General features: G+C 48.5%; 2 protein-coding genes and 2 pseudogenes across 3 annotated transcripts; 1 reads left to right on the plus strand and 3 right to left on the minus strand.

The window, feature by feature from the left end:
- Positions 1-12,464: 12,464 nt before the first annotated feature.
- On the minus strand, positions 12,465-13,830 carry LOC123075350 (probable BOI-related E3 ubiquitin-protein ligase 3). The gene is made up of 2 exons (XM_044497980.1): positions 13,252-13,830; positions 12,465-13,163 (listed from the first exon to the last, which is right to left on the minus strand). The coding sequence occupies exons 1-2, from the start codon at positions 13,591-13,593 to the stop codon at positions 12,633-12,635; spliced, it is 873 nt and encodes a 290-aa protein (XP_044353915.1). The 5' UTR covers positions 13,594-13,830; the 3' UTR covers positions 12,465-12,632.
- Positions 13,831-38,353: 24,523 nt separating this feature from the next.
- Positions 38,354-53,637, plus strand: LOC123080429 (chitinase CLP-like; annotated as a pseudogene).
- Positions 53,638-58,304: 4,667 nt separating this feature from the next.
- On the minus strand, positions 58,305-61,565 carry LOC123080430 (probable cinnamyl alcohol dehydrogenase 1). 2 transcript variants are annotated; one of them, XM_044503355.1, is made up of 7 exons: positions 61,310-61,565; positions 60,795-60,907; positions 60,329-60,442; positions 59,964-60,191; positions 59,506-59,791; positions 59,023-59,173; positions 58,305-58,784 (listed from the first exon to the last, which is right to left on the minus strand). In XM_044503355.1, the coding sequence occupies exons 2-7, from the start codon at positions 60,887-60,889 to the stop codon at positions 58,588-58,590; spliced, it is 1,071 nt and encodes a 356-aa protein (XP_044359290.1). In that variant the 5' UTR covers positions 60,890-60,907; positions 61,310-61,565; the 3' UTR covers positions 58,305-58,587. The 2 variants fall into 2 exon arrangements, with proteins under 2 accessions (XP_044359290.1, XP_044359291.1); XM_044503356.1 differs by having other exon boundaries at positions 61,319-61,552.
- A 4,680-nt stretch (positions 61,566-66,245) lies between these two features.
- LOC123075351 (chitinase CLP-like) lies at positions 66,246-70,116 on the minus strand (annotated as a pseudogene).
- Between the last annotated feature and the right edge of the window lie 1,973 nt (positions 70,117-72,089).

A 72,089-nucleotide genomic window follows, 5' to 3' on the forward strand; every position in this document is an offset into this window, starting at 1 on the left:
TTCCGGTTTGGTTTCTCAACCACCGTTTGGACGAGATCACAAACTTCGGCCATTAGAAGACCTGGACGTTTGTCTTCCTGCTTCGCCAAATTTTCCTTGATCTCCCGCTTGTTAGGCTCCACGAGATCACAAACTTTGGCCATCAGAAGACCTGGACATTCGTCTTCCTGTTTCGCCAAATTTGCCTTGATCTCCCGCTTGTCAGGCTCCGGACAATCCTTAGCAAAGTGACCCATCTCATTGCAGTTATGGCACTTGATCTCGAACATATCCATGTTCCTTGGCTTCCGCTCTTTAGATCGGTCCGCCTTACCACGACCTTGTGGCTTGCCTTTTCCTTTGCCTTCTTTGGTTTGTCCGCCGCGCTTCGCGTTGCTTGAGCCTTTGCGGTATGCCTTGGTGCCAGAACTCCTCTCGTATCCGATGAACACCATCTTGGTGCTGCGATCGACAAGCTTTGAGAGATGCGGCTCCACCGTCTTCACATGTGCCACGCACCCAAACGTCCGTAGATGAGACACATTCGGCTTCCGTCCGTAAATTGCTTCATACGGAGTCTTGCCGATCACCGCCTTCGTTGGAGCCCGGTTGAGAAGATAGACCGCCGTCGAGACAGCTTCTCCCCAAAAAGTTCCTGGCAAGTTCTTGCTCTTGAGTAAACTCCTTGCCATGTCAACGACGGTTCGATTGCACCTTTCAACAACCCCGTTTTGCTGCGGCGTATAAGGTGCCGTGAGGAACCTCTTTACGCCGATCTTCTCGTAGTAGTCGTTGAACTCGTTTGACGTAAACTCTCTGCCGCGATCTGTCCGTAGAGCACGAACCTTCAGCTTGTGTTCCATCTCCGTTTTAGCCTTCAGCTTCTTAAACTCTTCAAATGCCTCATCTTTAGATCGTAGGAGAACGACCCACATATATCTCGAGTAGTCATCTACCACTAGGAAGAAATACTTCTTTCCTCCGTGAGTTGCTGGGGTGATAGGGCCACATAGATCACCATGGAGCAGCTCGAGAGCATCACTTGCACGATAGGTAGACTGAGCAGGGAACGGCCTGCGGTGCTGTTTTCCAAACAAGCACCCATCACATACTCAATCAACATCGTCGATAAATGGCATCCCAGATACCATCTCCATCTTCGACATCTTCTTCAAGGCGTAGAAGTTGACGTGTCCAAATCGAGCATGCCATAACCACGAATCATCATCACTCTTGGCGAGCCAACACTCCCGTTGAGATTGATCAAGGTTGAGGATATAGAGCCTGTTCCGCGTGCGATTCACACGCGCTAGCACGTTTCGGAGGTTGTCGAAGACACTACAGGAATCAGCTACTTTGCCGTCTGCCACGGCAGACGGCAAAGGCAAGGATGGCGGACGGCCAAGGCCTTTGCCGTCTGCCGCGGACAGCAAAAGGCTCCGGCAAAGTAGGCTACGGTAAAGAGCTTCTTTGTCGTCTGCTTTCTGAAGCGTACGGCAAAGGGGCCTTTGCCATAAGCGGCGGACGGCAAAGAAAGCCGATGGCAATAAATTCGCTGTTAGTCCATTAGGCGTCTAACGGCAGCCTTTGCCGTCCGCCGCTGACGCCAAGGATTGCAGGCTCTTTGCCATCTGCTGGCAGATGGCAAAGAGACCAAATAGGCATTAATTCTGTTTCTTCTTATATCCATTCATTTTCACAGAAAATCAAACACACAGACACACAGATATATATATATATATATATATGACCAATATAGGATATCCAACACATGTTACCAATAGTAGCAAGTTTCATCCATACATATACATAGTTTCATCAATATTACACAGTTTCATCCATAGGTAGCAAGTTTCACAAAGTAAAAACAAAAACTAAAGACAAGCACTCCATATCTGAAATTACAAGAAATGACCTAAAACTAAATATCTATTTTCCTAGGCAGCACACACTTGACCACCATAGCAGCTTGCTGGACCGTTGTATCTGTGGAGCACAAAACAGCAGTCAGCCTGATTAGAAATGTTAAGGAGAGCAGTGCTAGTTTAAGAGTTATGAACAAATAGAAATGGTGCATAAATTCCTATTATTCAACAAACATAAGTTATTTCCAAGTGAAACACGGGGCAATGTTATCCACTTCAAAACAGAACAGAACACACAGGTACACACATCGTCAAGTTTTTTCCACAAATGAGTTACTGATTGAGTTCAAGAAATGACCAAGGGCCTAATTGGTTCACAGGACCTAAAAACTCATAAATAGGAAAATCACTGGGTTGCAATGTCATGCCCTCTCTTGATACAATATGATCGACAGGATGTTTGAGTGCATCATAGAAAACCATAGGAGTTTTTCAAGGCCGCATATTACAATCATATGGAATAATTTGAAGCAGAGAGGCCCCAAAAGGGGAAATCATGTTGTGTGGGAAAAGAGAATACCATTCACCGCAATGAAAAATATAGCATGCCAGAATCACTATGAGCACAATCAAATTGAGTTATCTAAGGAATTTGACAATCAAATGGAGTTAACACGGCCCAGCGTTAGGGATTTAGTGACGGCAGCAGTCTGCCAGCCGGCTTCCTCAATAGAAGGGACAAACCCAGTGCTAGAAGCAGAACAAGAACGTTGATACACAAGATAAGCACAAGCCCTTGAGAGCAGTCTGCTTGGCAGAACAATTAATTAACCTCTAGAAGCAGAAGAAGCACATTGATAGACAAGTTATTATGAAGAACCAACCTTGAGAGCGGTCTGCTTGCGCAAGATATCATTGGACTTGTGGACAAGAAAACAGTATAATCCTAGGCTGTGTCAGGTAACAACAATGGGGAGCAAGGTATCATGGTCATAAACAGCTAGGCTGACATGGTTATGAACAACTAGACTAGAACAGTAAGAGGGCAGTGAGGATTGACGAATCATCATCATTAAATAAAGAAGAAGAAAAAGAACATCCTTGGTTGCAGGTGGTAATAAAAGAGCTAGACTGGAGCAGGACAGCGGTGTGTGACAAGTTAGAGAAGAAAACAGCATAATCTTGGGCTAAAAGGCAACAATTTAGACATCTAGGGCAAGGCAGCAGGGTTTCGCCAGAGGAAGTTGGCACATTTCCTGCATCCGGTCAGTCCACTCTGAAGCCCCGAAGGGGCCAAGAACAGGAGCGATAACTAGTGCTTGCTGTGATGCGAGTTGACCGTGAATCTAGACTAGAAGAGCAGAGCAGAACGGCGATGGAAACAAGGAAACAGAGATGGGGGTGAACAGAGAAGGGGACCTTTTGTGGCACGTCGTCGTGGTCGGGGTGGACGACGCCGTCGTGGTCGAGCTCGAGGTCGGACTCGACGATGTCCTCGTCGAGCTCGTCGGGCTCGGGGGTGGGGTCGCGCATGTCCTGGTCGTCCTCCCCCTCCTCCTCGTCCTCATCATCGTCGTCATCGATGTCGTCCATGGACCTCGCCTGCGCTTCCAAATCCAACATAAAAAAGGAGATCAGACAAGAAAAGAAAAGAAACAGAGGGTCGGGGCTGGGGAAGGAAGGGGAAGGGACGCGGAAGATCGGACCTTGGGGTCGGCGGGCTTGGCGGAGGAGGCGGCGGCGGCGGATCTGAGCGAAGGAGACAAGGGTGAGGGGAAATGGTGAGGTGGCAGCGCGCACCGGCGGACGGAGGCGAGGTGGCGCAGCGGCGCGTGGTCGGGAGGCTCTCGGCTGTGGGGCGGGCGTCGTCGAATCCCGCCGGAGCTCGCCGGAATCGGCCGGCGTAGCTTCTCGCGGGAGGGAGAGGGAGAGACGAGCGGGAGAGAGAGGGGTGGGGCGGAGAGAGAGGGGATAGGGATAGAGGAGGTGGGGCAACGGCGGGGTGGGGCTCGGCCGTTAGTTAGGTCACATCTTTGCCGTCCGCCCACCCTTTGCCGTCCGCTTTGTTTCCTCTTTGCCGTCTGCTAGCAGACGGCAAAGAGGGGGGCCGTTAAGTTTTTTCCAATTAGCTCGTTTAGTGGGGCCAGCTCTCTCTTTGCCGTCAGCCAGCGGACGGCAAAGAACAGGCTGATGGCAAAGACCTTCTTTGCCATCAGCCAGTTCTTTGCCGTCCGTTTTCCTGAAGCGGACGGCAAAGACCTTCTTTGCCGTCAGCCAGCAGACGGCAAAGAACTGGCAGACGGCAAATAAGCTAATTCCAGTAGTGAGATCGTCATCACTCCGTTCTCAATATCCACCTTGCATCCATTCTCGTCAAGTTTCCTGACAGAGATGATGTTGTTGTGAAGCCTTGGGATGTAGTATACTCCAGTGAGCATGTGATGTTCTCCTGCGAGACCCTCGAAGAGGACAGAACCTTGCCCACAAATCTCCACATATGAACCAGCACCGAACTTGATCGAGCCTTGAACATCATATTCTAGCTCGAGGAACTTCTCCTTGCACCCCGTCATGTGGTTACTGGCACCCGTGTCTAGATACCATGACTGTTGGGGAACGTAGTAATTTCAAAAAAATTCCTATGCACACACAGGATCATGGTGATGCATAGCAACGAGAGGGGAGAGTGTTGTCCACGTATCCTCGTAGACCGAAAGCGGAAGCGTTAGCACAACGCGGTTGATGTAGTCGTACGTCTTCACGATCCGACCGATCAAGTACCGAACGCACGGCACCTCCGAGTTCAGCACACGTTCAGCTCGATGACGTCCCTCGAACTCCGATCCAGCCGAGCTTTGAGGGAGGATTCTGTCAGCACGACGGCGTGGTGACGATGATGTTGTTCTACCGACGCAGGGCTTCGCCTAAGCCCCGCTACGATATTATCGAGGTGGATTATGGTGGAGGGGGTACCGCACACGGCTAAGAGATCAAGAGATCAATTGTTGTGTCTATGGGGTGCCCCCTGCCCCCGTATATAAAGGAGCAAGGGAGGGAGAGGCGGCCGGCCAGAAGGAGGCGCGCCAGGAGGAGTCCTACTCCCACCGGGAGTAGTACTCCCTCCTTTCCTAGTTGGAGTAGGAGAAGGGGGAAGGAGGAGGGAGAGAGGAAGGAAAGGGGGGCGCCGCCCACCCCCTCCTTGTCCAATTCGGACTAGAGGGGGAGGGGGAGCGCGGCCTGCCCTGGACGCCCCTCCTCTTCTCCACTAAGGCCCGTGTAGGCCCATTAAACCCCCGGGGGGGTTCCGGTAACCCCCGGTACTCCGGTAAAATCCCGATTTCACCCGGAACACTTCCGATATCCAAATATAGGCTTCCAATATATCAATCTTTATGTCTCGACCATTTCGAGACTTGTCGTCATGTCCGTGATCACATCCGGGACTCCGAACTATCTTCGGTACATCAAAACACATAAACTCGTAATATAACCGTCATCAAACTTTAAGCGTGCGGACCCTACGGGTTCGAGAACTATGTAGACATGACTGAGACACGTCTCCGGTCAATAACCAATAGCGGAACCTAGATGCTCATATTGGCTCCCACATATTCTATGAAGATCTTTATCGGTCAGACCGCATAACAACATACGTTGTTCCCTTTGTCATCGGTATGTTACTTGCCCGAGATTCGATCGTCGGTATCTCAATACCTAGTTCAATCTCGTTACCGGCAAGTCTCTTTACTCGTTCTGTAATACATCATCCCGCAACTAACTCATTAGTTGCAATGCTTGCAAGGCTTATAGTGATGTGCATTACCGAGTGGGCCTAGAGATACCTCTCCGACAATCGGAGTGACAAATCCTAATCTCGAAATACGCCAACCCAACAAGTACCTTCGGAGACACCTGTAGAGCACCTTTATAATCACCCAGTTACGTTGTGACGTTTGGTAGCACACAAAGTGTTCCTCTGGTAAACGGGAGTTGCATAATCTCATAGTCATAGGAACATGTATAAGTCATGAAGAAAGCAATAGCAACATACTAAACGATCAAGTGCTAAGCTAACGGAATGGGCCAAGTCAATCACATCATTCTCCTAATGATGTGATCCCGTTAATCAAATGACAATTCATGTCTATGGCTAGGAAACATAACCATCTTTGATCAACGAGCTAGTCAAGTAGAGGCATACTAGTGACACTCTGTTTGTCTATGTATTCACACAAGTATTATGTTTCCGGTTAATACAATTCTAGCATGAATAATAAACATTTATCATGATATAAGGAAATAAATAATAACTTTATTATTGCCTCTAGGGCATATTTCCTTCATTCTCCCACTTGCACTAGAGTCAATAATCTAGTTCACATCACCATGTGATTTAACAACAATAGTTCACATCACCATGTGATTAATACCCACAGTTCACATCATCATGTGACCAACACCCAAAGGGTTTACTAGAGTCAATAATCTAGTTCTCATCTCTATGTGATTAACACCCAAAGAGTACTAAGGTGTGATCATGTTTTGCTTGTGAGAGAAGTTTACTCAACGGGTCTGCCACATTCAGATCCGTATGTATTTTGCAAATTTCTATGTCAACAATGCTCTACACGGAGCTACTCTAGCTAATTGCTCCCACTTTCAATATGTATCCAGATTGAGACTTAGAGTCATCTGGATCAGTGTCAAAACTTGCATCGACGTAACCCTTTACGACAAACCTTTTTGTCACCTCCATAATCGAGAAACATATCCTTATTCCACTAAGGATAATTTTGACCGCTGTCCAGTGATCTACTCCTACATCACTATTGTACTCCCTTGCCAAAATCAGTGTAGGGTATACAATAGATCTGGTACACAGCATGGCATACTTTATAGAACCTATGACTGAGGTATAGGGAATGACTTTCATTCTCTTTCTATCTTCTGCCGTGGTCGGGCTTTGAGTCTTACTCAATTTCACACCTTGTAACACAGGCAAGAACTCTTTCTTTGACTGTTCCATTTTGAACTACTTCAAAATCTTGTCAAGGTATGTACTCATTGAAAAAAACTTATCAAGCGTCTTGATCTATCTCTATAGATCTTGATGCTCAATATGTAAGCAGCTTCACCGAGGTCTTTCTTTGAAAAACTCCTTTCAAACACTCCTTTATGCTTTGCAGAATAATTCTACATTACTTCCGATCAACAATATGTCATTCACATATACTTATCAGAAATGCTGTAGTGCTCCCACTCACTTTCTTGTAAATATAGGCTTCACCGCAAGTCTGTATAAAACTATATGCTTTGATCAACTTATCAAAGCGTATATTCCAACTCCGAGATGCATGCACCAGTCCATAGATGGATCGCTGGAGCTAGCATATTTTGTTAGCACCTTTAGGATTGACAAAACCTTCTGGTTGCATCATATACAACTCTTCTTTAACAAATCCATTAAGGAATGCAATTTTGTTTATCCATTTGCCAGGTTTCATAAAATGCGGCAATTGCTAACATGATTCGGATAGACTTAAGCATAGATACGAGTGAGAAACTCTCATCGTAGTCAAAACCTTGAACTTGTCGAAAACCTTTTGCGACAATCCTAGCTTTGTAGATAGTAACACTACTATCAGCGTCCGTCTTCCTCTTGAAGATCCATTTAATCTCAATGGCTCGCCGATCATTGGGCAAGTCAATCAAAGTCCATACTTTGTTCTCATACATGGATCCCATCTCAGATTTCATGGCCTCAAGCCATTTTGCGGAATCTGGGCTCATCATCGCTTCCTCGTAGTTCGTAGGTTCGTCATGGTCAAGTAACATGACCTCCAGAACAGGATTACCATACCACTCTGGTGTGGATCTTACTCTGGTTGACCTACAAGGTTCGGTAGTAACTTGATCTGAAGTTTCATGATCATCATCATTAGCTTCCTTACTAATTGGTGTAGGTGTCACAGGAACAGATTTCTGTGATGAACTACTTTCCAATAAGGGAGCAGGTACAGTTACCTCATCAAGTTCTACTTTCCTCCAACTCACTTCTTTCGAGAGAAACTCCTTCTCTAGAAAGGATCCATTCTTAGCAACGAATGTCTTGCCTTTGGATCTGTGATAGAAGGTGTACCGAACTGCCTCCTTTAGGTATCCTATGAAGATACATTTCTCCGATTTGGGATTGAGCTTATCAGGATGAAACTTTTTCACATATGCATCGCAACCCCAAACTTTAAGAAACGACAACTTTGGTTTCTTGCCAAACCACAGTTCATACGGTGTCGTCTCAACAGATTTAGATGGTGCCCTTTTTAACGTGAATGCAGCTGTCTCTAATGCATAATCCCAAAACGATAGTGGTAAATCGGTAAGAAACATCATAGATTGCACTATATCCAATAAAGTACGGTTATGACGTTCGGACACACCATTATGCTATGGCGTTCCAGGTGGCATGAGTTTGTGAAACTATTCCACATTGTTTTAATTGAAGGCCAAACTCGTAACTCAAATATTTGTCTCTACGATGAGATCGTAGAAACTTTATTTTCTTATTACGATGATTCTCTACTTTACTCTGAAATTCTTTGAACTTTTTAAATGTTTCAGACTTATGTTTCATCAAGTAGATCTACCCATATCTGCTCAAATCATCTGTGAAGGTCAGAAAACAATGATACCCGCCGTGAGCCTCAACACTCATTGGACCGCTTACATCGGTATGTATTATTTCCAACAAGTCAGTGGATCGCTCCATTGTTCCGGAGAACGGAGTCTTAGTCATCTTGCCCATGAGGCATGGTTCGCAAGCATCAAGTGATTCATAATCAAGTGATTCCAAAAGCCCATCAGCATGGAATTCTTCATGCGCTTTACACCAATATGACCTAAACGACAGTGCCACAAATAAGTTGCACTATCATTATTAACTTTGCGTCTTTTGACTTCAATATTATGAATATGTGTATCACTACAATCGAGATCCAACAAACCATTTTCATTGGGTGTATGACCATAGAAGGTTTTATTCATGTAAACAGAACAACAATTATTCTCTAATTTAAATGAATAACTGTATTGCAATAAACATGATCAAATCATATTCATGCTCAATGCAAACACCAAATAATATTTATTTAGGTTCAACACTAATCCCGAAAGTATAGGGAGTGTGCGATGATGATCATATCAATCTTGGAACTGCTTCCAACACACATCGTCACTTCACCCTTTACTAGTTTCTGTTCATTCTGCAACTCCCGTTTCGAGTTACTACTCTTAGCAACTGAACTAGTATCAAATACCGCGGGGTTGCTATAAACACTAGTAAAGTACACATCAATAACATGTATATCAAATATACCTTTGTTCACTTTGCCATCCTTCTTATCCACCAAATACTTGGGGCAGTTCTGCTTCCAGTGACTAGTCCCTTTGAAGTAGAAGCACTTAGTCTCAGGCTTAGGTCCAGACTTGGGCTTCTTCACTTGAGCAGCAACTTGCTTGCCGTTCTTCTTGAAGTTCCCCATCTTCCCTTTGCCTTTTTCATGAAACTAGTGGTCTTGTTAACCATCAACACTTGATGCTTTTCTTGATTTCTACCTTCGTCGATTTCAGCATCACGGAGAGCTTGGGAATTGTTTCCGTTATCCCTTGCATATTATAGTTCATCACGAAGTTTTACTAACTTGGTGATGGTGACCAGAGAATTCTGTCAATCACTATTTTATCTGGAAGATTAACTCCCATTTGATTCAAGCGATTGTAGTACCCAGACAATCTGAGCACATGCTCACTGCTTGAGCTATTCTCCTCCATCTTTTAGCTATAGAACTTGTTGGAGATTTCATATCTCTCAACTCGGGTATTTGCTTGAAATATTAACTTCAACTCCTGGAACATCTCATATGGTCCATGACGTTCAAAACGTCTTTGAAGTCCCGATTCTAAGCCGTTAAGCATGGTGCACTAAACTATCAAGAAGTCATCATATCGAGCTTGCCAAACGTTCATAACGTCTGCATTTGCTCCTGCAATCAGTCTGTCACCTAGTGGTGCATCAAGGACATTATTCTTCTGTGCAGCAATGAGGATAATCCTCAAATCACGGATCCAATCCGCATCATTGCTACTAACATATTTCAACTTATTTTTCTCTAGGAACATATCAAAAATAAAACAAGGGAGCTAAACGCGAGCTATTGATCTACCACATAGATATGCTAATACTACCAGGACTAAGTTCATGATAAATTAAAGTTCAATTAATCATATTACTTAAGAACTCCCACTTAGATAGACATCCCTCTAATCATCTAAGTGATCACGTGATCCAAATCAACTAAACCATGTCCGATCATCACGTGAGATGGAGTAGTTTTCAATGGTGAACATCACTATGTTGATCATATCTACTATATGATTCACGCTCGACCTTTCGGTCTCAGTGTTCCGAGGCCATATCTGCATATGCTAGGCTCGTCAAGTTTAACCTGAGTATTCCGCGTGTGCAACTGTTTTGCACCCGTTGTATTTGAACGTAGAGCTTATCACACCCGATCATCACGTGGTGTCTCAGCACGAAGAACTTTCGCAACGGTGCATACTCAGGGAGAACACTTTTATCTTGAAATTTTAGTAAGGGATCATCTTATAAAGCTACCGCCGAACTAAGCAAAATAAGATGTATAAAAGATAAACATCACATGCAATCAAAATATGTGACATGATATGGCCATCATCATCTTGTGCCTTTGATCTCCATCTCCAAAGAATCGTCATGATCTCCATCGTCACCGGCATGACACCATGATCTTCATCATCTTGATCTATATCAATGTGTCGTCACATGGTCGTCTCGCCAACTATTTCTCTTGCAACTATTGCTATTGCATAGCGATAAAGTAAAGCAATTATTTGGCACTTGCATCTTATGCAATAAAGAGACAACCATAAGGCTTCTGCTAGTTGCCGATAACTTCAACAAAACATGATCATCTCATACAACAAAATATAGCATCATGTCCTGACCATATCACATCACAACATGCCCTGCAAAAACAAGTTAGACGTCCTCTACTTTGTTGTTGCAAGTTTTACGTGGCTGCTATGGGCTGAGCAAGAACCGTTCTTACCTACACATCAAAACCACAACGATAGTTTGTCAAGTTAGTGCTGTTTTAACCTTCTCAAGGACCGGGCGTAGCCACACTCGGTTCAACTAAAGTTGGAGAAACTGACACCCGCCAGCCACCTGTGTGCAAAGAACGTCGGTAGAACCGGTCTCGCGTAAGCGTACGCGTAATGTCAGTCCGGGCCGCTTCATCCAACAATACCACCGAACCAAAGTATGACATGCTGCTAAGCAGTATGACTTATATCGCCCACAACTCACTTGTGTTCTACTCGTGCATATAACATCTACGCATAAAACCTGGCTCGGATGCCACTGTTGGGAACGTAGTAATTTCAAAAAAATTCCTACGCACACACAGGATCATGGTGATCCATAGCAGCGAGAGGGGAGAGTGTTGTCCACGTACCCTCGTAGACCGAAAGCGGAAGCGTTAGCACAACCCGGTTGATGTAGTCGTACGTCTTCACGATCCGACCGATCAAGTACCGAACGCACGACACCTCCGAGTTCAGCACACGTTCAGCACGATGACGTCCCTCGAACTCCGATCCAGCTGAGCTTTGAGGGAGAGTTCCGTCAGCATGACAGCATGGTGACGATGATGATGTTCTACCGACGCAGGGCTTCGCCTAAGCAGCACTATGATATTATCGAGGTGGATTATGGTGGAGGGGGCACCGCACACGGCTAAGAGATCAAGAGATCAATTGTTCTGTCTATGGGGTGCCCCTGCCCCCGTATATAAAGGAGCAAGGGAGGGAGAGGCGGCCGGCCAGGAGGAGGCGCGCCAGGAGGAGTCCTACTCCCCCTTAAACCATAAACATGAGGCCTGTACTTGGTCCTAGGACCTGAACCCCCTCATGTTTTTCTCCCACTGCTTCCTGCTAATGCAATGAAAAGCCAGCAATTGCTGGATCTTTCAAAAAAAACCTTAAACCTAGCTAGCCTATCGCCACACGCGCCGCTAGGAAACAAACACCTTCTTTCTCCTCTCATGAATGCAATTCAATGGCCTTCCGTATAGTCGTTTGTGTGAATTTAGGCAATAAACCTTTTGCCAGCCGAGCAAATTTTCTATAAATTCAAATCAACCTTTGGACCGTTGGGTTGGATCTGAATGGAGCTCTATCTTTCCCCCGCTTTCCAGTTGTTTAGATCTATAAACCCTAACACTAGTCAATCCGCCCATTTCTCAAACACGCCGCCGGGCGTAGCCATCCACCCATTTCTCAAACACGCCGCCAAGTGGCGCTTGCCCTCTTTACTTTTTGCCCTTGTTTCTCGCCCCCTTCACCATAGTCTTAGTCTCGTAGATGTCATCTTCTTGCCTTTAATGTCTCTACGCGTCTTATTACACCATCTCCGCCACTGCTCCCCTAAGTCGCAACCCCCCTTGGTCGCAGCCCATATATCTTGTTCAAATTCTAATCTACGTGTTTAAAAAAAAATCTAATCTACGTATTTAATTTCAAGCATTGGTATGCAATACTACGGACTGTTTCTTCTTCTCGTTGAACAACTGATCCAACCGTTTTTGAGCAAAAAGCTAAACTGAACAAAAGAAGGGGAGCAAAAGAAAAAAAGATGAAGAAAATAATAAAGCTAGGAAAAGCCAACTCTACTCTAAAACTATTCCTCCCGCATCACGAAAAGTTGACGCAGACGCTGCCGTTCTTGGCGCATCCGCACGACGGGCACGCCTGCGCTGCGGCCGCGCACGGCGCGCACACGCAGAGGTGCCGGCACGGCAGCAGCAGCACCACGGCCCCGCCGTCGCCGCACCCCTTGCACCTTCCGACTCCTGCCGGGGCCGGCGTGCCCACCTCCTCCTCCGCGCAGATGGGCACCTGGTTCTCCCCCCAGCAGCACGACTCGGCGTCGTCCTGACCATCGCCGCCGCCGCCACGGACCGCCTGCGCGTCGAGCACCCGCTGCAGGTCGGCGCGGAGCACGTTGGCCGCGGCCTCGTGGGACTTCGCGGCGTCGCGCCACATCTGAGCCTCCATGTAGATGTTCCTGAGGCGCTCCTCCAGCGCCCAGTTCATGGCCCTGACCCGCTCGATCTCGTCGTCCTTGGCCTTGAGCCGCTTCGCCGCCCTGGCCTCCACGGTGGACACGATGAGCCTCAGGTGGCTCCGCCTCTGCTCCGCCAGAGCAGCCCACATCTTTCTCGCCTGCGCCATCGACCACCGTTAATAACAAACAAAAGCTCTAGAAAAAAAAACCCGGAAACGAGGCGATTAATTTGATCACGGGACTCACATGTCCGTGCAGGACGTGGTCGGCGGCGACGGTCTGCTGTTGCGCGTGGGCCGCAAGAACGTCGCCGAGCACGGACGACCGCTCGTCGACGCGCCTCCGCTTGTTGCCGGTGGTCATTTCCGGAGCGCCGTCGCCCTTCCTCGCCAGATCAGCCGCGGCCAGAGCCAACCGCTCCGAGTACTGATCCGCGGCCGAGGCCGACGTCGGCGTGAAGAGGTCCGCGTAGCAAGGCCCGCTCGCAGGCATGGCGGCGGCCGAGGCGCGCGGCCGGTTGGCGAGCTGGTGGTGGCCGCCGCCGGTGGTGAGTAACATGTGGCGCAGGCGTTGCAGGTCCACGGCCATGGCGGTCTGCTCCTGGCACTGGCAGGCCGCGCGCGGGGAGGACGCGCCTATATATACACACAGGCAGAGGCAGCCAAGGGAAGGCGATGGCGATGAGTTAGTCAGATGTGGCGATGAGTCATGTCATGGATGGATCGGCGATGGAGGGACGGACAGCGCGAGCGCGGCCGGGGTGGCGAAGAAAGAAACAAGAGGTCCGTCCTTGGATGACGGTAGGCGGCCGAGTATTTATGGTGCGTGCGTGCGTGACCGGGTGGGTTTTGGTTGGCGTCCACGTTTGATGGCCTCGCCTCAAGTAAGATGCATGACAGCATGAGAGGAGAAAGCAACTGACGATGAGATTGACCCTCCGATTATCCTTCTCGTTTTCAGGAGCGATTTCCTTTTATTTATGCCTTCCGTTTCAATCAAAATCTCCCTTTAATAATCGGGAACGATAACTGCCGAACATTCGGATTTTCTGGACCTGCAGCCGAACGTGCTTGTAGCCGTTGCACGAATCTTGATGGTATCCCATTGCCACGTCATCCCAGGGACGCGTTCGGGTTGAAGGCAAATTCCCCCGAACGTTTTTTACTCGCGTACCTTATCCTTTCCCCGACAATCACTGGCTCACCCACTCCCCCGAGTATCCCCTCACCTATCATTCCGGCGATTACAACGGCGAGGCCTTTCGGCGGTTGGAGCAGCGGCGTGCGGGGCGCGAGTGCTGCGGGAGGGCGCCGTATGCGGGCACCACGCTGTGAACCTGCGGGAGGAGGCGGCGGCGAGGATGGCCCGCGGGAGGAGGCGGCGAGGTTGCGACCTGCGGGGAGGGGGCAACGGCGAGTGCGGCTGCGAGGATGCGGCCCGCGGGAGGAGGCGGCGAGGTTGCGTGGCGCTCCCGGTCGCGCCGACCACCCACATCCTGGCGCTTGCCTGTCCCCGACGACGGCGCCGTCGGCGAGGACCCGTTCGCGGCATCGCTTGCCGGGTCGCGCGAGTACGGCGGCGAGGATGCGAGAGGGCTGCATCTGGCGGCTACGTAGCCTGTAGCTATGGAGGCTGACGCGGGACATGAGGGAGGGAGTGGCTAGTGATGGGGGGGAGGGAAGGGATGGCGCCGCCACGGCCAGCATGTCCACGGGACGCCGGGGTCCTGCGGGGTGGACTCCGCCAAGACCGGCGGCAAGGGCTCCCGCGGTGCACTGAGCAGTTCGGTAAATGGGAGGCACTCGGGGCGCACAATCTGTCAAAACATGCAGGTGACGATGACATCTACTCCCTCCGTTCCTAAATATAAGTCTCTTTTTAGACATTTCAAATGGACTACAACATATGGATGTACGTAGACATATATTAGAGTGTAGATTCACTCTTTTTCTCCGTATGTAGTCACTTGTTGGAATCTCTAGAAAGACTCATATTTGGGAACGGAGTGAGTACACTGCATTGCTTTCGTTGATGGTACTGGTTCAGATCGGCTGGTTGGTAGATCTTCATGGTACTGGAATGTTACTCGTATTCTTTTCGCATTTCAGTACTCGGTTAAAACAACACTACCTTTTTCCGATCAATATGCCCTTGTGGACTCAGAATAGTGCCACTTCAATTAGTGTCATTTCTTTAGCTCAGTTACTACTACATAGCTTCAGCTGGCATAGGTTGCAGTTTCAGATTCACATTTAGTAAATGACGATGGCAGTTATGCATGGCAACATTTTTTAAATTTCCAGGATGATGACAATTTTTAGTAAATGACAATTTGTTACCAGAAAAGTTGCCATGGGAAATTTGTAGAGTGAGAAAAATTCTAAGTTTTTATCAAAAAGTTGCCGTGGCAAATTGTACAGAGAAAATAATTCTAATTAGTTATCAGAAAAGTTGCCATGGCAACTTAAGATGCTAAAAAACATGGCAAAATTATAGATGTTTAAAAACATGGCAAACTTGCCATGGCAATTTAAGACGTTCAAAAACATGTCAAACTTTACGATGTGCAAAAACATGGCAAACTTTTTAAATTAGCATGTTCAAAAACATGCAAATTTGCCATGGCATAGTTATAGATGTTCAAAAACATGGCTAACTTGCGATGGCAACTTAAGATGTTCAAAAATATGGCAAAGTTTCAGGTGTTCTAAAACATGGCAAACTTGCCATGTCATTTTTAAAATTCTCAAAACCATTTGAAACCTGCCACGACAAACTAAAGATGTGCGAAAACATGACAAACTTTTTTTAATTAAGTTTGTACAAAAACATGGCAAACTTCTTTAACTAAGATGGTCAACGGCAAACTTGCCATGGCAACTAACGGTGCTAAAAAACATGGTAACCTAATATGCTCAAAAACATGGCAAACTTGCCATGGCAACTAAAATCAATATTTTTGTTTACAGTTGTATTTTTTTTCATGGCAACTAAATGCATTTTTTTCCATGATTCGTTGTGTCTTTTTGTCATGTCCATCCAAAGAATGTTTGTCATGGCCATTACAAATTAGTTTGAGTTTCTCAAATATTGACCATGGCAAATTTAGTAATTGACCATGGAAAAAATATTTTTCATTTGATCTTGGCAAGTTTAGAAATTAACCATGGAAAATTTAGTAATTGACCATGACAAATTTAATTTTCATTTGATCTTGGTAAGTTTAAAAATTAACCATGGCAAATTTATTTTGCAGATCATGCCAAATTTTAGTTTCATGTATTTGCATTGCAGCATTTTTTAGTAAATGAGAATGGCATTATTTAGTAAATGACCATGCAAGTTTTTAGTAAATGCCGATGCCATTTTTTAGTAAATGGCCATGGCATATTAAGTTTACGATTCATGGCAATTTTTTACTCTTCTAGTTTTTCATGGCAAATTTACCTTTTTTCCTAAGACGATGGCAATTCTTAGCAAATAACCATGGCAAGTTTAGTTGAAGAATCATGGCAAGTTTGGTTAACGAATCATGGCGATTTTATTTTCATAGATCATGGTAGTTTTTAGTAATTGACGATGGCAAATTTAGTTCATAGACGACGGAAAATTTTATATTTTCATTAACTCACCATGGCAAATTTATTCCGTTGATCATGGCAAAATGAATAACTGGCCATGGCAAATTTTGTTCATAGATCATGGCAAATTTTAGTAAATGACCATGGCAAATTAAGTTTATGATTTCATGGAAAATTTCATTACTTAACCATGGCAAAAAAATAAAATTGATGCCAAATTTCGTAATTGACCATGGCAATTTTGAGTTTATAGATCATGGCAAATTTTTGTTCCATGTATCATGACTAATGCCGGAATTATCCACTCATAATAATATTTGCTCTTTTAAAAAAAATGTTAATGCATGGGGTAATGTGCATCACAGTAAAATTAAAACAACAACAACAACTTTACATCACTTTTGGCCACCATTGCCAACCTTTGTCATCTTTGTTTTGCCATAATGCGTGCTTTTTTATGAGCATGGCATTTTTTTTGTTTCTTTGTGCAACTTGTCAAATTTACTTTTTATGCGCCCATGGAAAATTTAGTTTTATGGTCATGGCAAATTTGTCTTCATGTATCACGGCATTTTTTTAGTGTACAAACCATGGCATTTAATTTTTAATTTATGTAGCACGGCAATTTTATGTTTTCGTTGCACCACGTCAATTTTTTATTTTTAGTAAAGCATGAAATTTTTGCTAGTTGTCATCTATCATTGCATTTTACTTTTTTCTATAGGTAGTGTGTGGTAGTTTTAACAATTATAACAATTGATGGCAATTTCTAGATTTTTGTGGCATTTTTATTGTACTTTTTTCTCAATTTTTCAGCTGGTTTTTCTTCAGTTTTTTGTGTTTTTACTGCAATATCATTTGTTGATTTATATTTTTATGTACATAATAGGTTCTGACTGGTTTTTTGTCACTTTTGTTTAATTTCTTTTTGCAAAGGGAATTATTTGGGCTAGCAGGCCTAACAGAAGGTCTAGGTAACGTAGGGGTGGAACGGTCGGGATGGAGGATTTTTGGGCCGAACAAATTTGTTCGATCGATGGACCATCCAGTACGAACGACTCGTTCGGTCTGGGAGACCCCCAGACCGAACATACGGTACTTATCGAGGTCCTTAATAATTTGGAGTACTCCTGGCTGCTACTAAAAACCAATATATTCGCCGTGTGTTGCCTTATGGAGTACACAAGAGTCTGCAACCAACGCATGCATATATACGAAAATAATATGGGGTCGAAAGAAGACCAAATCATCGTCGTCATCGTTTAACTTAGTAGGTTGTGGCGCCAAATCAGCAGGAATCGTTGATGCTGCTTTGATCGATCTGCACGAATCTTGGGGTGTAAGGAAACCCACAACAAAACAAATTACCACGCACTTCCCTCCGGTCTCCCTCTGGACTTGGTAAAGCGCCGTGGTTAGTGGAGGGCAATTCGATCGGAGAAGAAGAAGGAAACTGCATGCATGCATGCGTTTGGCGCTTTGCGTAAGTTCATGCACCGCATCTGCATGCACTTGGCTAAGAATTAACCCACGTACTTTAATGTGCTGATCGAGATATACTCCTACTCCTACTATAGGCGTTTTTTTTTTGGCTGGTTACAGCTGTAGACGGTTGAGAAGAAAAAACAGAACGCATTATAGGTAAATAATAAGGGAGTAAGTTAAAAGCGTAGAGGTAGAGACGAGGGCTCAAAATTAGCAAGGACATAAATGAGTTCTTGCCTAGCACCGGTGCGAATCCGACCGATTGATCTGTACGTTTAATTTCGACGAAAACTACGTACGACAGCTTTTGGTTTAATTTGATTTACCATAAAAGATTTCTAATGCCAAAATTCCAGGGTAGGTATTATCGCCTCCGTTAATCGTCTTCAACTACGGGATATATACATGATACTCACGTAACCTCGGCGCCAAAATAGAACTAACCACACGTACGTACGTCACCAGCCGTATGTACGTTCAAAACATGACTTGTACACCTGTACAAACACGATGCAGATCTGCATGCCAACTCATCACACATACACTGTACAAAAAATACATACACAAGAGTATGTTTGGCATACTGTATCTATCTTTGGAGAACAATAATGAACGGCCAAACAATCAGCGAACCGAACCGCTATAGAGCACTGGAATTAATAAATCGATTGCAGTTTTCGCTTTCCATGCATTAATCTCTTACAGTATTATTCTTGCCATAGACCTTTTCTTAAGAGATATCTCCAATGGACCTTTGGCGCAAGGAAACAAGGCGCGCATTCAAGTGGGATTACGCGGATAATTTCACGGAGACGTTTTGGCTGCCTCTTGTAGAAAAGAAGAACAAGACAGCTGACGCGCACAGGGAGAGCGGGAAAAGAGAAGGAACGGAACAGCTTTCAAGGAAACGCATGCGGGCCGAAGAGAGATGATCAGACGGACGGACGGGCGGGCGTGTGTGTCGTGCACCGTGCGAATAGCTCCACGTGCAGCGCGGTGGCACTTGCACCGGCGCTACCGATCGATCTGAACAAAACCTTATTTTTTGGAACGAAGGCTCAAGAAGAGCCTGGCTTGAATTAACAAAGCCATCAACCGGCCAGGAATTACAACGACTCATACAATGAGAAAGAAAAAACATAGAAACTGGAAACGGCAGATACAAGGTGCTCCAAAAACAGCTTACATGCACCACAACAGAAAGCACAAGGATATTCTACAAGAAGACTAGCTAAATGTTGATGGAGCTCTTCGACGCGAATAGAGCACCAAAGCAATGACAGCAAGCGAACTTCAAGGGGGAATCGCGCGCAGTGAAGATGAACATGCCCTCATCTAACCCAAAAGGAGACCACCATCATCGAACCTTCCTTCTTCAGTTCCGAAGGGGACCCCTGCCCCTCACCCTGGATCGAAGGGCGCCGGACCGTCGCAACTGAAACAGCTCACCCTAGAGCAAGGAGCGGTAGATGCTGTAGCGCCTTGGAAGATTCTCAGCATGACCAACCCACTGTGCAAGATCACCAGGAGAAGAGCCAAACCACAGCTCAATGGTCCATACACGAAGAAATGAAGTTGTTGAAGGACGAGGGCAACGAAGAAACAATCGCAGAGTTGATAAACACCTGAAGCTAAGACAAGAATAGCTCATATTAGGATCCATGTCCGAATTGCCTACGCCATGCTGCTGCACGCAGGGGAGAGGAACCCTATCCCCTCCCCCACCATTGCAGCACACGAATGACCGGCCTACGGACAGCCATGCTGCTGCACACAGGGGAGAGGAACCCTATCCCCTCCCCCACCTTGGCAACACACAAACGACTGGCCTACGGACAACCACAGGGAGCTAATCTTGCCAAAAATTCCAGTGTTATCTGTGATGTCGCTGCACGCCAGAGAACCACATACAAACGCCAATGCACACCCCCAACTCGCCCAAGACGACACCTTCAGGAAGGTGACGACGCAAGCCGCGCCGCTGCCGCCTAGACAACAACTATTGGGGAACGTAGTAATTTCAAAAAAATTCCTACGCACACGCAAGATCATGGTGATGCATAGCAACGAGAGGGGAGAGTGTCGTCTACGTACCCTCGTAGACCGTAAGCGGAAGCGTTATAACAACGCGGTTGATGTAGTCATACGTGAAAGGATCGAGAAGAGGTGTCTAGGGCGGGGGGTGAATAGACTCTAGGAAGAAAAGTTGCAGTTTTTAATTTCCTTAAGTTGATGTGGAGTTTTGGCACAAGTTTAAACATTCACAATACATATCAAGCAAGCATGGCAAGAGTATATGAGCAGCGGAAAGTAAAGCATGCAAGTTGCAAGAATGTAAAGGGATGGGATTGGATTGTGCAAACGCAATTTGGAGACACGGAGATTTTTATCCGTGGTTCCGATAGGTGGTGCTATCGTACATCCACGTTGATGGAGACTTCAACCCACGAAGGGTAACGGTTGCGCGAGTCCAGGGAGGGCTCCACCCAGGAAGGGTCCACGAAGAAGCAACCTTGTCTATCCCACCATGGCCGTCGCCCACGAAGGACTTGCCTCACTCGGGTAGATCTTCACGAAGTAGGCGATCTCCTTGCCCTTACAAACTCCTTGGTTCAACTCCACAATCTCCTTTACTTCCGTTGGACGAACCTTGCCAATAGACAAGTCTTGGATTGCTTCCGAAGGGTCTTTGTCTCCTACATCAATTGGCAATTGCTCTACTTGCGAGCCGTTAGATTCATCAAACTTCACATCTACCGTCTCTTCAACCTTTCGGGTGAAATTGTTGTAGACACGGTAAGTGTGAGAGTTTGAGCCATAACCAAGTAGGAAACCTTCATGAGATTTAGGAGAGACAGACACCCGCTAGCCACCTTATGCAACTAGTGCATGTCAGTCGGTGGAACCTGTCTCACGTAAGAGTACGTGTAAGGTCGGTCCGGGCCGCTTCATCCCACGATGCCGCCGAATCAAGATAAGACTAGTAATGGCAAGTAAATTGAAAAAATCGACGCCCACAACTACTTTGTGTTCTACTCGTGCATAGAAACTACGCATAGACCTAGCTCATGATGCCACTGTTGGGGAACGTAGCAGAAATTCAAAATTTTCTACGCATCACCAAGACCAATCTATGGAGTAATCTAGCAACGAGGGGAAGGGGAGTGCATCTACATACCATTGTAGATCGCGGCGCGGAAGCGTTGCAAGAACGCGGATGAAGGAGTCGTACTCGTAGCGATTCAGATCGCGGTTGATTCCGATCTAAGCGCCGAACCACGGCGCCTCCACGTTCAACACACGTGCAGCCCGGTGACGTATCCCACGCCTTGATCAAGCAAGGAGAGAGGGGGAGGTTGGGGAAGACTCCGTCCAGCAGCAGCACGACGGCGTGGTGGTGGTGGAGGAGCGCGGTACTCCAGCAGGGCTTCGCCAAGCACTACGAGAGACGAGGAGGGAGGGAGGTAGGGCTGCGCTATGAGGGAGATGTTCTCCTGTCTCTGGCGGCCCCAAAACCTCAAGTATATATAGGGGAAGGGGAGGGGCTGCGCCCCCATCTAGGGTTCCCTCCCCAGGGGTGGCGGCAGCCCCCAAAACCCATCTAGGGTGCGGCCAAGGGGAAAAGAGAGGGGGCGCACCTAGGGTGGGCCTTAAGGCCCATCTGGACCTAGGGTTTGCCCCCTCCCACTCTCCCTGCGCCTTGGGCCTTGGTGGGGGGGGGGGGGCGCACCAGCCCACCTGGAGCTGGTCCCCTCCCACACTTGGCCCACGCAGCCTTCTGGGGCTGGTGGCCCCACCTGGTGGACCCCCGGGACCCTCCCGGTGGTCCCGGTACATTACCGATAGCACCCGAAACTTTTCCGGTGACCAAAACAGGACTTCCCATATATAAATCTTTACCTCCGGGCCATTCCGGAACTCCTCGTGACGTCTGGGATCTCATCCGGGACTCTGAACAACATTCGGTAACCACGTATATCTATTCCCTATAACCCTAGCGTCATCGAACCTTAAGTGTGTAGACCCTATGGGTTCGGGAACCATGCAGACATGACCGAGACGTTCTCCGGTCAATAATCAACAGCGGGATCTGGATACCCATGTTGGCTCCCACATGTTCCACGGTGATCTCATCGGATGAACCACGATGTCGGGGATTCAATCAATCCCGTATACAATTCCCTTTGTCTATCGGTATGTTACTTGCCCGAGATTCGATCGTCGGTATCCCGATACCTTGTTCCATCTCGTTACCGGCAAGTCTCTTTACTCGTTCCGTAACTCACATCATCCCGTGATCAACTCCTTGGTCACATTGTGCACATTATGATGATGTCCTACCGAGTGGGCCCAGAGATACCTCTCCGTTTACACGGAGTGACAAATCCCAGTCTCGATTCGTGCCAACCCAACAGACACTTTCGGAGATACCTGTAGTGCACCTTTATAGCCACCCAGTTACGTTGTGACGTTTGGTACACCCAAAGCATTCCTACGGTATCCGGGAGTTGCACAATCTCATGGTCTAAGGAAATGATACTTGACATTAGAAAAGCTTTTAGCAAACGAACTACACGATCTTGTGCTAGGCTTAGGATTGGGTCTTGTCCATCACATCATTCTCCTAATGATGTGATCCCGTTATCAACAACATCCAATGTCCATGGTCAGGAAACCGTAACCATCTATTGATCAACGAACTAGTCAACTAGAGGCTTACTAGGGACATGGTGTTGTCTATGTATCCACACATGTATCTGAGTATCCTATCAATACAATTTTAGCATGGATAATAAACGATTATCATGAACAAGGAAATATAATAATAACCAATTTATTATTGCCTCTAGGGCATATTTCTAACATCTATCCCACCATGGTCGTCGCCCACGAAGGACTTGCCTCACTCGGGTAGATCTTCACGAAGTAGGCGATCTCCTTGCCCTTACAAACTACTTGGTTCAACTCCACAATCTTGACGGAGGCTCCCAAGTGACACCTATCCAATCTAGGAGACACCACTCTCCAAGAAGTAACAAATGGTGTGTTGATGATGAACTCCTTGCTCTTGTGCTTGAAATGATAGTCTCCCCAACGCTCAACTCTCTCTCATAGGATTGGATTTAGTAGAAAGATGATTTGAGTGGAAAGCAACTTGGGGAAGGCAAGAGATCAAGATTTATGCGGTGGGAATGGAATATCTTGACCTCAACACAAGTGTAGGTGGTTCTCTCTCAGAAAATGTATGTTGGAAGTGTAGGCATGTTCGGATGTCTCTCCCCACGAATGAAGAGTGGGTGGATGGGTATATATAGCCTCCACACAAAATCTAACCGTTACACACAATTTACCAAACTCGGTGGGACCGAACCATTAAACTCAGTCAGACCGATTTAGTTCATAATGTGACCGTTAAGATTTTCGGTGGGACCGACACGTCAACTCGGTGAGACTGATTTTTTTAGGGTTAGGGCATAACATAATCTCGGTGAGACCGATTTTAGTAATAGACAAACAGAGAGTTGGCCAGGCAAACTCGGTGGGACCGATTCGCTCATCTCGGTTGGACCGAAACGTTACGAAGGGGTGACAGAGAGTTTGCATTGCAATCTCGGTGGGACCTATTGCAAATTTTGGTGAGACCGAAATTATTGCAAATAGGTAATAGAGAGTTTGCAATCCCATCTCGGTGATACCGAGATCCCTATCGGTGAGACCGAATTGATTAGGGTTTCTCACAGTGGCTATGTCAAGAGAACTCGGTGGCGCCGGATAGAAAGATTCGGTGGGGCCGAGTTTGACTTTTGGTTTGGGACATATGTGGATGTGAGAAAGTGGTTGAGGGCTTTGGAGCATATCACTAAGCACTTTGAGCAAGCAAGCCATTAAGCAACACCTCATCCCCTCTTAATAGTATTGGCTTTCCTATGGACTCAATGTGATCTTGGATCACTAAAATAGAAAAAGTAGAGTCCTGAGCTTTGAGCTTGAGCCAATCCTTTGTCCTCAGCAACTTGAAGAGGTTCCACATCCTCTAGTCCATGCCACTTCATTGTTGAGCTTATCTGAAACATACTAGGTAGAAGCATTAGTCCAACAAGAGATATGTTGACATTAATTGCCAAAACCACCCAGGGAGCACTTGTGCTTTCAGTACGTCTTCACGATCGACCGATCCTCAGCACCGAACGTACGTCACCTCCGTGTTCAGCACACGTTCAGCTCGGTGACGTCCCGCGAACTCACGATCCAGCAGAGCTTCCGGGAAGAGCTTCGTCAGCACGATGGCCTGGTGACGGTGATGATGATGCTACCGATGCAGGGCTTCGCCTAAGCACCGCTACGATATGACCGAGGTGGATTATGGTGGAGGGGGCACCGCACACGGCTAAGAGATCAACAGATCAATTGTTGTGTCTATGGGGTGCCCCCCTGCCCCCGTATATAAAGGAGCTAGGGGGGAGGCGGCCGGCCAGGAGGAGGGCGCGCCAAGGGGGGAGTCCTACTCCCACCGGGAGTAGGACTCATCCTTTCCTAGTAGGAGTAGGAGAAGGGGGAAGGAAAGGGGGGTGCCACCCCCCTCCTTGTTCGATTCGGACTAGAGGGGGAGGGGCGTGTGGCCTGCCCTGGCCGCCCCTCCTCTTCTCCACTAATGCGCAATAGGCCCATTGTACTCCCCGAGGGATTCTGGTAACCCCCCGGTACTCCGGTATATGTCCGAAACCTCCCGAAACACTTTCGTTGTCCGAACATAGTCGTCCAATATATCGATCTTTACGTCTCAACCATTTGGAGACTCCTCGTCATTTCCGTGATCATATCGGGACTCCGAACTACCTTCTGCACAACAAAACACAAAAACTCATAATATCGATCGTCACAGAACTTTAAGCATGCGGACCCTACTGGTTCGAGAACTATGTAGACATGAGCGAGACATGTTTCCGGTCAATAACCAATAGCAGAACCTGGATGCTCATATTGGTTCCTACATATTCTACGAAGATCTTTATCGGTCAAACCGCATAACAACATACATTGTTCCCTTTGTCATCGGTATGTTACTTTCCCGAGATTCGATCGTCGGTATCTTAATACCTAGCTCAATCTCGTTACCGGCAAGTCTCTTTACTCGTTCCGTAATACATCATCCCGCAACTAACTCATTAGTCACATTGCTTGCAAGGCTTATTGTGATGTGCATTACCGAGAGGGCCCAGAGATACCTCTCTGACAATCGGAGTGACAAATCCTAATCTCGATCTATGCCAACTCAACAAACATCATCAGAGACACCTGTAGAGCACCTTTATAATCACCCAGTTACATTGTGACGTTTGGTAGCACACAAAGTGTTCCTCCGGTATTCGGGAGTTGCATAATCTCATAGTCACAGGAACATGTATAAGTCATGGAGAAAGCAATAGCAGTAAACTAAACGATCAAGTGCTAAGCTAACGGAATGGGTCAAGTCAACCACATCATTCTCCTAATGATGTGATCCCGTTAATCAAATGACAACTCATGTCCATGGCTAGAAAACTTAACTATCATTGATTAACGACCTAGTCAAGTAGAGGCATACTAGTGACACTATGTTTGTCTATGTATTCACACATGTATTATGTTTTCGGTTAATACAATTCTAGCATGAATAATAAACATTTATCATGATATGAGGAAATAAATAATAACTTTATTATTGCCTCTAGGGCATATTTCCTTCAGTCTCCCACTTGCACTAGAGTCAATAATCTAGATTACACAGTAATGATTCTAACACCCATGGAGTCTCGGTGCTGATCATGTTTTGCTCGTGAGAGAGGCTTAGTCAACGGGTCTGCAATATTCAGATCCGTATGTATCTTGCAAATCTCTATGTCTCCCACCTAGACTCGATCCTGGATGGAATTGAAGCGTCTCTTGATGTGCTTGGTTCTCTTGTGAAATCTGGATTCCTTTGCCAAGGCAATTGCACCAGTGTTGTCACAAAAGATTTTCATTGGACCCGATGCACTAGGTATGACACTTAGATCGGATATGAACTCCTTCATCCAGACTCCTTCATTTGCTGCTTCCGAGGCAGCTATGTACTCCGCTTCACACGTAGATCCCGCCACGACGCTTTGTTTAGAACTGCACCAACTGACAGCTCACCGTTCAATATAAACACGTATCCGGTTTGCGATTTAGAATCGTCCGGATCAGTGTCAAAGCTTGCATCGATGTAACCATTTACGTTGAGCTCTTTGTCACCTCCATAAACGAGAAACATATCCTTAGTCCTCTTTAGGTACTTCAGAATGTTCTTGACCGCTGTCCAGTGATCCACTCCTGGATTACTTTGGTACCTCCCTACTAAACTAATAGCAAGGCACACATCAGGTCTGGTACACATCATGGCATACATGATAGAGCCTATGGTTGAAGCATAGGGAACACTTTTCATTTTCTCTCTATCTTCTGCAGTGGTCGGGCATTGAGTCTTACTCAACTTCACACCTTGTAATACAGGCAAGAATCCTTTCTTAGCCTGATCCATTTTGAACTTCTTCAAAACTTTGTCAAGGTATGTGCTTTGTGAAAGTCCAATTAAGCGTCTTGATCTATCTCTATAGATCTTGATGCCCAATATGTAAGCAGCTTCACCGAGGTCTTTCATTGAAAAACTCTTATTCAAGTATCCTTTTATGCTATCCAGAAATTCTATATCATTTCCAATCAACAATATGTCATCCACACATAATATTAGAAATGCTACAGATCTCCCACTCACTTTCTTGTAAATACAGGCTTCTCCAAAAGTCTGTATAAAACCATATGCTTTTATCACACTATCAAAACGTTTATTCCAACTCCGAGAGGCTTGCACCGGTCCATAAATGGATCGCTGGAGCTTGCACACTTTGTTAGCACCCTTTGGATCGATAAAACCTTCAGGTTGCATCATATACAACTCTTCTTCCAGAAAACCATTCAGGAATGCAGTCTTTACATCCATTTGCCAAATACATAATCATAGAACGCGGCAATTGCTAACATGATTCGGACGGACTTAAGCATCGCTACGGGTGAGAAGGTCTCATCGTAGTCAACTCCTTGAACTTGTCGAAAACCTTTCACAAAAAGTCGAGCTTTGTAGACAGTAACATTTCCATCAGCGTCTGTCTTCTTCTTGAAGATCCATTTATTCTCGATGGATTGCCGATCATCGGGCAAGTCAACCAAAGTACATACTTTGTTCTCATACATGGATCCCATCTCAGATTTCATGGCCTCAAGCCATTTTGCGGAATCTGGGCTCATCATCGCTTCCTTATAGTTCGTAGGTTTGTCATGGTCTAGTAACATGACCTCCAGAACAGGATTACCGTACCACTCTGGTGCAGATCTCACTCTGGTTGACCTACGAGGTTTGGTAGTAACTTGATCTGAAGTTTCATGATCATCATCATTAGCTTCCTCACTAATTGGTGTAGGTGTCACAGGAACCAGTTTCTCTGATGAACTACTTTCCAATAAGGGAGCAGGTACAGTTACCTCATCAAGTTCTACTTTCCTCCCACTCACTTCTTTCGAGAGAAACTCCTTCTCTAGAAAGGATCCATTCTTAGAAACGAAAGTCTTGCCTTCGGATCTGTGATAGAAGGTGTACCCAACTGTCTCTTTTGGGTATCCTATGAAGACACATTTCTCCGATTTGGGTTCGAGCTTGTCAGGTTGAAGCTTTTTCACATAAGCATCGCAGCCCCAAACTTTAAGAAACGACAACTTTGGTTTCTTGCCAAACCACAGTTCATAAGGCGTCGTCTCAACGGATTTCGATGGTGCCCTATTTAACGTGAATGCAGCCGTCTCTAAAGCATAACCCCAAAATGATAGCGGTAAATCAGTAAGAGACATCATAGATCGCACCATATCTAGTAAAGTTTCATTACGACGTTCGGACACACCATTACGTTGTGGTGTTCCGGGTGGCGTGAGTTGCGAAACTATTCCACATTGTTTCAAATGTAGACCAAACTCGTAACTGAAATATTCTCCTCCACGATCAGATCGTAGAAACTTTATTTTCTTGTTACGATGATTTTCCACTTCACTCTGAAATTCTTTGAACTTTTCAAATGTTTCAGACTTATGTTTCATTAAGTAGATATACCCATATCTGCTCAAATCATCTGTGAAGGTGAGAAAATAACGATACCCGCAGCAAGCCTCAGTATACATCGGACCACATACATCAGTATGTATGATTTCCAATAAATTTGTTGCTCGCTCCATTGTTCCGGAGAACGGTGTTTTAGTCATCTTGCCCATGAGGCATGGTTCGCAAGTACCAAGTGATTCATAATCAAGTGATTCTAGAAGTCCATCAGTATGGAGTTTCTTCATGCGCTTTACACCAATATGACCCGAACGGCAGTGCCACAAATAAGTTGCACTATCATTATCAACTCTGCATCTTTTGGTTTCAACATTATGAATATGTGTATCACTACTATCAAGATTCAACACAAATATACCACTCTTCAAGGGTGCATGACCATAAAAGATATTACTCATATAAATAGAACAACCATTATTCTCAGATTTAAATGAATAACCGTCTCGCATCAAACAAGATCCAGATAGAATGTTCATGCTTAACGCTGGCACCAAATAACAATTATTCAGGTCTAAAACTAATCCCGAAGGTAGATGTAGAGGTAGCGTGCCGATGGCAATCACATCGACTTTGGAACCATTTCCCACGCGCATCGTCACCTCGTCCTTAGCCAGTCTTCGCTTAACCCGTAGTCCCTGTTTCGAGTTGCAAATATTAGCAACAGAACCAGTATCAAATACCCAGGTGCTACTGCGAGCTCTAGTAAGGTACACATCAATAACATGTATATCACATATACCTTTGTTCACCTTGCCATCCTTCTTATCCGCCAAATACTTGGGGCAGTTCCGCTTCCAGTGACCAGTCTGTTTGCAGTAGAAGCACTCAATCTCAGGCTTAGGTCCAGACTTGGGTTTCTTCTCTTGAGTAGCAACTTGCTTGCTGTTCTTCTTGAAGTTCCCCTTCTTCTTCCCTTTACCCTTTTTCTTGAAACTGGTGGTCTTGTTGACCATCAACACTTGATGCTCCTTCTTGATTTCTACCTCCGCAGCCTTTAGCATTGCGAAGAGCTCGGGAATTGTCTTATCCATCCCTTGCATATTATAGTTCATCACGAAGCTCTTGTAGCTTGGTGGCAGTGATTGAAGAATTATGTCAATGACGCTATCATCCGGAAGATTAACTCCCAGTTGAATCAAGTGATTGTTATACCCAAACATTCTAAGTATATGCTCACTGACAAAACTATTCTCCTCCATCTTACAGCTGTAGAACTTATTGGGGACTTCATATCTCTCAATCCGGGCATTTGCTTGAAATATTAACTTCAACTACTGGAACATCTCATATGCTCCATGACGTTCAAAACGTCGTCGAAGTCCCGGTTCTAGGCCGTAAAGCATGGCACACTGAACTATCGAGTAGTCATCAGCTTTGCTTTGCCAGACGTTCATAACATCTGGTTCAGCTCCTGCAGCAGGTTTGGCACCTAGCGGTGCTTCCAGGACGTAATTCTTCTGTGCAGCAATGAGGATAATCCTCAAGTTACGGACCCAGTCTGTATAATTGCTACCATCATCTTTCAACTTTGGTTTCTCAAGGAACGCATTAAATTTCAACGGAACAACAACACGGGCCATCTATCTACAACAACATAGACAAGCAAAATACTATCAGGTAATAAGTTCATGATAAATTTAAGTTCAATTAATCATATTACTGAAGAACTCCCACTTAGATAGACATCCCTCTAATCATCTAAGTGATCACGTGATCCATATCAACTAAACCATAACCGATCATCACGTGAGATGGAGTAGTTTTCAATGGTGAACATCACTATGTTGATCATATCTACTATATGATTCACGCTCGAGCTTTCGGTCTCAGTGTTCCGAGGCCATATCTGCATATGCTAGGCTCGTCAAGTTTAACCCGAGTATTCTGCGTGTGCAAAACTGTCTTACACCCATTGTAGATGAACGTTGAGCTTATCACACCCGATCATCACGTGGTGTCTCGGCACGACGAACTTTGGCAACGGTGCATACTCAGGGAGAACACTTTTACCTTGAAATTTAGTGAGAGATCATCTTATAATGCTACCGTCAAACAAAGCAGAATAAGATGCATAAAGGATAAACATCACATGCAATCAATATAAGTGATATGATATGGCCATCATCATCTTGTGCCTTTGATCTCCATCTCCAAAGCACCGTCATGATCACCATCGTCACCGGCTCGACACCTGGATCTCCATCGTAGCATCGTTGTCGTCTCGCCAACAATTGCTTCTACGACTATTGCTACCGCTTAGTGATAAAGTAAAGCAATTACAGGGCGATTGCATTGCATACAATAAAGCGACAACCATATGGCTCCTGCCAGTTGCCGATAACTCCGTTACAAAACATGATCATCTCATACAATAAATATAGCATCATGCCTTGACCATCTCACATCACAACATGCCCTGCAAAAACAAGTTAGACGTCCTCTACTTTGTTGTTGCAAGTTTTACGTGGCTGCTACAGGCTGAGCAAGAACCGTTCTTACCTACGCATCAAAACCACAACGATAGTTTGTCAAGTTAGTGTTGTTTTAACCTTCTCAAGGACCGGGCGTAGCCACACTCGGTTCAACTAAAGTTGGAGAAACTGACACCCGCCAGCCACCTGTGTGCAAAGCACGTCAGTAGAACCAGTCTCGCATAAGCGTACGCGTAATGTCGATCCGGCCGCTTCATCCAACAATACCGCCAAACCAAAGTATAACATGCTGGTAAGCAGTATGACTTGTATCGCCCACAACTCACTTGTGTTCTACTCGTGCATATAACATCTACGCATAAAACCTGGCTCGGATGCCACTGTTTGGGAACGTACTAATTTCAAAAAAATCCTACGCACACGCAAGATCATGGTGATGCATAGCAACGAGAGGGGAGAGTGTCGTCTACGGACCCTCGTAGACCGTAAGTGGAAGCGTTATAACAACGCGGTTGATGTAGTCGTACGTCTTCACGATCGACCGATCCTCAGCACCGAACGTACGACACCTCCGTGTTCAGCACACGTTCAGCTCGGTGACGTCCCGCGAACTCACGATCCAGTAGAGCTTCCGGGAAGATCTTCGTCAGCACGACGGCGTGGTGATGGTGATGATGATGCTACCGACGCAGGGCTTCGCCTAAGCACCGCTACGATATGACCGAGGTGGATTATGGTGGAGGGGGGCACCGCACACGGCTAAGAGATCAGCAGATCAATTGTTGTGTCTATGGGGTGCCCCCTTGCCCCCGTATATAAAGGAGCTAGGGAGAGGCGGCCGGCCAGGAGGAGGGCGCGCCAACAGGGGAGTCCTACTCCCACCGGGAGTAGGACTCCTCCTTTCCTAGTAGGAGTAGGAGAAGGGGGGAGGAGGAGAGAGAGAGGGGAAGGAAAGGGGGCGCCACCCCCCCCCCCTCCTTTACCAATTCAGACTAGAGGGGGAGGGGGCGCGCGGCCTGCCCTGGCCGCCCCTCCTCTTCTCCACTAAGGCGCAATAGGCCCATTATACTCCCCGGGGGGTTCCGGTAACCCCCCGGTACTCCGGTATATGTCCGAAACCTCTCGAAACACTTCTGGTGTCCGAACATAGTCGTCCAATATATCAATCTTTACGTCTCAACCATTTCAAGACTCCTCGTCATGTCCGTGATCATATCCGGGACTCCGAACTACTTTCGGCACATCAAAACACAAAAACTCATAATACCGATCGTCACAGAACTTTAAGCGTGCGGACCCTACGGGTTCGAGAACTATGTAGACATGACCGAGACATGTTTCCGGTCAATAACCAATAGCGGAACCTGGATGCTCATATTGGTTCCTACATATTCTACGAAGATCTTTATCGGTCAAACCGCATAACAACATACGTTGTTCCCTTTGTCATTGGTATGTTACTTGCCCGAGATTCGATCCTCCGTATCTTAATACCTAGCTCAATCTCGTTACCGGCAAGTGTCTTTACTCGTTCCGTAATACATCATCCCGCAAATAACTCATTAGTCACATTGCTTGCAAGGCTTATTGTGATGTGCATTACCAAGAGGGCCCAGAGATACCTCTCCGACAATCGGAGTGACAAATCCTAATCTCGATCTACGCCAACTCAACAAACATCATTGGAGACACCTGTAGAGCACCTTTATAATCATCCAGTTACGTTGTGAAGTTTGGTAGCACACAAAGTGTTCCTCCGGTATTCGGGAGTTGCATAATCTCATAGTCACAGGAACATGTATAAGTCACGGAGAAAGCAATAGCAGTAAACTAAACGATCAAGTGCTAAGCTAACGGAATGGGTCAAGTCAATCACATCATTATCATAATGATGTGATCCCGTTAATCTAATGACAACTTATGTCCATGGCTAGGAAACTTAACTATCATTGATTAACGAGCTAGTCAAGTAGAGGCATACTAGTGACACTATGTTTGTCTATGTATTCAGACATGTATTATGTTTCCGGTTAATACAATTCTAGCATGAATAATAAACATTTATCATGATATGAGGAAATAAATAATAACTTTATTATTGCCTCTAGGGCATATGTCCTTCAACAACTGGCAAAGGTTTTCACCCAGGAATGAGAGGGGAGGGAGAGGGGATCAAACCTCGACGGCGCCTCCGAGAAGGGGAACGCGCCATGACTGAAAACAACTGGCCAAAAATTTCTCCCGGTCCGAGCTCGCAACTCCGGCAACCCCACCTTCAACGGATCCGGCGACCGACGCCCGGCCCGACCCAGATCCAACGGGGAAAAGGCGAGGGAAGGGGGAGGAAGAAGACCTCCAGATCTGACGCGCAGCCAGGGGCACAAGGCCACCCGCCTCGACCATCGCCCAATGCCTCCACCACTCGCCGTCCGCACGGCCAAGTGGGGAAGAGGAGCACCAGCGAACGCCACTCGCCGCGAAGGAGGCGTCGTCGAACCACCCGAGGCCGCCGCCTTGGCTACAGGGGCCCTCCGCGTGGAGACGGAGCAGCACAGCCTCGCCACCACCTTCCTTGGCAGCAGGGCCCTCATGTCAGCGTCACTGGGCTGCCCAGTCAGCATGTTGACTGGGTCAACCCAGTCAACGGGGCCCGTGGGGCCCGATGTCAGTGACCCGGAGGTGGGCGTGGCCGTGCCATGTCAGCGCCGTCGCCGGAGCAACGCCGGCGAGGCGAAACGCGGCGGCGCGACCACGGGGTTCGTCGAAAAAAGACTTCAGGGCACGGGGAAGAGCGTGGCTAGGCGCGTTCGCACGGGCACTTGACCACGCGTCGAATGGTGGTGGCCGGAGCGGCTGGTGTGGCCGAAGCTGGGAGCTATGGCGTCGCCAGCGGCGACGCGCTCGGGCGAGCTACGGCGAAGGCAATGCGGTGCATTCGTGAGCGAATGAGAGGATGGGCAAGGCGTACGCGTTGCGGCGAGGCCAACGGTCGCGAGCCCGTGACCATTTGGTCACCGAAAGCACGCTGGCGGCGAGCGGAGGCGGCGAGGCGTTCGGGCGTTCGTCGAGGCAGGTGCTAAGGGGCATGGGGAGGGAAGCAAGTGGCATGGGCGGCTTCAGCGAGCGGTCCTGATCACGCTCGTGTGCTCGGGTGAGCATGACGATGCCCACAGCAACGGCGGTGAGATTTTTATCCGTGGTACCGATAGGTGGTGCTATCGTACATCCACGTTGATGGAGACTTCAACCCACGAAGGGTAATGGTTGCGCGAGTCCACGGAGGGCTCCACCCACGAAGGGTCCACGAAGAAGCAACCTTGTCTATCCCACCATGGCCGTCGCCCACGAAGGACTTGCCTCACTCGGGTAGATCTTCACGAAGTAGGCGATCTCCTTGCCCTTACAAACTCCTTGGTTCAACTCCACAATCTTGACGGAGGCTCCCAAGTGACACCTAGCCAATCTAGGAGACACCACTCTCCAAGAAGTAACAAATGGTGTGTTGATGATGAACTCCTTGCTCTTGTGCTTCAAATGATAGTCTCCCCAACACTCAACTCTCTCTCATAGGTTGGATTTGGTAGAAAGATGATTTGAGTGGAAAGCAACTTGGGGAAGGCTAGAGATCAAGATTTATGTGGTTGGAATGGAATATCTTGACCTCAACACAAGTGTAGGTGGTTCTCTCTCAGAAAATGTATGTTGGAAGTGTAGGCATGTTTTGATGGCTCTCTCCACGAATGAAGAGTGGGTGGAGGGGTATATATAGCCTCCACACAAAATCTAACCGTTACACACAATTTACCAAACTCGGTGGGACCGAATCGTTAAACTCAGTCAGACCGATTTAGTTCATAATGTGACCGTTAAGATTTTCGGTGGGACCGACACGTCAACTCGGTGAGACTGATTTTTTTAGGGTTAGGGCATAACATAATCTCGGTGAGACCGATTACACAAACTCGGTGAGACCGATTTTGGTAATAGACAAACAGAGAGTTGGCCAGGCAAACTCGGTGGGACCGATTCGCTCATCTCGGTTGGACCGAAACGTTACGAAGGGGTGACCGAGTGTTTGCATTGCAATCTCGGTGGGACCGATTGCAAATTTCGGTGAGACCGAAATTATTGCAAATAGGTAACAGAGAGTTTGCAATCCCATCTCGGTGATACCGAGATCCCTATCGGTGAGACCGAATTGATTAGGGTTTCTCACAGTGGCTATGTCAAGAGAACTCGGTGGCGCCGGATAGAAAGATTCGGTGGGGCCGAGTTTGACTTTTGGTTTGGGACATATGTGGATGTGAGAAAGTGGTTGAGGGCTTTGGAGCATATCACTAAGCACTTTGAGCAAGCAAGCCATTAAGCAACACCTCATCCCCTCTTAATAGTATTGGCTTTCCTATGGACTCACTGTGATCTTGGATCACTAAAATAGAAAAAGTAGAGTCCTGAGCTTTGAGCTTGAGCCAATCCTTTGTCCTCGGCAACTTGAAGAGGTTCCACATCCTCTAGTCCATGCCACTTCATTATTGAACTTATCTAAAACATACTAGGTAGAAGCATTAGTCCAACAAGAGATATGTTGACATTAATTGCCAAAACCACCCAGGGAGCACTTGTGCTTTCAGTACGTCTTCACGATCGACCGATCCTCAGCACCAAACGCACGTCACCTCCGTGTTCAGCACACGTTCAGCTCGGTGACGTCCCGCGAACTCACGATCCAGCAGAGCTTTCGGGAAGAGCTTCGTCAGCACGATGGCCTGGTGATGGTGATGATGATGCTACCGATGCAGGGCTTCGCCTAAGCACCACTACGATATGACCGAGGTGGATTATGGTGGAGGGGGGCACCGCACACGGCTAAGAGATCAACATATCAATTGTTGTGTCTATGGGGTGCCCCCCTGCCCCCGTATATAAAGGAGCTAGGAGAGGCGGCCGGCCTGGAGGAGGGCGCGCCAAGGGGGAGTCCTACTCCCACCGGGAGTAGGACTCCTCCTTTCCTAGTAGGAGTAGGAGAAGGGGGAAGGAAAGGGGGGCGCCACCCCCCCTCCTTGTTCAATTCGGAATAGAGGGGGAGGGGGCGTGCGGCCTGCCCTGGCCGCCCCTCCTCTTCTCCACTAATGCCCAATAGGACCATTATACTCCCCGGGGAATTCTGGTAACCCCCCGGTACTCCGGTATATGTCCGAAACCTCCCGAAACACTTTCAGTGTCCGAACATAGTCGTCCAATATATCGATCTTTACGTCTCGACCATTTCGAGACTCCTCGTCATTTCCGTGATCATATCCGGGACTCCGAACTACCTTCTGCACAACAAAACACAAAAACTCATAATACCGATCGTCACCGAACGTTCAGCGTGCGGACCCTACGGGTTCGAGAACTATGTAGACATGACCGAGACTCACTTCCGGTTAATAACCAATAGCGGAACCTGGATTCTCATATTGGTTCCTACATATTCTACGAAGATCTTTATCGGTCAAACCGCATAACAACATACGTTGTTCCCTTTGTCATCGGTATGTTCCTTGCCCGAGATTCGATCGTCGGTATCTTAATACCTAGCTCAATCTCGTTACCGGCAAGTCTCTTTACTCGTTCCGTAATACATCATCCCGCAACTAACTCATTAGTCACATTGCTTGCAAGGCTTATTGTGAAGTGCATTACCGAGAGGGCCCAGAGATACCTCTCCGACAATCGGAGTGACAAATCCTATTCTCGATCTATGCCAACTCAACAAACATCATCAGAGACACCTATAGAGCACCTTTATAATCACCCAGTTACGTTGTGACATTTGGTAGCACACAAAGTGTTCCTCCGGTATTCGGGAGTTGCATAATCTCATAGTCACAGGAACATGTATAAGTCACGGAGAAAGCAATAGCAGTAAACTAAACGATCAAGTGCTAAGCTAACGGAATGGGTCAAGTCAATCACATCATTATCTTAATGATGTGATCCTGTTATTCAAATGACAACTCATGTCCATGGCTAGGAATCTTAACCATCACTGATTAACGAGCTAGTCAAGTAGAGGCATACTAGTGACACTATGTTTGTCTATGTATTCACAAGTATTATGTTTCCGGTTAATACAATTCTAGCATGAATAATAAACATTTATCATGATATGAGGAAATAAATAATAACTTTATTATTGCCTCTAGGGCATATTTCCTTCAACAACTGGCAAAGGTTTTCACCCGGGAATGAGAGGGGAGGGAGAGGGGATCAAACCTCGACGGCGCCTCCGAGAAGGGGAACGCGCCATGACCGGAAACAACTGGCCAAAAATTTCTCCCGGTCCGAGCTCGCAACTCCGGCAACCCCACCTTCAACGGATCCGGCGACCGACGCCCGGCACGACCCAGATCCAACGGGGAAAAGGCGAGGGAAGGGGGAGGAAGAAGACCTCCAGATCTGACGTGCAGCCAGGGGCACAAGGCCACCCGCCTCGACCATCGCCCAATGCCTCCACCACTCACCGTCCGCACGGCCAAGTGGGGAAGAGGAGCACCAGCGAACGCCACTCGCCGCGAAGGAGGCACCGTCGAACCACCCGAGGCCGCCGCCTCGGCTACAGGGGCCCTTCGCGTGGAGACGGAGCATCACGGCCTCGCCGCCACCTTCCTTGGCAGCCGCGCGGACTTCGCCGGCGGCCCCTCTGGCGGCGGTGAGGCGGGGGGGGGGGGACGGGGGAAGGCGGCTCGGCGGCTGGGGTTGCGTCGCCGCCCGCGTCGCCCCAGGCGGAGCAAAGCAGGGGCCTTTTTTCTTCCGTAGTATAATGGTAGAGTGTTACTGCTGAACAAAACCTTTGACCTGTCCCGAGACGTGCCACGCCTGCATGCCGGGCCAGCGGCGTGGCACTTGCCATGTCACACGCGCGTATCCTGATCAGCGCATCTCCGATGTCGAGCCTTAAAAAGGACACAATATTTGTCCACAGACCGTATATGGGAGCCGGTTATCCAACACTAACCTAAAAAGATCAGCTAACATATTCGTATAGTTTACATTGAAGAAAAATGATAACGAAACATGAACGGGTGGATCAGATCGTGGGAGGAAGAAGGCAGTTGGGAGGTGGAAGACGACGTGTGAGCCGTTGGATGAAGATCCGATGACAGAAAAAAGAAGTGACCGATGCTTGATATATTTTCAGGTACTTGACAATTTAGTCGGTCCCCAACAACAAGGTAAATCATCAGTGTTGATCAGTTTAGCTAGGTTTCTGTGACGGGCATGGCCTCTTGGGCTTAACTGGTCAGTCTTCTGTGTTCTCGCGGCTCATGCACTTCTTCCAGAGCTCACCGGGGACAAGTAGCAAGCTCGGGGCCGGTAATCTGCCGGATCTCTCCATGACCGGGTGCGGAGCCTGCACTGCAGCTTGGACGCCTAGCTCGAGCAAACGCACGAGGTGGACGTGGCTAGGTCGACACTGCTAGTGCCAGTCGCCGCTGGAATCTCGATGGCGTTGGTCGACGCGATTCGTCTATGTCTTGTGTCCCTCCCCCACTCGCCCTACCCAGACACCCAAGCATACAGTGAGTCAACCCCGCTCTTCCTGCTCATCCTCTTCTTCTGCGACTATATAAACGCAACCGCGCCGATGACCAAAACCCAAATCCATCGGCACGTAGATAAATCAGTCAGTCAATTACTCCATGCAAGCTCGTGGCATGTCGCAGCAGCGCCGCCGCCGCTGCGTTACTGGCACTGGCGGTGCTGCTGGGGGCGTCGCAGCCCGACGCGGCGGCTCAAGGTACGGCCTAGCGGCCCCTCGTGGCGCGTGTCAACAAGGACGCCTCCACCTCCCTCTACACCATCGCCATCAAGGACGGAGGGGGGCCGCTCCTCCTCGACCTCGCCGGCCCGATGCTCTGGGTCGCCAACTGCCCCTGCACGCACTGGGCCATCGGGTGCGGCGGCAGCGACTGCAACGGCATCCGCAATATGTTCACCCCGGATGTCTGCGATAGTGCGAAATGGCCGGCGCAGGGGCAGGGCCCGTGCGTCTACACCGCCTTGCCGTACAACCCAGTCGACGGGCGTCGCGTCGCCGCCCAAGCCACCACCATCTCAATCGCCGCCAACGCCACGGACGGCAAGAACCCGCTCTTCCCGGCCACCTTCCCCGTCGTCGCGTCCTGCGCGCCGGGGGAGTTCTTGGCCTCGCTCCCGGCGGACGTGGCCGGCGTCGCGGGGCTCGCGAGGCTGCTTAACTCTTTGCCGTTGCAGGTCGCCCAGTGGTACCGCCTGAAGCAACAGTTCGCGCTGTGCCTGCCCAGGGGCGGGGACGGCGGCCATTTCCAGCTGCTGGCCGCGCCAACCGTGGAGCTCGCCGACAGCCTCCGCAAGAACCCTCTCCCGTTCCTCTTCAACCCCAAAAACCGCGCCTACTACTTTACCATCACTGGCATCGCCGTGAACCAGCAGCGCGTGCCCACGCCGTCCGGCGGAGTTAATTGCAAGGCACTACCACACTTCGGCACGTTGTGACGAATCAGTACCAGTAGTCATTTTTTTGCCATGCAGTGCCAATTCTAAGCCTAAGTGTTGCAAAACGGTCTGACAGCCGTATAAGCTCGTATTGACCACGTATCTGACCGACCCGGCCCACTTGTCAGGTGCCACGGTGGCCTACCCGCGCGCACCCGCACCCGCTCAGTAACTCCATGTAGCCGGGTCCGGTCGAACCCAACCGGAGCCAGCCGCACTCTGTCACTCTCCTCGCCTCATCGCCCTCGTCTCTCCAGCCGCCGCTGCCGCCGCTCGCCGCGCAGACCGCCGCGTCCGCCACCGCCGCCGCGCCATGGTCTTCGAGGATGAGAGCAGCGACGACTTGTCCGGCCTGCAGATCTCCTCCGACGACGACGGGATGCATTACCAGGTCAGTGGTAGAGCTAGGGTTAGGGTTAGGTGATTTGGGGATTTGCGGATTTGATGATCTGGTTTTCTGATTTGAGGATTTGCTCTCTGTAGATTCCTGCTAGCATTGAAGACCAAGACTACAATGGCTTGGAGAATGCACCAGAGGGGCTCTGCGTGGAGCATCGGCTGCCAACTGAGCGCCGTGTAGCTTTTGAATCATTTGAGACGGGCAGGAGGTTTCTAGTTTCTGCTCAACCTGTAAGATTCATGCTCTATTTATGTTCACTGTAATATAGTTGTAATATAGTTACTAGTACTGATGATGAAGCACATAGTTTACTACTTAGTAGTTTTGATGCTTCTAGTACTGATGCTCACTGCAATAGCTTAGTTGGCTTTGTTCACTGTAATATATTTATGGTTTAGTTATTTATTAGTAGTTCTGATGATTATGGTTTTGATGCTTATGTTCACTGTAATATGTATATGGGCAGCAGCTTAGTTGGCTGTGTTCACTAGTACTGATGATGAAGCAAATTGTTAGTTGATTGAGGCAGTGTAGTTGCTAAATTTTAATTGAGGCAGTATAGGTTGCAGTTGAAGTAGCATTGTTTAGTTGGCCACATGTATAGGTTGTAGTTCTGCAGTTGTTAGTTCATTTTTTTAAAGTGCCCTTTCATAATGGTAATTCTTCAGAGAGTAACAATATAAGTGTTTGCTATATTGCAGGAAGCTGTCAATTGTGGTTTCCTTGCTTGGGTTGACCCAGAGTGGCCTCCCACAATGCAAAATGCATTGTTGAAGCTTTGGGAAATGTTTGAAGACAGCAGGACTGCTAGGAGGAAGGATAACCTGGAAAGTTCACTTACTATCCACCACCTTAAAGAAGAGAAAAGGAATCTAGATGCCAACTATGACAAACTAGTTGAAGATGTCCATCAACTTCTCAGTGCCCAGGAGGACAGGGTGTTGGATTTCAGCTCTCTGCAAGCTAAGGAGAAGAGAGATGAGAGAGCCAGTGCATCAGTTCTGGCTGCCATGAAGAATGAGATGGAGAAGAAAGAGGCAGAGAACTTCAAGATGGAAGAGAAGTACAAAGTGCCGATGAACCTGGTAGAAGCTCAAGGCACTGTCATTAGGAACATGACGATGAATCATTTGAAAGAGAAGGAAAAGCTAGCTGAAGGCAACAACAATTTAAAGATCCAGGTTGATGAGCTCACCAAGTCTTTGGAAAAAGTCACACAAGAGAATGTGCAGTTGAACCTTCACATGTCTGATCTCAAGAGGGGACATGAGAATCTGCTAAAACACATGGATGAGGTAAAGCTCCAGCTTGCTGTTGAGTTGAAGTCACTGGAGAAGAGCAAAGAGGAGTTGAAGTTGATCCATGACATCTTGAAGGAATGAGGTAGATGAAGATGATCTGGGTAGATGAAGCAGAGCATACCTATCATGATATAAGTTGCTTTGATAGAAGGCTTTGCTAATCTTTTGTGAAGGGTGGTTTAGTTAAGTGTAATGTATGGATGTAGTAGTTGTGAACAATGTTGAACTCCACTGTGCTATGGTCTTTAGCTAATGTTGTAAGAATCTAGTAATTATGGCTGTAAGAATCTATGGTTATGTTGAACTCCAGTATGTATGCTATGTTATTTAGATAATGCTCAAATTATATCTCCTCTTGAACCTCTGGCCAAATGCTCAAGTTAGATGGCTCAAGTTAGATGGCCAAATGCTCAAAAAAGCGCACATTAGAGCAACACAAACGCTGACGTGGCCACTGTCAACAGGGATTGCACTGAGTGGTGGCCCTGGTTATTAAAGCAATGCGCGGGGCGAACAGGAAACAGTTGAGTGAAACAGTTTGTGCATTTGGGGGAAACAACAGCTCCATCAAAATCCAGTTCAAAAAAGCATCTTCAAAATGATCACTGAGACACATAACTACAAACTTTCTCAACATAACAAAAGCAAACTTGTTCAACCACATAACTACAAACTGAGACACATAATAGCACAAGCACAAGCACAAGCAACTCATTGTCCCCAGTAGTAGGGGTCATCCCAATGCTCCTCCGCCTCTCGCCATTGCTTGAAATCTTCTCTGGTGGTTTCGATTTTCTTCCATGCCTCGTAGGTGACGTACGCATCTTTCGCTGCATACTCGATGAGGTACTTTGGCAGTGGGCTGATCCCCCATAGTTTGTGGTCCTCTTCATTGTTGATCTTCTGCTTCATTTTCTTGTAGGATGGGTGGATGAGGCTGGCTGCAAACTCAGCCAAAGACTGCCACCTCTTTCCATTGTTTGGAACTCTCCATTGGCGCTGCATGTCGACGAACTTGTCGGGGTTGATCTCCAAACCAGACAACTTCAGCTTCTCCTTGTCACCTCCAATGCAAAAGCCAACAAAGGTGTACAGCTCCTTCTCCAGCAGGAGCGGGCGGAGTTCCTTGGGCGTGCATCAAATTAATCTGGTGCATCAAATTCATCTACTTCAGAAACTACACTAGTACAGCCAGTTCAGAAACTTCAGAACTTCAGAACTAGTATTGCATCTACTTCAGAACTATTGCATCTACTTCAGAAACTTCAGAAACTTCAGAACTTCAGAAACTTCAGAACTACAGAAACTTCAGAAACTTCAGAACTACAGAAACTTCAGAAACTACTAATTAGATAGAAACTTCAGAACTTCAGAAACTTCAGAACTGGATGTTTTTACCATTTGGTTGCCGCGGTGATGTGGTATACCAGGCAGAGATCCTCCACGCATAACTGCAGAACTGCAGCCATTTGCGGAGGTTCGTCTTCGCTGGTATAATCGACATCAACGCCGATCGACCGAGGAAGCATGCCACCGAGCCCCTTCCTGATCTCGCGGATCCTCTTGTTGGCTTCGTCTGGATTGCTGGTGCATATGACATCCAGCGGCTCCTTCAGGTGGGTATCAACCTTGAGCGGCACGGTGTAGTCCAGCTTCTGCCCGGGGACCGGAACGTCGTCGTCGACCACCATCGGCTCCTTGCCAGACGCCTCACCACGGTGATGCTTGGCAGACGGAGGGGAGTTGCTCCACGATGCCTCCGCCATTCGCTTGGCAGACGGAGGGGAGTTGCTCCACGATTCCTCCGCCATTGCCCTCCTGGCCAGCGATGGCGGGCTTGAGATAGAGCAGAGGGGAGTTGCTTGATGGTGGAGGCATAGGGAGGCAGATGGAGCGGCAATGGAATGAGGAGGGAGGCAGAGGGAGGCAGAGGGAGGACGATGGAGCGGCAATGGAATGAAGAAAACCCAAACTCCCTCTGCATCGTGGGGAGTTGCTAGTGAGGGGAGACATGGGGCGCACGGTTGCTTCGAAAACTCAAACGTCCCCGGCCCTTTGGTTTCTCGCAAGTGTCCAAACCCCGGCCTTCTCCTGTCTCTGACAAAAAAGAGCCATATTTTGCACCAAAACAGCACCAAAACAACATTCCTTGATGACTCCAAAACAGCACCAAAACAGCACCAAAACAACATTCCTTGATGACTCAGTGCTGCTAGGGCAAGTGTGTTCCAGCCTCATTTTCTTAATAGCAAAAGTCTTCTCCCCTTTGATAACTGCAGCAACTATGCAAAACTGGCAGTGCTCTTGCTTACAACAGGCAATGATCCTTTGGTCTGAATTCCTGTGATGTTAGAAATATGCCCTAGAGGCAATAATAAATTGGTTATTATTATATTTCCTTGTTCATGATAATCGTTTATTATCCATGCTAGAATTGTATTGATAGGAAACTCAGATACATGTGTGGATACATAGACAACACCATGTCCCTAGTAAGCCTCTAGTTGACTAGCTCGTTGATCAATAGATGGTTACGGTTTCCTGACCATGGACATTGGATGTCGTTGATAACGGGATCACATCATTAGGAGAATGATGTGATGGACAAGACCCAATCCTAAGCCTAGCACAAGATCGTGTAGTTCGTTTGCTAAGAGCTTTTCTAATGTCAAGTATCATTTCCTTAGACCATGAGATTGTGCAACTCCCGGATACCGTAGGAATGCTTTGGGTGTACCAAACGTCACAACGTAACTGGGTGGCTATAAAGGTGCACTACAGGTATCTCCGAAAGTGTCTGTTGGGTTGGCACGAATCGAGACTGGGATTTGTCACTCCGTGTAAACGGAGAGGTATCTCTGGGCCCACTCGATAGGACATCATCATAATGTGCACAATGTGACCAAGGAGTTGATCACGGGATGATGTGTTACGGAACGAGTAAAGAGACTTGCCAGTAACGAGATTGAACAAGGTATCGGGATACCGACGATCCAATCTCGGGCAAGTAACATACCGATTGACAAAGGGAATTGTATATGGGATTGATTGAATCCCCGACATCGTGGTTCATCCGATGAGATCATCGTGGAACATGTGGGAGCCAACATGGGTATCCAGATCCCGCTGTTGGTTATTGGCCGGAGAACGTCTCGGTCATGTCTGCATGGTTCCCGAACCCGTAGGGTCTAAACACTTAAGGTTCGATGACGCTAGGGTTATAGGGAATAGATATACCTGGTTACCGAATGTTGTTCGGAGTCCCGGATGAGATCCCGGATGTCACGAGGAGTTCCGGAATGGTCCGGAGGTAAAGATTTATATATGGGAAGTCCTGTTTTGGTCACCGGAAAAGTTTCGGGTGCTATCGGTAACGTACCGGGACCACCGGGATGGTCCCGGGGGTCCACCAGGTGGGGCCACCGGCCCAGAGGGCTGCGTGGGCCAAGTGTGGGAAGGGACCAGCCCCTAGGTGGGCTGGTGCGCCTCCCACAAGGGGCCCAGGGCGCAGGAAGGGGGGGAAGGGGGAAACCCTAGGCTCAGATGGGCCTAAGGCCCACCTAGTGCTGCGCCCCCCCCCCCTCTCCCCCCTTGGCCGCCCCCCTAGATGGATCTAGGGCTGGCCGCACCCCTTGGGGGGAAACCCTAGATGGGGGCGCAGCCCCTCCCCCTCCCCTATATATAGTGGGGGTTTGGGGGCTGCCAAACACATGAGAACATCTCCCTCATAGCGCAGCCCTACCCCTCTCCCTCCTCGTCTCTCGCAGTGCTTGGCGAAGCCCTGCTGGAGTACCGCGCTCCTCCACCACCACCACGCCGTCGTGCTGCTGCTGGACGGAGTCTTCCCCAACCTCTCCCTCTCTCCTGGCTGGATCAAGGCGTGGGAGACGTCACCGGGCTGCACGTGTGTTGAACGCGGAGGCGCCGTGGTTCGGCGCTTAGATCGGAATCAACCGCGATCTGAATCGCTACGAGTATGACTCCTTCATCCGCGTTCTTGCAACGCTTCCGCATCGCGATCTACAATGGTATGTAGATGCACTCCCCTTCCCCTCATTGCTAGATTACTCCATAGATTGATCTTGGTGATGCATAGAAAATTTTGAATTTCTGCTACGTTCCCCAACAGTGGCATCATGAGCTAGGTCTATGCGTAGTTTCTATGCACGAGTATAACACAAAGTAGTTGTGGGCGTCGATTTTGTCAATTTACTTGCCGTTACTAGTCTTATCTTGATTCGGCGGCATCGTGGGATGAAGCGGCCCGGACCGACCTTACACGTACTCTTACGTGAGACAGGTTCCACCGACTGACATGCACTAGTTGCATAAGGTGGCTAGCGGGTGTCTGTCTCTCCCACTTTAGTCGGATCGGATTCGATGAAAAGGGTCCTTATGAAGGGTAAATAGAAATTGGCATATCACGTTGTGGCTTTTGCGTAGGTAAGAAACGTTCTTGCTAGAAACCCATAGCAGCCACGTAAAACATGCAACAACAATTAGAGGACGTCTAACTTGTTTTTGCAGGGTATGCTATGTGATGTGATATGGCCAAAAGGATGTGATGAATGATATATGTGATGTATGAGATTGATCATGTTCTTGTAATAGGAATCACGACTTGCATGTCGATGAGTATGACAGCCGGCAGGAGCCATAGGAGTTGTCTTAATTTATTGTATGACCTGCGTGTCAATGCAAACGCCATGTAATTACTTTACTTTATTGCTCACCGTTAGCCATAGTAGTAGAAGTAATAGTTGGCGAGACAACTTCATGAAGACACGATGATGGAGATCATGATGATGGAGATCATGGTGTCATGCCGGTGACAAAGGTAATCATGCCGCGCCTCGAAGATGGAGATCAAAAGGCGCAAGATGATATTGGCCATATCATGTCACCTTATGATTTGCATGTGATGTTTGTCATGTTTACGTCTTATTTGCTTAGAACGACGGTAGCATAAATAAGATGATCCCTCACTAAAATTTCAAGAGACGTGTTCCCCCTAACTGTGCACCGTTGCGAAGGTTCGTTGTTTCGAAGCACCACGTGATGATCGGGTGTAATAGATTCTAACGTTCGAATACAACGGGTGTTGACGAGCCTAGCATGTACAGACATGGCCTCAGAACACATGTGAAACACTTAGGTTGACTTGACGAGCCTAGCATGTACAGACATGGCCTCGGAACACAAGAGACCGAAAGGTCGAACATGAGTCGTATAGTAGATACGATCAACATGGAGATGTTCACCGATGATGACTAGTCCGTCTCACGTGATGATCGGACACGGCCTAGTTTGACTCGGATCATGTATCACTTAGATGACTAGAGGGATGTCTATCTGAGTGGGAGTTCATTAATCAGATGAACTTAATTATCATGAACATAGTCAAAAGGTCTTTGCAAATTATGTCATAGCTTACGCTTTAGTTCTACTATTTGAGATATGTTCCTAGAGAAAATTTAGTTGAAAGTTGGTAGTAGCAATTATGCGGACTGGGTCCGTGAACTGAGGATTGTCCTCATTGCTGCACAGAAGGCTTATGTCCTTAATGCACCGCTCGGTGTGCTGAACCTCAGCGTCATACACGTTTTGATGACTACGTGATAGTTCAGTGCGTAATGCTAACGGCTTAGAATTGTGGCACCAAAGACGTTTTGAAACGTCACAGAACATATGAGATGTTCCGAAGACTGAAATTGGGATTTCAGACTAGTGCCCACGTCAAGAGGTATGAGACCCCTGACAAGTTTCTTAAGCTTGCAAACTAAGGGAGAAAAGCTCAATCGTTGAGCATGTGCTCAGATTGTCTGAGTACTACAATCACTTGAATCGAGTGGGAGTTAATCTTCCATATGAGATAGTGATGGTTCTCCATAGTCACTGCCACCAAGCTATTAGAGCTTCGTGATGAACTATAACATATCGGGGATAGACATGATGATCCTTGAGAAACTCGCGATGTTTGACACCGCGAAAGTAGAAATCAAGTAGGAGCATCAATTGTTGATGGTTAGTAAAACCACTAGTTTCTAGAAGGGCAAGGGCAAGAAGGGATACTTCATGAAACGGCAAATCAGTTGCTGCTCTAGTGAAGAAACCCAAGGTTGAACCTAAACCCGAGACTAAGTGCTTCTGAAATGAGGGGAACGGTCACTGAAGCAGAACTACCCTAGATACTTCGTAGATGAGAAGGCTGGTAAGGTCGACAGAAGTATATTGGATATACATTATATGAATGTGTACTTTACTAGTACTCCTAGCAGCACCAGGGTATTAGATACCGGTTCGGTTGCTAAGTGTTAGTAACTCGAAATAAAAGCTGCGGAATAAACGGATACTAGCTAAAGGTGAGATGACGATATGTGTTGGAAGTGTTTCCAAGGTTGATGTGATCAAGCATCGCATGCTCCCTCTACCATCGAGATTGGTGTTTGCGTTGAGCATAAACATGATTGGATTATGTTTATCGCAATACGGTTATTCATTTAAGGAGAATAATGGTTACTCTGTCTATTTGAATAATACCTTCAATGGGCTTGCACCTAAAATGAATGGTTTATTGAATCTCGATCGTAGTGATACACATGTTCATGCCAAAAGATATAAAATAGTAATGATAGTACCACATACTTGTGGCACTGCCATTTGAGTCATATTGGTATAGAACGCATGAAGAAGCTCCATGTAGATGGATCTTTGGACTCACTCGTTTTTGAAAAGATTGAGACATGTGAACCATGTCTATTGGTATATATGCGTGAAGAAACTCCATGCAGATGGATCGTTTGGACTCACTTGATTTTGAATCACTTGAGACATGCAAATCATACCACATGGGCAAGATGACTGAAAAGCCTCGTTTTCAGTAAGATGGAACAAGAGAGCAACTTGTTGGAAGTAATACATTTGATGTGTGCAGTCCAATGAGTGCTGAGGCACGCAGTGGATATCGATATGTTCTTACTTCACAGATGATTTGAGTAGATGTTGAGAATATTTACTTGATGAAACACAAGTCTGAATTATTGAAAGGTTCAAGTAATTTCAGAGTGAAGTTGAAGATCGTCGTGACAAGAGGATAAAATGTCTATGATATGATCATAGAGATATCTGAGTTACGAGTTTGGCACACAATTAAGACATTGTGGAAAGTGTTTCACAATTAATACCGCCTGGAACACCACAGTGTGATGGTGTGTCCGAACATCATAACTGCACCCTATTGGATATGGTGCATACCATGATGTCTCTTATCGAATTACCACTATCGTTTATGGGTTAGGCATTAGAGACAACCGCATTCACTTTAAAAGGGCACCACGCAATTCCGTTGAGACGACACCGTTTAGAGAAACCTAAGTTGTCGTTTCTTAAAAGTTTGGGGCTGCGATGCTTATGTGAAAAAGTTTCAGGCTGATAAGCTCGAACCCAAAGCGGATAAATGCATCTTCATAGAATACCCAAAACAGTTGGGTATACCTCCTATTTCAGATCTGGAAGCAAAAGTAATTGCTTCTAGAAACGGGTCCTTTCTCGAGGAAAAGTTTCTCTCGAAAGAATTGAGTGGGAGGATGGTGGAGACTTGATGAGGTTATTGAACCGTCACTTCAACTAGTGTGTAGCAGGGCACAGGAAGTTGTTCCTGTGGCACCTACACCAATTGAAGTGGAAGCTTATGATAGTGATCATGAAACTTCGGATCAAGTCACTACCAAACCTCGTAGGTCGACAAGGATATGTACTACTCCTGAGTGGTACGGTAATCCTGTCTTAGATATCATGTTGTTAGACAATACTGAACCTACGAGCTATGGAGAAGCGATGGTGGGCCCATATTCCGACAAATGGTTAGAAGCCATGAAATCCGAGATAGGATCCATGTATCAGAACAAAGCATGGACTTTGGTGAACTTGCCCGATGATCGGCAAGCCATTGAGATAAATGGATCTTTAAGAAGAAGACGGACGTGGACGGTAATGTTACCGTCTATGAAGCTCGACTTGTGGCAAAGAGTATTTTCACAAGTTCAAGGAGTTGACTACGATGAGATTTTCTCATCCGTAGCGATGCTTAAGTCCGTCGGAATCATGTTAGCATTAGCTGCATTTATGAAATCTGGCAGATGGATGTCAAAACAAGTTTCCTTACCAGTTTTCGTAAGGAAAGGTTGTATGTGATACAATCAGAAAGGTTTTGTCGATCCTAAGGATGCTAAAAGGTATGCTAGCTCCAGCGATCCTTCCATGGACTAGAGCAAGCATCTCGGAGTCAGAATATACGCTTTGATGGAGTGATCAAAGTTTTTGTGTTTATACAAAGTTTGTTAGAAACTTGTATTTACAATAAAGTGAGTGGGAGCGCTACAACATTTCTGATAAGTATATGTGAATGACATATTGTTGATCTGAAATGATGTAAAATTTCTAGAAAGCATAAAGGGTTGTTTGAAAGGAGTTTTTCAAAGGAAGACCTGGATAAAGCTACTTACATATTGGGCATCAAGATCTATAGAGATAGATCAAGACGCCTGATGATACTTTCAAAGAACGCACACCTTGACATGATTTTGAAAGAGTTCAAAATAGATCAGCAAAGAAGGAGTTCTTGGCTGTGTTACAAGGTGTGAGTATTGAGTAAGACTCAAGACCTGACCACGGCAGAAGAGAGAGAAAGGACGAAGGTCGTCCCCTATGCTTTAGACGTAGGCTCTACAGTATGCTATGCTGTGTACCGCACATGAAATGTGCCTTGCCATGAGTTGGTCAAGGGGTACAATAGTGATCCGGGAATGGATCACATGACAGCGGTCGAACTTATCCTTAGTATCTAGTGGACTAAGGAATTTTCTCGATTATGGAGGTGAAAAGGAGTTCGTCGTAAAGGGTTACGTCGATGCGAACTTTGACACTAATCCGGATAACTCTGAGTAGTAAACCGGATTCATATAGTAGAGCAGTTATTTGAGATGGCTCCAAGTAGCGCGTGGTAGCATCCACAAGATGACATAGATATTCGTAAAGCACACACGGATCTGAAAGGTTCAGACCCGTTGACTAATAACCTCTCTCACAAGCATAACATGATCAAACCAGAACTCATTGAGTGTTAATCACATAGTGATGTGAACTAGATTGTTGACTCTAGTAAACTCTTTGGATGTTGGTCACATGGTGATGTGACCAGTGAGTGTTAATCACATGGTGATGTGAACTAGATTATTGACTCTAGTGCAAGTGGGAGACTGTTGGAAATATGCCCTAGAGGCAATAATAAATTGGTTATTATTATATTTCCTTGTTCATGATAATCGTTTATTATCCATGCTAGAATTGTATTGATAGGAAACTCAGATACATGTGTGGATACATAGACAACACCATGTCCCTAGTAAGCCTCTAGTTGACTAGCTCGTTGATCAATAGATGGTTACGGTTTCCTGACCATGGACATTGGATGTCGTTGATAACGGGATCACATCATTAGGAGAATGATGTGATGGACAAGACCCAATCCTAAGCCTAGCACAAGATCGTGTAGTTCGTTTGCTAAGAGCTTTTCTAATGTCAAGTATCATTTCCTTAGACCATGAGATTGTGCAACTCCCGGATACCGTAGGAATGCTTTGGGTGTACCAAACGTCACAACGTAACTGGGTGGCTATAAAGGTGCACTACAGGTATCTCCGAAAGTGTCTGTTGGGTTGGCACGAATCGAGACTGGGATTTGTCACTCCGTGTAAACGGAGAGGTATCTCTGGGCCCACTCGTTAGGACATCATCATAATGTGCACAATGTGACCAAGGAGTTGATCACGGGATGATGTGTTACGGAACGAGTAAAGAGACTTGCCGGTAACGAGATTGAACAAGGTATCGGGATACCGACGATCGAATCTCGGGCAAGTAACATACCGATTGACAAAGGGAATTGTATATGGGATTGATTGAATCCCCGACATCGTGGTTCATCCGATGAGATCATCGTGGAACATGTGGGAGCCAACATGGGTATCCAGATCCCGCTGTTGGTTATTGGCCGGAGAACGTCTCGGTCATGTCTGCATGGTTCCCGAACCCGTAGGGTCTACACACTTAAGGTTCGATGACACTAGGGTTATAGGGAATAGATATACGTGGTTACCGAATGTTGTTCGGAGTCCCAGATGAGATCCCGGACGTCACGAGGAGTTCTGGAATGGTCCGGAGGTAAAGATTTATATATGGGAAATCCTGTTTTGGTCACCGGAAAAGTTTCGGGTGTTATCGGTAACGTACCGGGACCACCGGGATGGTCCTGGGGGTCCACCAGGTGGGGCCACCGGCCCCAGAGGGCTGCGTGGGCCAAGTGTGGGAAGGGACCAGCCCCTAGGTGGGCTGGTGCGCCTCCCACAAGGGGCCCAGGGCGCAGGAAGGGGGGGAAGGGGGAAACCCTAGGCTCAGATGGGCCTAAGGCCCACCTAGTGGTGCGCCCCCCCCCCTCTCCCCCCTTGGCCGCCCCCTAGATGGATCTAGGGCTGGCCGCACCCCTTGGGGGGAAACCCTAGATGGGGGCGCAGCCCCTCCCACTCCCCTATATATAGTGGGGGTTTTGGGGCTGCCAAACACATGAGAACATCTCCCTCATAGCGCAGCCCTACCCCTCTCCCTCCTCGTCTCTCGCAGTGCTTGGCGAAGCCCTGCTGGAGTACCGCGCTCCTCCACCACCACCACGCCGTCGTGCTGCTGCTGGACGGAGTCTTCCCCAACCTCTCCCTCTCTCCTTGCTGGATCAAGGCGTGGGAGACGTCACCGGGCTGCACGTGTGTTGAACGCGGAGGCGCCGTGGTTCGGCGCTTAGATCGGAATCAACCGCGATCTGAATCGCTACGAGTACGACTCCTTCATCCGCGTTCTTGCAACGCTTCCGCATCGCGATCTACAATGGTATGTAGATGCACTCCCCTTTCCCTCGTTGCTAGATTACTCCATAGATTGATCTTGGTGATGCGTAGAAAATTTTGAATTTCTGCTACGTTCCCCAACATGTGATACCTGAAGTCTCTGGCCTGTGTGATGTGCAAGCTCAACAAACCTGTGATACCTTTATGCTCTCTTGTGTGCACTGACTATGAAAAACAACACCTTGTTGATCAACAGCAAGAACTGCTGGCTCACTAAGATCATACACAACAGGTGGTCTATACAATATAGTTGCTAAATTTTCTTTTCTCCTCTGACAGACATTGCTGTAGTTTGATCTCACTAAATCTGCTTCTATCTGACATACAAAAGGTGCTGTTGCCCTCACTAGCAAATTCAAAACTAAACTATGCTCATATTCCTTCTTAAGTTGCTGCAGTTTGATGTTTGTGTCAATTAACTCTAACCCATGCTCTCTTTCCTCTCCTCTGCCTAAATTCTTCATGTGATACAGTTCATCAGAGAAAGAATAACCTTGTGTGTGCATCAGTGTATATAAGTTCAGAAATGTAACATCTGAACTGCATATCTTCCTATCCAGATTGTGTTGTGCATCAAAATGAATCCGAACATCCCAAACAGCATCATCCAAACTACAATTGACAGCACAAATTTATACTGTCATGAGCAACACTAACCCTAGCACCCTGTTTTGGAATATGCAGAAAGAAGCAGAAGCAGAGAAGAGAACGACTTACAGCACGCCGCCAGCAGCTCCACTGGTCCACTGATGGCTACTGGTAGGGTGGGCCACCCATATCTCTGCCAGCTTCACCCTGTCCTCCATTGACAGCGCGGCCTCCTCCTCCAAATCCGCGTCGTCTGCACTGGAGTAGTATGAACTGGAGTCGTCGACGTCGTCCAGACCTAAGTGGTCATCGGGGCCGAGGCCAGGAAGGTCCCCGTACCCGCCCGCGCCGTCGACGCCGCCGGGAGTCACCGCCGCCATCGCCTGAGAGGGGAGAGGGAGACGAGGGCGGGGGGGGGGGGGGGGGGGGAGGAAACCAGGGTTCGTCGCGTACGGGTTCGACCAGACCGGACAAGTGGGCCGGGTCGGTGACCGCGCGGGTGCGGGTGCGGGTGCGCGTGGGTATGCCACCGTGGCACCTGACAAGTGGGCCGGGTCGGTCAGATACGTGGTCAATACAAGCTTATACGGCTATCAGACCGTTTTGCAACACTTAGGCTTAGAGTTGGCACTGCATGGCAAAAAAAATGGCTACTGGTACTGATTCGTCACAACGTGCCGAAGTGTGGTAGTGCCTTGCAATTAACTCCGTCCGGCGCCTTCGACATGGAAAGGAGAGGCCAGGGCGGCGCCGCCTTCAGCACCGTCACGCCCTACACCGCGCTCCGCTGGGACATCTACTGGCCGCTCCGCAACGCGTTCGACGCGGCCACGAGCGGCATCGCGCACGAGGACAAGGTGGCGCCGTTCGACATGTGCTACCAGGCGTCGGAGCTCGCCATGACCAGCGTGGGCTATGCCGTGGCCAACATCGACCTGATGCTGGACGGAGGCCAGAACTGGACACTGCCGGGCGCCAGCTCGCTCGTGCAGGTGAACGACCGGACGGTGTGCTTCGCGTTCGTTCAGACGGATTCGCCGGTGCCGGCACATGCTGAGTCGCCGGCGGTGATCCTCGGGGGGCACCAGTTGGAGGACAACCTGCTTATGTTTGATCTGGTGAAGGACACGTTCGCGTTCAGTGGGCTGCTCCTCGGCATCGGCACTACCTGCAGCAACTTCGACTTCATCATGGGGAGTTCTTAGAAGAGTGTCACTGATCTTGCGAGTCGAGCTAGCGCCGGAGTGCCACCGTCTGTACTCGAGTACGGTTTCGTTTTAATATTACTAGCGTACTAGTGTTGTGTTAGAAACGAGAATAAAGTAATATATCGTCAAGGATTTGAGATTTTACATGGATATACATTATGTTCTATGAATTTTTGCGCCTAATTCTCACGCCCGGTCCTAAGATTTCGGTGGCCCGGGACAAAATTAGAACATGGGCCTAACAAGGGTGGACCCACATTCATGAGAGTGGGTGCCTAGGACCCCAACGAAAATATAAAATTCACTCATTCTACATAATTTCTTTGTATTCATGAAAAATAATATATCAAAACTAGATGATTTTTTCCAAAAGGTACTCCCACTCCTATAGTTTGCACCCACCTAAAATAGTTTCAAGGTCCGCCCCTAGGCCCTAACATTTCTAGATGCAAAGTCATGAATGATGGTATTAATTAGAGAATTGAAGACACACCTGCGCAATGGCCTATGATGACGAAGCTACGTGTCACCTATGGGGTCAGCTCGGCTCAGTGGTGGAGGATGCAAAAAATAATAAAATACAGTGGCAGGCTGTAAAACACAAAAAAGTTTGATACCAAATTCCACACACTAACAATGCACACTAACGGGCTGTTTGGTTGGAGACTCCAAACACCACACGTGTGGCACGCCAAAGAGTGTGGTGGGCAAATCCAGCGCCACACTTGTGGCGAAAAATTCTACTGCAAAAGACACTTTGCGGCTGTGGCGGGCCTAACCTTCGTTAGCAACCAAATAGCTGCCTAGGAGCTATGGCATGCCGCACCTTTGGTGTGGCAAGGCAAGGCTGGCAACCAAACAGCTTTTAATACTTGTATGTAATCCTAAACAGAATAACCATATACAATGAAAATACAAACATATATTTAACAGAAGAACAACATAAAAATATATCGATAATGAAACTTTAGTGGCGTGAAGAAGACCCTCTCTCCATCCTTTTATGTAGGGCGAATTTTCAAACTTCATATTTACCATTGTCTGAATCAAAACATTTTGCACAAAACTAGCAATGTGCCCGTGCGCTGCAACGGATTCAAAGTAAAATAATACTTGTTGATAAACTTGAAAGAAAACGCTCTAGTTTTGATATACATATATTGCTAAAAATATATTATGTTTCACCCAAAATATATTCCTCTGGCTGTTTTGATGAGGTGAGGGAGGAATGTGGTTAGTTTCAAGATAATAAGGAGTTTTCTACAAATTGGAGCAGAGAAATGGGCTATTGTTGTAAATCTAATGGTCAGAAATGACGAATGACAGACACATCATCATTATCAACTGGGTCTTTTATAGGGTAGAGATAATTGTTCTGCCCACCCGGGTTTTAGGCTGTACTTGCAAAAATCTAACCTTTAAAAGACAAGCCCAAACTCGGCCCAATGCTTGAAATTTACTCTTTTTAAAAGCCAGGTGCAAAACCCGTCCCAAAATGCATGTTGGAGGCATGTCTTGCGGGAGTACTACAATTAATATAATTCTAATGTATCGCTTCCCAAAGAAGCGGAAAAAAGAAGAGAAAATGATGCCAAGCACGGCATGTTCGTGTCGTGCCGGCCCGCTTGCCGCGGCCTCAGGCCCAGGCACGACCCTTTAGGCCTTTGTTTGGCACACAGGGCTCGGGAAGGCTTTTGGAGGATTTTCCCTCTTGGGCTCAAAAGCCCGTAAAATCCTCAAGCCTGTGTCTTATACCGGGCCAGCCTCATAATTCCCCTTCGATCTCCTTCCACGGGGCTTTCACGCATCGAGGGTTAGAGCATCTCCGGCTGTTGGCCTCCGGAGGCGCTAAAAATCGCCGCCTGAGGGCGTACCGGCACTAAAACCGGCGTGGGGGTTTTTGGCCCCCAGCCGCCGGCCCCAGGGTCGCCCTCAGAAGGTAACATTTTTTTATACAAAATAGGAATTCGGCTAAAGTTCGGTGAAAATGACATTTTATAGCATAGTTTTTATTACATAAAGAAATTTAATGCCATTCTACGACGCGAAGAACGCGGTGAGCTTGGCGAAGTCGCCGTTGTCGTCGCCGGCCTTCTCCTCCTTGACGCGGACGCCGCCCCTGCTGGACCCCTGGCCGGCGTCGCCCTGGCAGACCGCGGGTGGTGCGTCGTCGTCGCTGTCGTCGTCGAGGACGATGAACCCCTCGTCGCGGGCTCGCCGATGCCGTGCGGCGAGCTCTTCATAGGCGCGGCGCTCCATCTCCATCCGCGCCCAGTCATCGCGCGCCCACTTCAAGACTGCCGCGTCGTCGAGCGCCTCCTTCTCGCCACCAGCGATCCCGGGCTCCGTCTTCACAGGAGCGAGCCCAGGCTCCTTCTTTATGGCGGTGAGACCCGGCTCCGTCTTCGGCTTGACGAGTCGGGGAGGAGCCTCGCCCGCCGCCTTCGTTGATGACGATGTCGGCCGAGCGGGTGCGCCGGCCGAGCGGGGTCTCTGCTGCGGGCTCGGTCTTGACGCCGAACATCGCCGGAGAGCCGGAGGAGTGGGAAGAGGAGTGGGAGGAGGAGCGAGACGAGGACGACGAGCCGGAGACAAACCTCCTGGGCATCCATTGCCCGACGCCGCGGCGGGGGACACGGGCGGCGCCCGGGTATGTGAGCGGCGGGTTGTTGCCGCCCTCGAGGTGCACGAGAACCTCGCGGAGTGTCCGGCCGGGGGCGGACCACCACAGGTGTCGCCCCTCGTTGTTCCACCGGCCGCCGCCCACCACCAGCGCCCCATTGGTGGAGGCGAGGCATTGCTCCTGATGGCGCTGGAAGTATGCCGCACACGCCTTGTGGTTGTCGGCGACGTACTGCGGGGAGGCGCGCTGCTCCTCGGTCAGCGACGACCGAACGCGGTCGACCTCGCTGGCGAAGTAGTCGGAGCGCGTGCCGACGTCCGGCAGGGGGGAATGGGAACGCCTCCGGCGCTGAGCCTCCATCCTGTTTGGCCCAGCGCGCATGTCTGGAAGCGCCGTGATGTTGGCCTCGAAAAGCAGGTACGCCTCCCACGCTTGCAGCGAGCGACGGCTGAAGCCGTTGGCCGCCGCTCCATCGCCGGGGAACCGCTCGCACATCGTCGGGGCTGGGAGAGAGTAGAGGTTCGGCGGCGGCGGAGAGAGAGGCAGAGAGCACGGCGTCTGTGGCCAGTGGCGGGAGGGGGAGGGGGCGACGCTTTTGTAGCCGCCAGGGAGGCGTGTGTACGCGTCGCGGGGAGTGAGGCGTCGCCGCGCCGCCCGTGAAGAGCTGCCCCGTGGTGAGGAATCGATGGAAGGCTGACCGGCGGCAGCCTTGGCATTGATTCCCCGCGGGAAACCGAGGCGTTCTGAGGACGACGAGGCGAGTGTCGCTGACTCGGCGGGCCCGCGGCTCTTTCGCGCCAAAACCGTTTCGCCTGGCGTGCCCGAGCGCCCCCCAGCGCGCCAGCTTCGGCTTGGGTCCGCCGGCGCCAAATTCGGCCCGAGCCAGCGAAAATTGGGCTTCTGGGGGCGCGGCTGGGCCGATTTTTATGCACCGACGCGAAAAGATCGCCTGGGGAGGGCGTGTTGGGGGCGCGGCCGAAGATGCTCTTACCTCGCGGCTTGGCCCTTGGATCGCCCGATGCGAGGCGTCAGTAAGAAAGAGCCGCTGCCGTCGGGGAGGCGTGTGTACGCGTCGCGGGGAGTGAGGCGTCGCCGCGCCGCCCGTGAAGAGCCGCCCCGTGGTGAGGAATCGATGGAAGGCTGACCGGCGGCAGCCTTGGCATTGATTCCCCGCGGGAAACTGAGGCGTTCTGAGGACGACGAGGCAAGTGTCGCTGACTCGGCGGGCCCGCGGCTCTTTCGCGCCAAAACCGTTTCTCCTTGCGCGCCCGAGCGCCCCCAACGCGCCGGGTTTGACTTGGGTCCGCCGTCGCCAAATTCGGCCCGAGCCAGGAAAAATTGGGCTTCTGGGGCGTGGCTGGGCCGATTTTTGTGCACCAGCGTGAAAAAATCGCCTGAGGAGGGCGTGTTGGGGGCGCGGCTGAAGATGCTCTTACCTCGCGGCTTGGCCCTTGGATCGCCCGATGCGAGGCGTCGGTAAGAAAGAGCCGCCGCCGCCAGCCGCCTCCCCGCCGGCGTCTCCCACCAGCCACAAGGAGACCAAGCCGCCACAAGGCTTCTAGGGTAGCGCTCCCCTCTCCTACCCTTCGGTTTCTTCTCTTCCCACCATGGCTGTGACCAAACAAGTAATTACAGAATTTCCCTGTCCCAATTGGTGCCTTCCCTTGCAAGTACCTCCGTCTGCCCCTGCACTGAATCATCAAAGGTGGGTGGCTGGCCTGCACAGGATCACTGGGGCGTCGCACCTGTGTCAGTTCACGCAACTGTGGCTGCGTCTGCAACAAATCAACCTTGAGCCTCTGTCCATTGACTGGATATCTGATGATGAAGACGTTCCAGAACAGGAGCCAGATTAGCTTTTCTTTGTAATTCTGGTGTCTTGGACACCATCATCACCCCAGGCTACTGTATCACCAAACTTTTGTATATTTGTTTTCTCCTACTTAATATGTAGGCAGCACAGCTGCTAATCCCCCCCCCCCCCCCCCCCCCCCACCCCCCCACCAAAAAAAAACCGAAGGGGTGATGCCGACTATAGGTCTCAAGAAAGAAGGAAATCAATATAATCTTTAACATGTATACAACCTTTTGATGTTTTATCAACTGCCTAGTTCAAAGTAATTTGAAAGACAAGTTTTGTCCCCCGCACGGCTAGAGCTACCTTCCACTTTACTGCTGTCCCCACATAACATATGCGTTATCGAAACACATGGACAGGAAAATATATCACAACATTACAGAGGAAAACAGTCGCGATTGTGTGCAAGATTCTACTTATTCTACATGCTTCCATAAGGATCCGAAATGTGCCAACCGCGGAGATATTACTTTAAAGAGCTCTCTATGTCGATTACAAACCGGTACCTCACATCCCGGTTGACCAGCCTCTCAAGAGCCTCGTTGATGTAGTCTATCTTTATCAATTCAATATCTGGGTAGATTTTGTTTGCCGTGCAGAAGTTTATCATCTCCTGGGTGTCCTTCGTGCCTCCGGTTACACTGCCAGATAAAGTCCGTGCACCTGTAGAAGTTTGGATTGATTAATTTTCGATAAAAGGCCGAAACCCCGCTTCATTACACCAAACAAGGTTGGGATGCTCATAGATCCTCAACTCATCACCAAGTTTTGAACCAGGAAACCAACTACTAGTGGTCTGTTCTACGGTAATGCAGTCTCATACAACCAAGAAAGATAAAAATAAACAGACTTTTCACTCAGCAAGTACTTTAACTGGATTGGTACTAGTAAGATCTTTTACCCAGATTAAGTGTCGCAGGATGCACTCTGATTTCTCCAGGAAAGCCAACTAGTGCCATTATGCCACCAACTTTCAGAAGCGCGAGATACGGGTCAAATGGGTGGTCACCAGAGGCAGTATCAACAATGAAGTCCAGAGAATTTTTCAGGGACTGCAAAAGTAAATCATTTCGTTACTCTCACTTAGTATAAGCAGAGTAAGAAGAATAACAAGCAGAATTCAGCTATATGAGTTCCTTTTGTGCAAAGACATTCTGCGATCCATGCTGTCAGAACAATGCAGCAAGTAACTTAAGAGCAACTCCATGCACATGCCATAAGTTACCCTTCGTACGTGTAATATTACCAAAAAAAGAAAAATTAATATCTTGTATCCCAAAAATATTCTCCAGTAAATATGAAAAGATGAGATCTGTACTTATGTGGTTGTCTGTTATAAGTTGCCCCATACTCAGCTTTAAAGGAGATTAAAGATGTTCAGTACCTCCATCTGTCTTATATCTGATGATACCACAAAATTATCTGCACCAAGAAGGCTGATTGCTTCATCTCTCTTTGATTCACTTGTGCTAAGAACAGTCACCTTCAGTCCAAAGGCTTTCCCAAATTTCACTGCCATGTGACCCAACCCACCAAGACCAACGACACCAAGTGACTTTCCCGGCTGTTTCATGTTATGTCGCATCATCGGAGTGTACACAGTGATTCCAGCACAAACTAACGGTGCTGCCTTCTCCAGTGGGTAACCATCAGGTATTTTATAGCAGTACCTGTAATGAATTAACAAGAAATGCAAGATTCTTATACGAGAAAAGTGGGTTTTGACTTGGAGGCAGAAAATAATTGCCATGACTATTGTCCAAAGATAACCGAAAACAAATTCAGAACATCTTAGACAACGTACATCAAATTCAGAACATCCAGAAGAGAATGCATCCATACCTTTCATGAACTACAATGTGACTGGAATATCCTCCCTTTGTGACAGTACCGTCCGTATCAACACCATTGAAAGTGAAAACAAATTTTGAGCAGTGGTTCTCGAGGAAGCTATTGCAGTTGTCACAGTCGCGGCATGAGTTGACATATGTCCCAACAGCCACATGGTCGCCCAGTTTGAAGCCCTTGACATCTGAACCAACCTCAGTTACAACTCCAGCAATTTCATGCCTGTAACATATTGAACCGTGGGCACCCGGCTTAGCACATAAACCATTATTTGTACAAAATACTAGCAACTAAATGGGGTCAATGAACAGATTGTTACAAAAACAATTCAAGTAAATATGATGATCTGAAAAACTTACCCAGGGACTAAAGGGTACACCGAGTCATTGTGCCTATTTTTTGTCCAGATAACATCAGCGTAACAGACACCACAATGCGTGATCCTCAAAGAAACATCGTCATGTCGCACAGTCCTGGTAATCAATCAGGGTAGCAAGTATGCATAAGAACTAGTTATAAGAAGCAATAAACAAGCCAACAAACCAAAGGACCTAACAAAGCAGCTAGCTTTTCACTCGGCAGCATCAAGGTTTCTATTCATATTTTACAGCGATGAATAACTGGGCTAGCACATACTAGAAGTCTACATTCATTCAGAGAACAAAAACAGGCTATTCAAAGCGCACAGAAAACAGAACTGCATAACGCACAGCACCAATAACTGCATTATTAAAGCTTTCTTCTATGGGAGCTTGTGTGAACTGCATACTCTTATTTACCACTTCCAGATGGATCGTTTGCTAAAGCTAAGAGATTGCTTATTACCTACGGTTGAAACTGTGTGGGGAGAGTACTCCAGAAGGATCTTTTGCCGCCCAGGCACTGCAGTTGCCACTCTCGGTCTGGGATTCAGCAGCCATGCCAGCCAGGCAACTAAACTGCAAGAAACAACATATGGTCAGCCAAAAGGGGGTTATTAGGTTGTGTAACTTGTAGCAGGATCCATTCCTTTTGTATGCTAAACACTTACTCCAGTTAACAAGGATGCATATAACTAGGTAGATTAAATTCAGAAGGCAGCAGTGCCGTAGCCAGGAAAGGGCTGCATCTACAGTAGAGCGTCTGTTCATCTCGGCACAAAACAAAACAGAACCCGAGGCTTGGTCGTGTGAACAAGATCTGAAGCTAGCATGCTCGCCTACGGTACGGTCACGGACCCAACGGAAGAAACAGGAGCCGACCAGTGAAAGGCGGTGTCGATTCCGTCGACCGATTCTCGGTGACCCCGTCCGGAGGTGGTAGTGAGCAACCAAACCAAGAGGTTAGTCAGAGGTCGTTACCTAGTATACCTCGAGAGGGGATCGGGAGAAGCGGGCAGTGGGGGGACGGCGGACGGAACCAGGAGCCAGCCGATGCGCGCGGGGAGTCTCTATCTTTTCCGGTGCCGGTCAGTGCAGCGGAGAGCGGCGGGGGAAGAGGTGTGAATGAATAGATAGATCTCCTGTGCTGCGCAGACGGAGGTAGGGGAGATGTGCGGCGGCGGGGAGCGGAGACGTGGCCGCTTTGACTTGCAGCGCCACCGTGCTCGCATCGCACGTGTAGCACTAGGTAGTTTTTTTCTTCGAAAACACTAAAAAAAATCTGATGACATGCTATTTTTTTAAACACAGTGCCGACGCAGACCCTCCTATGTTATTTTTTGAAGAGGGGAATATATTAATATCACGTAGATATCAATTACACCCGGCTTTTGCAGTTACAAAATATCATAGTGACATCCAGGAGGCACACAGTCAAAGAAAAAAATAGAAAAGAGAAAGGAAAAACAAAGGTCCCGCCACAGCTATCGACTTCTCTCAGTAGACGCACACAAACCACCATCAAATACAACACTCGGAAAATATAAAAGGTCTTCAAAAGCAACGCCTCCAAAAAAGAAACAGTGCACAAGCACCATCGTTGTCCGATCGAAGATCTTAGGTTTTCACCCTGAAGAAGTCCGAGCTCTCAAAACAATTCCTTCGCCAAGGCAATTGCCAGGCACAACCAAGGAAGGCCAGACCTTAGGTTTTCACCTTGAAAGTCACGGCTCGGTACCCGAAGAGCACCACCAAAATGAATTCCTCTAGTGCTGCTGCCCCCCTTGACACTACTGCTCCTGAGAGTTACCAAACACCCGGCTGACTCCATCGCCTTGAAGGCTCCGTCCGTCTAACTGACCCTTCGATCTCAGCCACCATGACCTTCTCCACAGCTATCTACGCCATAGAAATCGAGAAGCCAACATGTCCCATGGTGTCAACAAACAATAGAGCTTTGCGCCACGCCGTCATGGAACCTCATAGGCTGATGTGGCGTGCACGACCGAATACTATCCGATCCAGATATCTTGGGAAGGATCTCCCACAGCAGTTCCGGAACACGTCGATGACCAAATCAAGGGGGACATATCATGTAGGATGTTGCCATGATGCGAAAAGAGCACGAGGACATCCATCATTATTTTCACGGCAACAGGCCCCCACGCCGGCCCGATCCAGCCCGCCGCCCCGTGCCTGCCAACATCCATGGCCTGAAGCCTGCCGATCAGAACCCCATGCCGCATCAGCAGACCCTCGTATATACGCGCATACACTCATCCACATAAATGCACACGCGCATCCTATCTCTATGAGCATTTCCAAGAGACTGAGCCAGCACATCATCTTGAGATTGACCAAGCCGGCACAGACACCTTCGTAATCGACGAAAATGTCTCCTCCCCCAAAACGCATATCGTCGAAGTCCTGAAACAAATCCAGGAATAATACGAGCATCAGAACTTGAACCCTGGTGGACTGAGGTATCACCGTCCTCCTAACTATCGAATCACAGATTGCTTCGCGATGAGAGGTACCTAGGCATGACAAATCTGATGTTATTTATGCCAATTTATATTGGCGCGATGATGATAAATTTAGTTTGCACTCGCGAAAATCTTTTTTTAAACGAGCTAGTATTCCTCTGTTTAATTTTATAAGACATTTCAAATAGTTCAGACAACTTCCAAAACAGTTTAAAGTCAGTTGTCCAAAACATCTTATAAAAAGAAGGGAGGGAGTAATCTTTTTTATGGGAGGCAATGTAGTAAGTAGTATTTTTTGGCAATGTAGTAGTAGATATCAGGAACCAAACCTGGCCAAGTGGGCTGTGGGCTGGCCCATGAACACACATGCTCTGCCCAACACGGGCTTGGACCGGCACGCGGCGGTGATGACATGGCTGCGAGGTCAGGTTCGCCATGGCACGGTCCTTTTTCTTTATATGTATATAAGCCCAAAAAAACCGCAGCGACTCTATCTTGCTTATAGCAAGACACAAAGAGCTGTCGCCTTAAGGGTCTACGATAACTGGCCGACCCATTAGTCCACCTTTTAAAAGAAATAGAGAAGGAAAAGGGGAGATCCCATTATTCGATCCTAGGCCTCCTTGATGACGAGCAATGCCGCTAGCCATTGAGTAAGTGTCGGGTTCGTGGTGAATACTAGGGCGGGAGCTAGGGGAAATAGCTGGTTTTTCATTGGTTTTTCTGGTTTCTTTTGTATTCAGTTTTTCTTTGTCTTTTCACCGGTTTTCCTTTGTTTCTTTCTCTTTCTTACTGGATTTTGTTCTTTGGTTTTCTTTATTTCTTTTCCTGGTTTTTTTTCCTTTCTTTCCTTTTTACTCGTTTTACTTTGGTTTTGTTTGTATTTTTCTCATTTATCATCGATTTTTCTTGTTTTCTCTCTAGTTCCACTGGTTTTCTACAAACATTTTTATATATCTAATACATTTTAATACATGTTTAATATTATTCAAATTCTTAATTAACATTTGTCAAATAATAGATTAACATTTTCTGAACGCATGGTTAACATTTCGATACAAATTAAAAAAAAAATCAAATGCTTGATTAACATTTTTCAAATACAACTTTAACTTTCTTGAATGCACGGTCAACATTTTTATACCCATTTAACATTTTTCAAATACAAGTTTAATGTTTCTGAATACATGGTCAACAATTTTTTCTTCACACATGTAAAATTTTACATATACAAGTTTAACAGTTTTAATACATGGTGAATATTTTTTCTATACACATTTAATAATTTTCAGATACTTGATTAACATTTTCAAATACTTGTTTATTATGTTTTCAAATGTTTGATAACAATTTTTATATACATGATCAACTTTTTTTACAAACATTGTATATTGTTTTTGTATATATTTTTCATCTACATGAGTAACATTTTCTCTATACATATTTAACATTTTTTAAATTCTTGCTCAACATTTTTCTTAATTTTATGTAAATTGTTTTGTAATATATTTATTATAATATTTGGAATTATAAAAAATAAAAATTACGCAAAAAAAACAAAAACAAAAAGCATTAAAAATACCCAAAAAAATCAGGCTGTGACCTCCCGTACGCCTGGGTCGGCCCATGTCGCTCTCCCCTGAAGCGAGGCTTCCCTACGAATCGCTATAAGCGAGACATAGGGCGCACCCAAAAAACAACCCATTAGGCCGAAGAACATGTGTCCAAAGCAGGACAACCCGTTTACTAAAGGGTCGTGCCTGGGCCTGAGGCCGCGGCAAGCGGGCCGGCACGACACGAACATGCCGTGCTTGGCATCATTTTCTCTTCTTTTTTCCGCTTCTTTGGGAAGCGACACATTAGAATTATATTAATACATAGAGATGTAGTACTCCCGCAAGACATGCCTCCAACATGCATTTTGGGACGGGTTTTGCACCTGGCTTTTAAAAAGAGTAAATTTCAAGCTTTGGGCCGAGTTTGGGCTTGTCTTTTAAAGGTTAGACTTTTGCAAGTACAGCCTAAAACCCGGGTGGGCAGGACAATTATCTCTACCCCTATAAAAGACTCAGTTGATGGTGATGGTGTGTCTGCCATCCGTCATTTCTGACCATTAGATTTACATCTAACGACTGTGAGGTAAGTTGTGGCCTTTTTGCAACAATAGCCCACTTCTCTGCTCCAATTTGTAGAAAACTCCTTATTATCTTGAAACTAACCACATCCCTCCCTCGCCTCATCAAAACAGGCAGAGAAATATATTTTGGGTGAAACATAATATATTTTTAGCGATATATGTATATCAAAACTAGAGCGTTTTCTTTCAAGTTTATGAACAAGTATTTTTTTACTTTGAATCTGTTGCAGCGCACGGGCACATTGCTAGTTTTGTGCAAAATGTTTTGATTCAGACAATGGTAAATATGAAGTTTGGAAATTCGCCCTACATAAAAGGATGGAGAGAGGGTCTTCTTCACGCCACTAAAGTTTCATTATCGATATATTTTTATGTTGTTCTTCTGTTAAATATATGTTTGTATTTTCATTGTATTTGGTTATTCTGTTTAGGATTACATACAAGTATTAAAAGCTGTTTGGTTGCCAGCCTTGCCTTGCCACGCCAAAGGTGCGGCATGCCATAGCTCCTAGGCAGCTGTTTGGTTGCTAATGAAGGTTAGGCCCGCCACAGACGCAAAGTGTCTTTTGCAGTAAAAAATTTCGCCACAAGTGTGGCGCTGGATTTACCCGCCACACTCTTTGGCGTGCCACAAGTGTGGCATTTGGAGTCTCCAACCAAACAGCCCGTTAGTGTGCACTGTTAGTGTGTGGAATTTGGTATCAAATTTTTTTGTGTTTTACAGCCTGCCACCGTATTTTATTATTTTTTGCATCCTCCACCACTGAGCCGAGCTGACCCCATAGGTGACACGTAGTTTCGCCATCATAGGCCATTGCGCAGGTGTGTCTTCAATTCTCTAATTAATACCATCATTCATGACTTTGCGTCTAGAAATGTTAGGGCCCAGGGGCGGACCTTGAAACTATTTTAGGTGGGTGCAAACTATAGGAGTGGGAGTACCTTTTGGAAAAAATCATCTAGTTTTGATATATTATTTTTCATGAATACAAAGAAATTATGTAGAATGAGTGAATTTTATATATTGGTTGGGGTCCTAGGCACCCACTCTCATGAATGTGGGTCCACCCTTGTTAGTCCCATGTTCTAAAATCTTAGGACCGGACGTGAGAATTAGGCGCCAAAATTCATATAACACAATGTATATCCATGTAAAATCTCAAATCCTTGACGATATATTACTTTATTCTCGTTTCTAACACAACACTAGTACGCTAGTAATAATGAAACGAAACCGTACTCGAGTACAGACGGTGGCACTCCGGCGCTAGCTCGACTCGCAAGATCAGTGACACTCTTCTAAGAACTCCCCATGCTGAAGTCGAAGTTGCTGCAGGTAGTGCCGACGCCGAGGAGCAGCCCACTGAACCCGAACGTGTCCTTCTCCAGATCGAATATTAGCAGGTTGTTCTCCAACTGGTGCCCCCCGAGGATCACCGCCGGCGACTCAGCATGTGCCGGCACCGACGAATCCGTCTGAACGAACGCGAAGCACACCGTCTGGTCGTTCACCTGCACGAGCGAGCTGGCGCCAGGCAGTGTCCAGTTCTGGCCTCCGTCCAGCATCAGGTCGATGTTGGCCACGGCATAGCCCACGCTGGTCATTGTGAGCTCCGACGCCTGGTAGCACATGTCGAACGGCGCCACCTTGTCCGCGCGCGCGAGAGCCGCTCGTGGCCGCGTCGAACGCGTTGCGGAGCGGCCAGTAGATGTCCAGCGGAGCGCGGTGTAGGGTCAGGTGTGACGGTGCTGAAGGCGGCGCCGCCCTGGCCTCTCCTTTCCATGTCGAAGGCGCCGGGCGGCGTGGGCACGCGCTCCTGGTTCACGGGGATGCCGGTGATGGTAAAGTAGTAGGCGCGGTTTTTGGGGTTAAAGAGGAACGGGAGAGGAACGGGAGAGGCTTCTTGCGGAGGCTGTCGGCGAGCTCCACGGTCGGCGCGGCCAGGAGCTGGAACGGGCCGCCACCGAAGACGGCCACGCCGTCCCCGGCCCTGGGCAGGCACAGCGCGAACTCTTGCTTCAGGCGGTACCACTGGGCGACCTGCAACGGCAGAGAGTTAAGCAACCTCGCGAGCCCCGCGACGCCGGCCACGCCCGCCGGGAGCGAGGCCAGGAAATCCCCGGGCGCGCAGGACCCGACGACGGGGAAAGTGACCGGGAAGAGCGGGTTCTTGCCGTCCGTGGCGTTGGCGGCGATGGAGATAGTGGTGGCTTGGGCGGCGACCCAGCGCCCGTCGACCGGGTTGTACGGCAAGGCGGTGCAGACTGTTAGAATGGAGAGAGGGGTTTGGTGGAATAATTCGTTGTATTGCTTGAGCCTCGTGGTCATATATGTAGGAGTACATGATCTACTTGGAGTACAAGACAAGCCGGAACATATCCTAGTCTATCTCGTATTTCCTAACTAAACATAATACTCAACATCTCCCGCAGTCACAACGGTAGCGACGCAGACGGTGAGACTGGAGAAGAATCCGAAGGCAAGCCGACGGACACCCCCCACAGTCATACCGGTCGACGCATCGCGGAAGTCGTTGCTGGAGTAGAAACCGACGAGGTTGCTCAAGCAAGGCGGTAGCCCTTTGTGCCGTTTGTCGATGTAGCCGAGAGCGTAGGTGGTGTAGCCGTAGTCGAGGTAGCCGTGCGAAGAACGCCGTGATCGGTGTCGAGTCGGGGTAGCCGGTGTCGAGGAAGTCGCCGTGGAGCCGCGGGCGCAAGGGGGCGCCGAGTTAGCATGGGCGCAGTGGTGTCGAAGTAGGGGTGCGCCGGGAAGAAAATGTTGTTGACGACGCGTCACGACGGGTTTGCCAAGCCCGGGGACACATCATGGACGAAGGCATGCACCGGTGTTGCCAGCATCGGGCATGCGTAGACGGACGAAGACGAAGTTGACGAAGCACCGACCAGGCTTGCCAGGCCCGGGAACACGTCGTGGATGAAGGCACACATCGGTGTTGCCAGCACCGGGCATGCCTAGACGAGGGACCTGCACGAGCTGTACGCCATGTCGGAGAAGTCGGAGGGGCCAGCAGAGAGGAACTCGACGACGATTGCGGCGTCTATTGACGCGGGGCCGATGTCACCAACGGTGGTCGGAGTAGACGAAGTGGTCGGGGTAGATGATGGCGACGCTGGCGACGGGCTGGTGTTTCGACGAAGACGAAGGGGGTGGACGGGCGGCGGCGGCTACGAAGGTAGCGGCGGCGGCGGCCAAAGAAGAGCGGCGGCGGCGGCCTAACGGCGGCGACAGTGGCTAGGTTAGGAGTGCAACAGCAGTGCTCGAAGTAGGTGAAGAACCCTGACAGCGTGACGAAGATCGGCACGGACGGTGGCGTTCCCGCGCCAAGGAAGACAGCGCGGCGCATACCATGGGAGGTCGACGCGCGGTGACGGCGGAGCGAACCACGGGCCGCGGCGCTACGGCCCGAAGGGGCGATGCAGCGGTGGCAGGTGGGTCGGGGCGACGGCGGGAATACCTCTGGGCAGCGGCGGGGACCGCGGGCCACGACGCTGCGGCCCGAAGGGGTGACACAATGGAGGTTCGTGAGTCGGTGCAACCGCGGGGACGGCCTCGGGGCGGTGGCGGGGACCGCATATCACGACACTACGGCCCGAAGGGGCGACGCAGCGGTGACGCACGAGTCGATGCAGCTGCGAGGAGAACCACGGGGCGGCGGCGCTGCGGCCCGACGGGGCGACGCAGCGGCAGCCCGATGCTCGATCGGTGGAGAGGCGCGCTGAACTCGGGGACGATCTTCACGGGACCCGCGGAGGCGCGTGTAACCGACGGGCCAGGTCGGTCACGCGGCGTAGATGAGGCGGATTGCGGCGGCGAGCGGGTGATCAAGCCGATCGCGCACGAGGTCGGGGATGCCGCTCGGTGGAGGCGTGGTGGCGGCAGAGTCCGAGATGAAGTCGGCGACGACGGACGGCGTGAGACGTCGTGCGGACGAGCTTGTCAGCACCGGCACCCGGGCTGCCAAAGCAACGCTGGCGCCCGGGCAGCGAGGCCCGATAGACCAACGGAGCAGCGGCGCCCGAGTTGAGGCAGCCGACGAGCCTGACGCAGCCGTCCCGACGCAGCCGAGGACGAGGCCGGCGAGGTAGACCGCCGGGACGCCGTGAGGACGCGGGTGATGTGGATCGATGGGCGGGCCGGCGCGCGAGCGACGGCTATGATTGGCCGTCGCATGGCGCGAGGCCGCTAGGTCGGGGCGATGCAGGTGTCCCGGTCGGAGCAGGGCGGTGACGGCCTGCGTAGGGTGACGTGCGGACCGACGCGCGGACGGCGGCCGGCCCTGACGGGCCGCCTCGGCGCGCGTGGCCGCCGGGTCGGAGGAGAGGCAGGCTGGTCGTGCCTGGGTTGGAGTAGAGGCGCTTGGGGTCGACGGCGGCGGTGGGTGACGCAAACCGATCAAGAATAGATCAGAAAACCAAAAAGAAACTGCGCGATCAAGATGACCGGCGGGAGAGAGAAAACCCCGGAACAAGGCTCAGGGAAAAGACTCTCTAGGGGAGCCGGTCAACACGACCGGCGGACGAACTCTAGGTACGGGCGGCGCGGCCCCCGACGGCGGTCATGAAGGCCGACCGCCCCGTGGCGGTGCGCAGGTGCGGAAGCGGCCGCGGCTAGGGTTTAGGATCGACTTGCGATAGATACCATGTTAGAAGGGAGAGAGAGGTTTGATGGAATAGTTCGTTGTATTGCTTGAGCCTCGTGGGCATATATATATAGGAGTACATGATCTACTTGGAGTACATGAAAAGCCGGAACATATCCTAGTCTATCTCGTATTTCCTAACTAAACATAATGCGCAACACAGACGCACGGGCCCTCCCCCTGCGTCGGCCATTCCGCACTAACGCAGGCATCCGGGGTGAACATATTGCGGATGCCGTTGCAGTCGCCGCCGCCGCACCCGATGGCCCAGTGCGTGCAGGGGCAGTTGGCGACCCAGAGCATTGGGCCGGCGAGGTCGAGGAGGAGCGGCCCCCCTCCGTCCATGATGCGATGGTGTAGAGGGAGGTGGAGGCGTCCTTGTTGACACGCGCCACGAGGGGCCGCCAGGCCTTGAGCCGCTGCGTCGGGCGGCGACGTCCCCAGCAGCACCGCCATCGCCAGCAGCACAGCGGCGGTGCGCTGCGAGATGCCACGAGCTTGCATGGAGTAATTGACTGACTGATATGTCTACGTGCCGATGGATTTGGGTTTTGGTCATCGGCGCGGTTGTGTTTATATAGTCGCAGAAGAGGAGGAGGAGGAAGAGCGGGGTTGACTGACTTTGCACGGGTTGACTGACTGTGTGCTTGGGAGTTTGGGTAGGGCGAGTACGTGGGGGAGGGACACAAGACACAGACGAATCGCGTCGACCAACACCGTCGAGATTCCAGCGGCGACTTAGCTAGTGTCAACCTCCGGTTAATTAGCCATGTCTACCTTGTGCGTTTGTTCGAGCTAGGCGTCGAAGCTGCAGTCTAGGCTCCGCACCCGGCCGGTCATGGAGAGATCCGGCAGATCGCCGGCCTCGAGCTTGATACTTGTCCCCGGTGAGCTCTGGAAGAAGTGCATGAGCCGCGAGAACACAGAAGATCGACTGACCAGTTAATCCCAAGAGGCCATGCCAGTCACAGAAACCTAGCTAAACTGATCAACACTGATGATTTACCTTGTTGTAGGGGACCGACTAAACGTCAGGTACCTGTGGTTGGATCTTCATCCAATGGCTCACACGTCGTCTTCCACCTCCCAACTGCCTTCTTCCTCCCACGATCTGGTCCACCCGGTCATGTTTCGTTATTATTTTTCTTCAATGTAAACTATATGAATATGTTAGCTGATCTTTTTAGGTTAGTATTGGCAGACGTTTGGGGACAATGTTGGATAACGAGCTCCCATATACGGCCTGTGTGTCCTTTTTAAGGCTCGACATTGGAGATGCGCTAATCAGGATACCTGTACCAGCCCCAAGCGTGTGTGACATGGCAAGTGTCACGCCGCTGGCCGGCATGTAGGCCTGGCACGTCTCGGGACAGGTCAAAGGTTTTGTTCAGATCGATCGGAAGTGCTGGAGCAAGCGCGGTGCACGACACGCATGCACGCCCGTCCGTCCGTTTGATCATCTCTCTCCCGCCCGCATGCGTTTCCTTGAAAGATGTTCCGTTCCTTCTCTTTTCCCACTCTCCTTGTGTGCGTCAGCTGTCTTGTTCTTCTCTTTTAGAAGAAGCAGCCAAAACGTCTATGTGAAATTATCCGCGTAATCCCACTTGAATGTGCGCCTTGTTTCCTTGCGCACAAAGGTCCATTGGAGATATCTCTTCAAAAAAGGTTGAAAGGATTGATATAGTTGACTAGAGGGGGGGTGAATAGGCAACTAACAATTTTTAGCTTTTCTTTACCAATTTAAAGTTTGCATCACAGTAGGTTGTCTAGATATGCAACTAGGTGAGCAACCTATATGATGCAACAACAACAAGCACACAAGCAAGCAAGGAATACAACACAATATGAGGTTGCACAAGTAAAGGTGAGAAATAACCAATAGCGGAGCCGGTCGAGACGAGGATGTGTTACCGAAGTTCCTTCCCTTTGAGGGGAAGTACGTCTCCGTTGGAGCGGTGTGGAGGCACAATGCTCCCCAAGAAGCCACTAGGGCCACCGTATTCTCCTCACGCCCTCACACAATGCGAGATGCCGTGATTCCACTATTGGTGCCTTTGAAGGCGGCGACCGAACCTTTACAAACAAGGTTGAGGCTACCTCCACAACTCAATTGGAGGCTCCCAACGATACCATGGAGCTTCACCACAATGGAATATGGCCCCGAGGTGACCTCAACCGTCTAGGGTGCTCAAACACCCAAGAGTAACAAGATCCGCAAGGGATTAGTGGGGGGAATCAAATTTCTCTTGGTGGAAGTGTAGATCCGGGCCTTCTCAACGAATCCCCAAAGAATCAACAAGTTTGATTGACTAGGGAGAGAGATCGGACGAAAATGAGCTTTGGAGCAACAATGGAGCTTGGGGGAAAAAGAGGTAAGTCAACTTGGATAAGAAGACCTCCTTTTATAGGGGGGAACAAATCCAACCGTTACCCCCATCCAGCTCCGCAAAGATCTGGACCCAGGGCGGTACTAGCAG

This window comes from Triticum aestivum, chromosome 3D, assembly GCF_018294505.1.
Source record: "Triticum aestivum cultivar Chinese Spring chromosome 3D, IWGSC CS RefSeq v2.1, whole genome shotgun sequence".
Lineage (NCBI taxonomy): Eukaryota > Viridiplantae > Streptophyta > Magnoliopsida > Poales > Poaceae > Triticum > Triticum aestivum.

Bases quoted from the DNA above. Each gene is read 5' to 3' on its own strand.
- LOC123080430 (XM_044503355.1), bottom strand. From the start codon at position 60,889: ATGGCTGCTGAATCCCAGACCGAGAGTGGCAACTGCAGTGCCTGGGCG. The intron at 60,443-60,794 runs GTAATAAGCAAT...ATTGATTACCAG, and splicing joins CCACACAGTTTCAACCGTAG to GACTGTGCGACATGACGATG. The intron at 59,792-59,963 runs GTATGGATGCAT...AATTCATTACAG, and splicing joins CACATTGTAGTTCATGAAAG to GTACTGCTATAAAATACCTG.
- LOC123075350 (XM_044497980.1), bottom strand. From the start codon at position 13,593: ATGGCCGTGGACCTGCAACGCCTGCGCCACATGTTACTCACCACCGGC. The intron at 13,164-13,251 runs GTGAGTCCCGTG...TCGATGGCGCAG, and splicing joins ACCACGTCCTGCACGGACAT to GCGAGAAAGATGTGGGCTGC.